Genomic DNA, 72089 nt, shown 5'->3' with positions numbered 1-72089 from the left:
CGTTTTCCCCAGGTGGAGAGGGAGCGTTTGTCCCAGGAGTTTCTGGCCCTCAAGCAGGATACTGAGTCTGTTACGTAGATTACTAGGATGTTCCATGAGAGGGCGATGTTCGGCCCTGAGCACGTGTCCACGGAGCAGGCACGTATGAGCCGATATCGGAGTATCTTGAGCCGAGACATTCGGGAGATCGTGGCGAACTCCTCGTACCGTACATTTGCCGAGCCTCAGGCAAAAGCCCGAAAGAAGGAGATTGAGCTAGAGACTCAGGCCAGGGAGGAGGCGGAGTCTTAGGGGAGGGATCGGCGACCAGCGCAGTCTCAGCCGGCAGCCAAACGGGCCAAGCCCGCTGATCCCAAATCAGGGAGCCAGAAGGGCCGCACTTGTGGGAAGTGCGGCAAGGGTCATGAGGGAGTCTGTAAAGCGGGATCTTGCTACAAGTGTGGCAAGGAGGGGCATATGGCTAAGGACTGCCCCAAGGGGTTTGCAGTGTGTTTCCACTACAACCAGACCGGACACCGGAAGGCAGAGTGTCCGCAATTGCGAGGATCATCTCAGGGAGCACCTCAGGGATCTTCCCCTGCCGCCATCAGAGCTACCGAGAATCGGCCAGTGAAGGCCGAGGCGCCGAGGGCACGAGGGAGGGCCTTTCAGTTGACCGCGGAAGAGGTCCGCACTGCGCCCGATGTCGTGGTTGGTATGTATTCTTTCGTGTATTTATTTTGATGTTGAGATATTATTCTTATATTATGTTATGTGTAGGTACTTTCCTTGTGAATTTTGTACCTGCCTTAGTGTTATTTGACTCGGGTGCGAGTCGATCTTTTGTGTCTTTGGCCTTTAGTTAGCATATCAGTGTTAGTCGTGAGGCATTGAGTCGGCCTCTGAGAGTTTCCATAGCTGACGAGAGGGTGATATATGCCACGGAGGTTCTCCGGGGATGCATGTTAGAGATTTTCGGTGTTGAGTTCCCGATTGATTTGATTCCTATATCGATGGGTGATGTCTGTGTCATTGTGGGCATGGACTTGTTGAGCCGATTCGGTGCGGTTATAGACTGCGAGCGACAGCTGGTGACCATACGAGACCCTAGTGGGGGAGTTATTACGGTGTACGGTGAGGGTACACGTTCTGGATCAGCGTTTTGTTCGGCCGCTAGGGTGAGGCAGTGTCTACAGCAGGGCTGTAAGGGTTTTGTGGCGTATGTGATGGATACACGGGTGGATCCTGAGAGGCCGAGGTCAGTTGAGGAGGTTCCGATAGTGCGTGAGTTCCCGGATGTATTTCCAGAGGAGTTGTCGGGTATGCCTCCTGTGAGGCAAGTGGAGTTCAGTATCGATTTGGTTCCGGGGGCCGCACCTATCGCTAAGGTGCCTTATCGCCTTGCACCTCCAGAGATGCAAGAGTTATCCTCGCAGCTTCAGGAGCTGCTGGGAAAGGGGTTTATTCGGCCGAGCAGCTCGCCGTGGGGAGCGCTTATTCTGTTTGTCAAGAAGAAGGATGGTTCACACCGGATGTGCATTGATTATCGGGAGTTGAACAAGCTGACAGTCAAGAACCGTTACCCGTTGCCAAGGATCGACGATTTGTTCGATCAGTTACTGGGAGCGTCTTGGTTCTCCAAGATCGATTTGAGGTCTGGATATCATCAGGTTAGGGTGCAAAAGGAGAACGTCCAGAAGACAGCCTTCAGGACGCGTTATGGGCATTACGAGTTTGTGGTGATGCCTTTCGGGCTCACCAATGCCCCGGCAGTGTTCATGGATCTCATGAACCGAGTGTGTAGGCCGATGCTGGATCGGTCAGTGATTGTATTCATCGATGACATTTTCGTATATTCGAGATCTAAAGAGCAGCATGAGGAGCATTTGAGGGAGATCCTCGGAGTTCTGAGGTCGGAGAGGCTTTATGCCAAATTCTCCAAGTGTGATTTCTGGCTGCGAGAGGTCCAGTTCCTGGGTCATCTCATTAACCAGAAAGGGATATTGGTCGACCCGGCCAAAGTTGAGGCGGTGATGAGTTGGGAGGTGCCGAGGTCACCCTCCGAGATCAGGAGCTTCCTAGGGTTGGCAGGTTATTATCGGAGATTTATCAAGGACTTCTCCAAGATCGCGGTGCCGCTCACCAGGTTGACCCGAAAGGGTATCGCTTTTTCATGGGGCCCCGAGCAGCAGGCCTCCTTTGAGACGCTTCGCCAAAGGTTATGCGAAGCCCCGGTGTTAGCCCTCCCGGAAGGGATGGAGGACTTTGTGGTATACTGTGATGCATCAATCTTGGGGTTGGGAGCGGTGCTGATGCAGAGAGGGCATGTGATAGCATATGCATCGAGGCAGCTGAAGCCTCATGAGACGAGATATCCCACCGATGATCTAGAGTTGGGGGCAGTGGTGTTCGCCCTCAACATTTGGCGTCACTACCTGTATGGGGTTCGGTGTATGATATACACAGACCATAAGAGTTTGAAGTATTTGATGGATCAGCCCAACCTAAATATGCGTCAGAAAAGGTGGTTGGATGTGGTCAAGGATTATGATTGTGAGATCCTGTACCACCCAGGCAAGGCTAATGTGGTACCCGATGCACTGAGCCGCAGGGCGGAGAGCACCCCGCTGCGGGATGTATGTTTGAGATTGACCGTGATAGCTCCAGTATTGGACGTCATTCGTGGGGCACAGGCCGAGGCTGTGCAACCTGAAATGCAGAAGAAAGAGCGAGTTGTTGGATTGATTTCAGAGTTCGTTACCGATGGTCGGGGGCTTATGACATTCCAGGGGCGTATCTGGGTGCCGTTTGTGGGAGGAACGTGTACCATTTTGATGGAGGAGGCTCATCGGTCAAAATTTTCGACCCATCCAGGGGCCACTAAGATGTATTTGGACTTGAGGAAAGAGTATTGGTGGCCCTGTATGAAGAGGGATGTTGCGTGGTTTGTTGAGAGGTGCTTAACCTGCCGTAGGGTTAAGGCCGAACACCAGAGACCGCATGGTAAGTTGCAGCCGTTGGAGGTTCCCGAATGGAAGTGGGAACAAATCACCATGGATTTTATCACCAAATTGTCGAGGACTACTAGGGGAGTTGATGCAATTTGGGTGATTGTGGACAGGTTGACGAAGAGCGCTCACTTCCTTGCTATCAGCGAGAGCTCTTCCGCAGAGAAATTAACAGAGATGTACATGAGGGAAGTGGTATCTCGGCATGGGGTGCCGATCTCGATTGTCTCAGACCGGGATGTACGTTTCACTTCCAGATTCTGGAAGAAGTTTCATGAGGAGTTGGGTACTAGGCTGCATTTTAGTACCGCATATCACCCCCAGACGGACGGGCAGAGTGAGCGGACGATTCAGACACTCGAGGACATGCTACGGGCATGTGTGTTGGATTTCGGGGGAAGTTGGGATACATACTTGCCCTTGGCAGAGTTTTCCTACAACAACAGCCATCATTCGAGCATTGGTATGCCGCCCTTTGAGCTGTTGTATGGGAGGAGGTGCCGGACCCCCATTTATTGGGGAGAGGTTGGACAGCGCGTGATGGGCAGTACAGAGATCGTGCTTCAGACGACAGAGCAGATCCAGCAGGTCAGGCAGAGGTTGTTGACCGCTCAGAGTCGTCAGAAGAGTTATGCGGACAGACACCGGTCCGAGCTTGAGTTTCAGGTCGGCGACTTTGTGCTCCTGAAGGTCTCTCCTTTGAAAGGAGTGATTCGATTCAGGAAGAGGGGCAAGTTGGGTCCCCGATTTATTGGTCCATTCCGAGTGATCGCGAGGGTAGGCCGGGTAGCCTACTGTTTGGAATTGCCAGCAGAGTTAGGGCAGATTCACGACACTTTCCATGTGTCGCAGCTGCGGAAGTGTATAGCCGATGAGCCGGCAGTGGTTCCATTAGAGGATATTCAGGTGGATGCGAGCCTGAATTATGCTGAGAGACGAGTGGCAATTAGAGATCGGAAAATCAAGGTTCTGAGGAACAAGGAGGTACCCTTGGTTTTTGTTCAGTGGCAGCATCGAAAAGGGTCCGAGATGACCTGGGAGCCGGAGCGTGAGATGCATGAGCAGCATCGGAAGGAGGTACCCTTGTGTTGGTACTTTAGATCTGGACCCAAAGAGGTCCATAGACCCTTTTCCCTCAAGCTTTATGAGTGTTAATGGAGGCCATGAGCTTAGAATAGCATTCTAGAGACCACATCATCAAATAAGGCCTTTGGACCTTTGCATGAGCACCAAGATTGTAACTTTACGTGATGTATGTGCTTGGAAGGACTGGATCTATGGATTATTGGAACGGATCTGACCTCAGGAGTGAGTTTGAGTTCATGCATGGCATAGACTCGCTGAGTCCGAAGAACAGACTCGACGAGTAGCATGAAGATTGTCCATAACCACTCAGCGAGTGGTCTTGCCGAGTTAAGGGTTGACTCAGTGAGTCAGGGAGAGTCAGAGAAGGTTGACGGGTGGACTGAGTCAAGCTGGAACTCGTCGAGTTGTTCTTGAGACTCGGCGAGTTGAGTCGTGGTGGCCCCGCGATTCATGCCAGGTGGAACTCGTCGAGTCATGGAAGTACTCGACGTGTCAAGAGAGGATCCTAGGGAGTCAGTGAGCACATATAGACTCGCCGAGTCGCTCTAATGCACTCGCCGAGTCCGGTCAAAGTTGACCGTTGACCGTTGACCAGAGTTGACCAGTGTTGACTTGATAGGGGTAGTCAACCTTATTTGTGAAAGTGTTAATTAGAGATATATTGTGTTATAGGAGGATTATAGCTCGGGGGATCGAGCGCGAGTGATTTCTGGGATTTGCGAGTTAGCGAGATACACAAGGTGAGTCTTCTCACTATACTTTACCTTGAGTAGGTAACTAGAGTTATGTGACAGAGTATTTGTATGCTATGTATGATATGTGTTGTACTGCATTATTTCTATGTGATTTATGTTGTGCATGTTTATAGAGTTGGAACCGGAAGGTTCACAGAGTTAGAACTAGAGGGTTTGCAGAGTAGGGTCCACAGACCCACAGAGTTATGGCCTCGAGTGGCTAATATGTGTTATGTGTGGTATTTTGGGGAACTCACTAAGCTTTGTGCTTACAGTGTTGGTGTTATTTGTTTCAGGTACTAGTGATGACCGTGGGAAGGCGTCGGCTTGATCAGTACACACACACGGGATTTTTATGTTATCAGATCTTGGGAATTTTATATAGGATGGATTGAGTTTCAAACATTAATGTTTTTATGAATGTTAAATGATTTGTGTTTTTATAAATTTGAAAAATTGTTTTGAAATTTACAGTGTTACAAAAACCTTGAGGGACAAGGTAATGGAGCTAGTGAAGGTGTAGTGGATGCATCGCAAGGGGTCGGAGTGGACTTGGGAGCGCGAGGAGGAGATGAGGGAGCATTACCAAGGATTATTCGAGATAGCGGACTTCAAGGACAAAGTCTGATTCAAGTGGGGGATAATTGTAATGCCTAGTTTCTGGTATGAATTTATTTCCAATTATTTGCATTTTCTTGGAGGACTCGTTGAGTTGGAAGCCTCAACTCGGTGTGTCGAAGTTGTCTTGGCCGTGAAGTTTAATGAGTCAACTCGGCGAGTTGGTAGCTGGGAAGGAAACCCTTATTTTAGGGTGTTGCACCCTATTTAAACACCTTAAGTCCTAGGTGTTGGACTCATTCCCAGCCTCCATAGCCCTAACCCTAATCTCAAGACCCTAGAGCCTCTTTGAGTGTTGTGAGCTCATTATGGGTGTGTTTTGGTGTATTTGAAGCTCATTGAAGAAAGAGAAGCTTGATGTAAGGCGGTGGTTCAAGTAGGAGCTTTCAGATCTTGCTTCTCTGCTCCATTTACAGCATATTTCGGGTATAAAGTTCTAACCTTGCTTAATGATTGCTTAAATCTCTTCTTGGGTTAGTTTGTATGCTTTTAGCCATGTTGGGTGGATGATGGGGGTGTAGGACATCCCAAATGTTATCCTTTTAGATCTAATATGTTCATGAGATCTTTTGGCATAAAGGTGCCAACTTTATGGTCTTAAGGGCTTCATGCTTTCATTAAGTCCTTATTTTGGCCTCTTTTGATCATTTGAGCCTCTCCTAGTCATGCATGTGTGTAAAGTTAGAAACTTTACATAGTTATTCAGCTTTTAGGGCCAGATCTGCAGTTTGGGGCTATGCCTTTGGTGATTAAGTGCTTAATGATTAATCCCTCACCCTTTTAAGCTTAGGGTTTGGGTTTTGAACCCATTTTGGTGGTACTTAGGGGTAAAGTTGGAAACTTTACCCTTCTTGAGGCCATTTCAGTTATAGATCTGAGTTGTGAAGCTCTTAGTTTCGATAAGGTTGGCTTAATGAATTAAGAGGTTGGATTTATGGTGAAATCGACGAGTTTATGGATGAACTCGACAAGTTGGATCGGTTTCTTCCCGACTTTGCTAACTGGTGGAGAAACTCAACGAGTTGAAGGACAAATCGGTGAGTTGGGTCAACTCGGGCCGTTGACTTTAGTCTTTGACCAAGTTTGACCAATAAGGGGCTTTTGGGCATTTTGAGTGGTAATTAAGGAAGTCTTTTCTATTTAGGGGTTGAGTAGAGTCGATATTTGGACCCGGGATCTGTTTAACTATCATTTCGTATTCGAGGTGAGTTTTCCTCACCAGGTTTAGTGGGTCTAAGGCACCAAGGCCGACCCTTGTTGATTATGTCGATATACTCATTGTCTGTTTGATACTTGTATGTGCATGTATATGTATGCTCATTGGGCGGGGCCCGTATTGCGAGTGTGGGCGGGGCCCATATCTCCTTGGACAGGGCCCATATTGCGAGTGTGGGCGAGGCCCGTATCTCATTGGATGGGGCCCATTTTATGAGTGTGGGCGAGGCCCGTATCTCTTTGGGTGGGGCCCGTTATGTTATATGATAGTATGTGGTATCTTGGGGAAACGCACTAAGCTTTATGCTTACGGTTTTCAGTTTATGTCTCGGGTGCTTCTAGTTCCAAGGGGAAAAGCTCGGGCTAACCGCATCGCACACACCAAAGAGATTCCATGTTTTATATCTACTCTGATTTTGATAAATTTGATACATTTTTTTGATGAGATGTACGAATGATGTTTGAAAACACTACTTTTATCTATTATAAAACGAAATTTTTGGGACCATATTTTTGGATGTTTCATAGGGACAGGGTCACTGGTTGCATTCTTGCATCCCTTCTGGTTATGGCCATACTTAAAGCACTTACCACACCTTACAGTTCTTGGGGTGTGTACCCTTCCATTATTTTCACTTACATGTCTCATTCTATTGACCCTTGGCCTACTAGGAATTCTCCTTGACACTGGTGGTAAGGGCTTTATGAATTCAGTTTGAGGACATCGATTTGAACCATTCAATGGACTAATGTTAGCAGAGTATCACTTAAGGAATTGTTCCATGGAAAACATGTCATCTGTTAGGTCCAGTATTGTGTTGCGTCTATTGGGCTCGTTAGCTAGTCCAAGTTTATCTCCGGTATGGGCCTGTCCATCCATGAGTTTTGTAGGGTTTAATATAAATAGATGCTTGAATGCATCCTAGAACGTAACGATAGTAACGATTAGAGAAGTATTATTTAGCATATTCATCATTCTTATTTTGTAACCCTAGAATCCTCTACAGCGGAAGTTCTTAGTCGAGCTCTGCTGAGGATTGAGTAATCTAATCATTCAACTCATTCAGATCCATACTTGTGTTTTATTTCACTATCTTTTATGTTTATTACATACCTGTTTCAAAGATCTAATCGATCAAAGAGTCTTTATAACTCAATAATTTGTATCAGAGCAGGAGGCTGTGTAATTCATACACATCTTTTCTGTGAAGGAGTTTACGATTAGGGTTATTCCGCATTAACTGATATTTATTGAGCCGTCATTCCATAATTGACATGACTCAGCATTTATTTGTTTTGCCCTAATATTACATATTACAAGTCTGATCTTTCAAACAGGTTAAACGATCAAGCATGGACGAGTCACAATCTAATCCTATCAACATCTCAAACAGCATTGGATCAACGACAAAGATTCTTATTCTTTACACCCAGGATTACGAAGTTTGGGCGCATCATTTTGAAGATTATGTCATCGGATCTGAAGATAATGGATATCTTATTTGGGAAGCAATCGTGTCTGGACCATTTGCTCACTCAGGAACATCTAAAATCATTAAAACTCAGAAAGAGTATAATGATCTGTTAAAGGATGTAAAGGACGTTGCTCAAGACGAAAAAAGAAAAGTTTCAGTGCAACATTAAAGCATTGAGACTGATCCGATTCGCTCTTCAATCTGATACATTTAGGTTGGTGAGTTCCTGCAGTACCGCTAAAGAAATCTGGGATAGGCTGCGAGAACTATATTCTACAGTTGAAGATTTGGAGCATTCTATTCAGACCCTACTTTTGTCTGAGTTTGGTGAATTTAAGCAGAATTCTGATGAAACTGTTACTCAGACGTTCGATCACTTCAATCATCTTCTTAGCAAGATGATCAAACATGATATAGAAAGGAAGTTGATTGAACAGAAGGTCACCTTTTTGAATGGCCTAAGATCTGAGTGGAGAGCTGTCGTGTCCACAGTCAAAGCTCATGAGCAGTTCAAGTCTTATTCGCTGGCAAAGCTGGTGGGAATTTTGAAATCCAAGAAAAGATTGTCATGCAAGAGAAGAATGTGGTCTCAAGTTTGGGGTCCTTGGCCCTCCTGTCTAAAAGCAAAAATGTGGTAGAAGATGAAGATCTCAATCTAGAAGACTATGATCTTACTTCTGAAGATTATGCAATGATGGTGTCTAATCCAAAGAGGTTCATCAAGAAAAGGTTCCCTACCAATAAGAACCGAAATTGGCAGGGAAGCTATAGTTCTGAAAAGGTTAGGGAGGAGCCGAAGACAGAGGAGCCGAAGAAAGAGGCGAAAGTTGATGGAGATTCTGGTGTGAACTGCTACTACTGTGGAGGAAAGAACCATTATGCCAAAGACTGTGTTCTGAAGAAAATGGCAGAGAAGGATGAGGAGAAAGATGAAGAGCCTGTGTTGATGAGAAAGCTGGAAGAGATCAAGAGAAAGAAAGTTGCTACTAACCCTTCTATGAATGCTTTAATTGTGCAGGTTCGGCAGTGGATGACGAGTTCGGTGGCGTGCAGGTCTGGTCAACCGACTCAGAGGATGATGAAGTCAGGAAGCCATCTCATGGAAAGGCATATGTTGCAAGAGGTGACGAAAGCAGTGGGAAGTGTTTGATGGTGACAGATGTATCTCACATGAGGGGATACAATACAGACGGTGAGAATGAGGACATCAAGGAGCGAGAGGACTTATGCTTCACAGCAAAACCTCTCAGTGTGCAGATCAATGAGCTTGATGAATTGATCAAGAAGGTACAATCCCTTTTTATTTCATTCAAAGTCCCACAAAAATCATATGAAAAAGAATTAAATAGCTTAAATTCAAGAATCTCAAATCTAGATAGTTGTTTAACTCAAACACGGGTCACCAATGCTAACCTAACTGACCAAATAAGCAGGGTGTCATCCAAGAGTGAAGAACGGAGGATGTGGATAGAGCTGAAGGAGTCGGAGCTGATTATATCTAAGGACGAAAACATTATTTACAAAGAGACAATTTAAAACTTTTAAAACAGAGAAATGTCTTTTGTTTGATTGCTAAACGTCTTTATTCTAACATCACTCAACTTCATCTGAATTGTGAAATAGGGCAGAAAATTCATCGTATGATTTTGCCCTTCCTTGAGTTTAAGGAGGATGAAATCGATGCTGAAGCATATAATTGCGAAAGTGTAGTTTCGTCTGATGATTTGAATCCGACTTATATGTATGGTCTGGACAAAATCGAATCTTTTATAAAGTCCAAGGACCATAAGGACATGCTGAAAAATCTTTTGGATGAAAACGATAAGCTAAAACTAAGGACCGAAACCATACAAAAATTTGACTCATTGAGTGCCAATTTAAGTTCAGAAAATAAAATTGATGTTGAAAACGCATCTAAACTTAATGAGGACGATGATATGAGTGAAATTTCCATAGAGGATGAAGTCGATTGTTCTGAGTTTGTCAAGAGCGAACCCGAAAACAAAAAAAAAATCTTATTTCTGCAAATTTTGTGGAGTTTGCTCGTTTGTCCCAAAATAAGTCCCCGATTCTAGAAGAAAAAGCTGTTGTGTACCAAATGGTGAGGACAACACCAAATCAGGTATATAAGGTCACAGGTGTAACCGAACATCAAACAGCCAAACTCACTGCTATAGTAAATGAAGATAACGCAGATGGCTGTGATGAGTTTTTCTGGTCTGCTCCTATAGATAATGCCGATGAAACTGTTGGTCTATCTGAACGGACGTCCTGGAAAACCAAACGCAGATATGTACCAGAGCCACTAAACAAGCCTGACAACTTCGATGTGCCAAGCACTAGTGGTACAAAAGAAGTTCTTGTAGAAGAAGTCACTTCCACAAGCGAAACATCATCTGTGAAAAGTGAATCGGCTGACAAAAAGCAGAAGCAGAAGGCTAACATCCACAAACAGCCAAAACAAGTGAAGGATCAAAAGCAGCAAAGGAATCTGAGATACAAAAAGAATCTCTCAGAGAGAAAGTAGTTTTGGCGATCTCAAAACGCCCATTTCTCTTATCATGACAGAAATTCAAAGTCAGGAAAAAGTGCTTTTAGGTCACAAGAGGACAACAACAACCGAAAGGACAGGTTCGGTTCAGAGAACAATAACAACCGAAAGGACAGGTTCGGTTCAGAGAACAACAACAACCGAAAGGACAGGTTCGGTTCAGAGAGCAACAGCAACCGAAAGCATAGGATCGGTTCCGCAAGCAAAAGCTACCAAAGTTCAAGGTTCGGTCCCACAAATGACCAAAAACAAAAGGGTCACTTAGAACCTCAAGTCAAGAAAACTTCTCAGTCCAAATTCTCTCGTTCTAATTCCTCTCAATCTCATTTTAAACCCAATTCTGTTCAAACTCAAAATCCAAAATCTTCAACAGATTTGAAAGGAAAATCGAAGGTTTCCTCAGTCAAGAATGATCAAAAGCAGTCCAAGGCCCAAACGCCAAAACCTGAATCCAAACCGACTGTAACAAATCCTAACAAAATTAAAGTATTCACTATTAAGAAGAAAGATGAAACAACTTTAATAAAAAGAACATATCTTATTGACATTTCTCTTACTATTCATGTTCCTGTGAAAAGGCTCACGTGGATCCAAGAAACTTTGGGTTCCTAAATCTGCTTGATTTTTGCAGGTTATCAGTGACAAGCAGTTCGACGAAGAATGGTATATTGACAGTGGTTGCTCACGTCACATGACAGGAAGGAAGGAAGAGCTGAGGGAATTTCGATCTCTTCCAAATGGTGGAAATGTCAAGTTTGGTAACAACTCTTATGGAACGATAAAGGGTTACGGGATGATAACAAATGGAGACTTCACAATAAGAAAGGTGGCATACGTTGAAGGGCTACAGCATAACCTCATCAGTGTATCTCAGCTGGTAGGAGGTACCGGTCTTAAGGTTTCATTTGACGATGAAGGTTCAGAAATCATCGAGAAGAAAACAAAAAGGGTAATTCTCAAGTCAGAACGCAAAGGCGAAATGTTTCCTCTCAATCTCAAACCAATCAAAGGAAATCCAGCTATTTGTCTGCTATCCAAAGCTCACTCTGACGAAAGCTGGTTGCGGCATCGAAGGCTCTCACATCTCAACTTCAAGGACATCAACAAGCTTGTTACAGGAGGTCATGTCAGGGGTCTCCCATTGCTCAAATTTGATCAAGAACATTTGTGTGCCGCATGTGAAATGGGGAAGCAGAGTCGTCAAAGTCACCCATCCATTATAAACACCAAAGTTGTTGAAACACTTGAGTTACTTCACATTGACTTGTGTGGTCCATCATCAATTGAAAGCATTGGCGGTAGCAAGTATATTCTTGCTATTGTTGATGACTTTTCACTCTTTACATGGGTGTTCTTTCTGAAGCACAAATCTGAGGCTACTCATAAGCTTAAGACGTTTATTAAGCAGGTTGAAGTGCAACTGAGAAAAGTCGTTCGCAACATCAGGAGCGACAATGGACTGGAGTTCAAAAACAAGGAATTTGAAGACTTTTTGGCAGAAAAAGGAACTAGTCATAACTTCTCAGCCCCCTACACCCCTCAACAGAACGGAATTGTCGAAAGACGAAACCGATCTTTGTGTGAGGTGGCCCGAACCATGCTAAGTTTCGCTTCTTTACCTTTATATTTCTGGGCTGATGCTATTTCTACAGCATGTTTCACGTAGAACAGGTCTTATCTCAACAAGCGTTTCTCTCTTACTCCTTATGAGATCATTAACAACAGGAAGCCGAACGTTAAATTCTTCCATGTATTCGGCTCACGATGCTTCATCTTCAACTCTAAAGAACATCGTAATAAATTCGACGTTAAAGCCGATGAAGGGATTTTTCTGGGATACTCTCTTACTTCAAAAGCATACCGGGTTTTAAATAAGCGTTCGAGGAAGATTGAAGAAACATATTATGTGACTTTCGATGATAGCTACGTCAAGAAGCTAAAGGCCACTGAAGAGACAGCTGGAGAGATTTTCTCTCAAACAGGTCAAGTCACGGCCTCAATAGCTAATTTGTTTGAGCAATTTGTGGAGTTATTCGATGAACCTGAGAAAGCTATTCTCTCGGAAGCCAAGGCAGCAGACAACAAAGTCGACCATCTGAAGCAAATCGTTGAAAATGCTGCCAATCGAATGGGTGAAGGAGAACAAGTTCCAAATGAACCGCCTCAGCAAGGCGCTTCAATTGAGGGGGAGAATCCATCTTCTTCAAAACAGTCGGGTTCACAAATTGATGGGGAGCACTCTATTCCAGTTCCACCCGAAAGCTCAAAAGCACCCGAAAGCTCAACACCACCCGAAAGCTCAAAAGCACCCGAAAGTCCTGTAGCACCAAAAAGTCCAGCTACACCTGAAAGCTCATCAGTTGAGGGGGAGAATGCTGATATGTTTTACGACGACGATAGCCAATCTGAATTAGAAGAAATGGTGAATGCTGAATTGGATCCATCTTATGATCCAAATTACCCTCCTCTTGTTAAATGGACCAAAGATCATCCTGTATCCCAAGTAGTGGGAGATGTCTCTGAAAAGGTCCTGACCCGATCTCAACTGAAGGCAAATCAAACATCTCTATTCTCAAAAGTAGAGTTCTGCATGTTCAGTTCTTTCGTCTCAAAAGTTGAACCGAAGACAGTAAATACTGCTCTTGATCACTCTGATTGGGTTCAAGCTATGCAAGATGAACTTAACGAGTTTGAAAGAAATAAGGTTTGGCGTCTCATTCCAACTCCTAAAGACGCCTCAGTTGTTGGTCTCAAATGGGTATTCAGAAACAAAATGGACAAGCAAGGGAATGTGATTCGAAACAAGGCTCGTCTCGTGGTGAAAGGATACTGCCATGAGGAAGGAATTGATTATGAGGAAACTTTTGCTCCTGTAGCTAGGCTGGAATCTGTTCGAATATTTCTTGCCTACACTGCACACAAGAACTTTGAGGTCTACCAAATGGACGTAAAATGCGCATTCCTGAATGGAGAACTTGAAGAAACAGTGTATGTGGAACAACCTCCAGGCTTCGTTAATGAAAAAGTACCCTAATCACTGCTGTATTCTGTACAAAGCGGTTTATGGTCTGAAACAAGCACCTAGGGCATGGTATGAAACGCTAACCAAGTTCTTAAAGATGTCAAAATTCAAACAAGGTTCGGTTGACCCAACCTTCTTTCGTAAGAAGGAAGGTAACCACCTTATGATTGTTCAAATCTATGTCGATGATATCATCTTTGGCTCAACGAATCCTAGCTTAACAGCTGAATTCAGAAAGCTGATGGAGACTAAATTTGAAATGAGCTCAATGGGTCCGATTAACTTTTTCCTTGGTTTAAATATTAGACAGGGACCCGAAGGCATCTTTATCAACCAGGAAGCCTACACCAAGACTCTCCTTGCTAAATTCGGCATGATGGGAGACTCAAAGGTTAAAGTTCCAATGGCGTTCGGCACCAAGCTCACTCCATCCTTGGATAAACCGGCAGTTGATCTTACGCTATATCGCCAGATGATTGGTTATTTAATGTACCTTACTGCTAGCAGGCCTGATATAATGTTTTCTGTCTGTTACTGTGCTAGATTTCAGGCGAATCCTCGTGAACCTCATATGCTTGCAGTGAAAAACATACTCTGGTATCTGAAACGAACTACCTCTCTTGGTTTATGGTATCCATCAAACTCAGCTTTCTTCGTTCAAGCCTACTCAGATGCAGACCTTGGAGGTTGTGGTTTAGACAGGAAAAGCACCACTGGAGGCTACCAATTCCTAGACGGGAAGCTGGTTAGCTGGCAATCAAAGAAACAGACTTGTGTATCTCTATCTACAGCTGAAGCAGAATACATAGCAGCTACCTCCTGTACATCTCATGTGATTTGGATCCAAAGCCAGCTCTGGGACTATGGACTCAATATGAAAAAGATCCCACTATATTGCGACTCAGAAAGTGCAATTAGGATCTGTCATAACCCAGTGCAACACTCCAAGACTAAGCACATAGCACTAAGGTATCACTTCATTAAGGATCATGTGGAAGATGGGAACGTCGAAATTCACTTTGTTCGAACCACTGATCAACTGGCTGACATCTTCACCAAAGCTCTTCCTGAAGCATCTTTCAACAAAATTCTACAAGGACTAGGAATGATGGAATCGGAGTCAGTACCAAAGATTACTACTTAAGATCAAAAGTTGGAAGCGAAATTGTCCGAACGTTCGGGTTTGGGTCTTGTTCTGGTGTACCGAAATGAACCGAACGCTCGGGTTCGGTCGTATCATCTGCTCTTCACTTATCCCTCAAAGGTAGTTTCTTTGGTTGTAAACCTTTTGTATTATTTTCTCAAATTCATTTATCTTATTATCAAAGTTCTTTTCCTTTTCCAAAAAAAAATTTGGTACCCGAAATAGACCGAACGTTCGGGTTCGGTTCCAAAATTTTTTCTTTCAACCGAAATAAACCGAACGCTCGGGTTCGGTTCCAAATTTTTTTTTTGTATCCAATTTTTTTTTGTGTGTCTCATTTTTTATTTTTTTTTATTTTTTTTCTTTTTAAAATCAAAAACTCCAAAAAAAATTATTATTATTTTTTTATTTTATTTTGTTTTTGGCTCTTATCTTTTTGTATGTCTATTTGTGGGGAAATCATTTCACTAGTTAAGTGTCCCTAGAAGCATGCTGCTGTATGTGTCCAAAGCCTCACCTGATTCTGAATAATAGCCTTACTGACTTGGTACATACAAACCTTGTCTTCCCAATTAGGCTCTCATATTTATTCTAATCATGAGCTACCTAACTCTCTTCTCACATGAGATAAGAGTTTTCTTCTTGGTCCCTATCTTCACAGCAGAGGTACTTTGGTTTCTTTACACCATCTATATTACTTTTCTCCATCTTATTCGCTTCACAAACGTAACCCTTGAGACTCTCAGAATTTACCACTAAGGTTTATGGTTACATAATTTCTGTGTTTATGATCTTAGCTTCGTGTCACTACGTGCTAAGTGAAACCCACAATTCAATACCTACTATGCATTGACAGTGAACAATAAATTTGCTCTAGCTTTCACTAATGAATTGACGAACTTATCCATGGGGATACAATGTAAAATCTCTATTTTTCTTTTGAGTGATTCCTATGAACTTGTTCAATCCAATAACATTTCTTCCCTTGAGATCCAGTTTTATTTTTATTTTTTTTGAGATTTTACATACATTATTTTACCTTGCCACTTAAAATATCTCCAACCTACTTGTTCAACAGACTACACTGGTCTCACAAGTACTTCGTTCGATTTCTGTCTTATATCAAGATTAGGAATTCTGAATTGAAGCGCAAGCCACCCAAATAAGCCTAATTAAAAGAAGCCTTTCAACACTTATTAATAAGTGTCTAATCATTATTCAACGGGAAACCACACAAACACTTTAAGGTCTCTCTTGACTTTGAAGGAAGAGATTCGTGCTCGGGATCCATTGTTTCGTGTCATTATTGACATCACATAATCCCTCAAATGTGTTGCTTTATTTCTTTTTCTTTTACACACTAAGCACGAAAATCTTTTTGATTTTTCAAAATTCTGGTTTCATTGGTTACAAGGCATTTTAATGGGATTGGCAGTTATAAACGGGTTGTGGTTAATGTTAATCCACGTGGGTTATTTTGCTTTAAAGATGTCGTTAACTCTAAAAGGATAAGATGATAAAATGCTGACTCAGGCGGGAGTCAAATCGATTTGATTTCAAACGGCGCAAGAAGGCCAGGCGTGCGAATTGGAACCGTTTCATCTAAAAATGGCGCCTGATGGGAAGGCATGTAAATCGGTACTGACACTCTCTCTCATGCGCAATCATCGGCAATACCAACTGCCACACGTCAATCGCCTCCGAAAAACTCTTCGTATTACACTCAAAGATTTGGGAAAGATTCTTCTCTCTCCTCTACCCACAGTATAAAAGGTAACGTAAACCATTGTTTACCTCTTTACCGCACCCAAATTTTCAGAGAGCAAGAAAACCTTCAAACCCTCTACTGTTCATCATCTCTCCCATCTTCATCACAACAATGGCGGATTCTTCATCAGTTCACGCTACTTCACACATCTTGCCGATTCATCCCCAGCAGAGTTTGATCATTAATCTTACTCCTCATTCATACGACGCTTTCATGTTCCCAATAATCGAATGCCTGAAGTACTCGCCGATTGCTCCTGCTCTCACCAAAGTTGAAGCAGTTCCCATGGAGTTCTTGTCCCAGATATTTGCCACTGCTCACTACGACAAGGTTGTCGATCGGATTTTCTTCGACGTGTTCAATCACAAGGCATCAATTTCCAAGCAGAGATTCTGCTCATTGTTAGGGTTTGAACCTAATTCATCGAGGGTTAACCCTGAAACCATTCCAATGGGTCATCTTTTCAACATGTTCTACAACATGGGGTACACTAAGGTGCTCACAACGGTCACGAAATTCAAGAAATCGTGCCTGCCTCCTCAGTGGAATGGGTTATTTATGGTACTGTTCAAGGGGCTGTCTGAACGCAGTGCTGGATCGGACGGGGCAAGTCGTCTTTTTATCTCGATTCTGTACGGAGTTTACAACGGAATCAATATGGACTACGGGTCGGTCCTTTGGCAACAGGTCATTCAGAGTCTATCTTCAACCTCTCGGCATTCTGAGATTTCATACGCCCGTTTCTGGACTCTTGTTACTAAATTGGTGATGGACAAGTACCACATCCCCATTGTTGTTGGTTCTCCAATGTCTTCGATTGGTACTTTCCATACCACGAAGATCATTGTCTCCGACGCCTCCAAATTTCCATTCAACGGTTCAATCCCTGAAACGATGTATGGTGACGTTCCAGCCGACAGCCGGATTATTAAAACGTACAAGGAGTTTCGACGTTCTGGTCCAAGAGAGCTTACTCCTGAGATGCTCAAGTCCATCCATGAGGCTGACAAGCCTGCCCCAAGAGGAAAGAAGTCTGACAAGGGCAAGGACAAACAGGTTGCAAAGGGAGCCAAAGGCCCATCTCCCAAGAAACGAAAAACCACCAAGGCTGTCCAATCTCCACCGCTGAAGAGGAGAAAAACCCAACCGAGGTGAAAGCTGATCATCGCTTCCTCATCAAGCGAATTTGAGGATGAGAGTTCTGCTTCTGAAGGCTCTCCTCGTGGTAACACTCCACCACGATCCCCTACCCCTGAAGATCACTTCTCTACTTCTCCTATCTCCTCTCCACCAGTTACTATTCCTATTTCGATTTCCCCCATAACTTCCACCACTGAAATACCATCCACCTCCATCCCAGTACCACCTCCCATCTTTACCGAAGCAACCACCACCACTACAGAAGTAAGAACCAACGTATCTGATAGGAGGGTTCATACTGATGCACCCAAATCCACCTCAGCACCCGAACCCACACCAACAACCGAACATACCACCCAACCCGAACCTACTACAACTACCGAGCCTCCAGCCTCACCACCTCCCTCCTCTCCTGTTCATCCAGCAGAGATTGAAGAACAATTCCTTGGCGGGGAGGACATGACCTTCGATTCGGTCTATTACAGTCCGTTTCAAGTTCAGAGTGACGATGATGACGATGCTCCTGTCACAAAGAGGCATCTCAAGGAGCTACACGATAAAATCGATTCGCTTATCGCCTCATCTTCCACATCTCAGTCTTCCATCTCTGAAGCTGCCATTCAGAAAATTGTTGATGCTTTTTCCAAAGCTCATCAATTCTCTCTGGACTCCGCCACTGCAGCCATTGATGCCTCAACCAAAGCCTGTGAGGCAGCGACCGAAAAAGTCGATAAACTATTTACTGATGCTTCTTCCCTGTTACAATCTTTACAGGACACTGTTGCAACCACCAAAACAATGTTGGAACCAATTGTTAACCAGCTGGCTGCATCAGTTGCATCAGAGCTGAAGTCGTTCGCTTCTCTTCGTCAAACTCTCTCTGACGACAACTCAGCTTTCAAAACGACCATTGAGGAGCGTATCGCCAAGCTTCAAGAAGACTTAGCTGCTGAGAACTCCCTCATGGATGCTCTTGCGAGGAAGACTACCACTCTGAAGGTCAAGAGTATTCAACTCTCCAACTCTCAACAGGAGATTGAGTCTCTTCGATCTGAAAGAGAGGTGATTAAGTCGTGTGTTTCGGATGTCCACTCAGCTATATCAAACATCCTGGAAGCACATGACCCGATACTCAATTATTCTATGAGGCGTGACCTTGCAGAGAAGCTTGCTCCCGCCCTCTCTCTCTTGAGCAAAATTGAAGGGCTCCTTGATTTCGTGTCCATTCCGAAACAATGGGGAGAAAAAGAGAATGTGTCTCAACCGCCTCCTACTTCAACAGCAACACACACAACCGAACCTCCTCCAGTAGGCCAAGCCTCAGGTTCCAGTGTAAAAGACAAGGGCAAGAAAATTACTGAGGAGAGCGATGAAGATGATAAGGAGACAATTGCCGACCTTCTGAAGAAGCAAGGTCGAGATAAAGAGGTTGACATCAGCGCTCATGTGGCTAGAGAGGCTGAAGAAGCCGAAAGGAGACAGAAAGAAGCCCACGACCTTCTCGAGAGCAGGAAAACTCTTTTTCCTCCTTGGACTCTTGAGAAGCTGATTAAAGAAGCCATCGAAACACCCAGTATCTTGTGGCTAGAACCGGTGATCTCTTTAGATCATTCTAACACTGTCGATTCTCAGTTTGACATGCCACTAACCCGAAAGGCGTTTGTATTCCATGCCTTTGACAACACCGCTGAGTTCCCTCATCCTCATCCAAAGGTTGATCGGGACTTGGTTGATTTCTATCTGAGGGCCGCTCAACCACAGTACCAAACATGGAGCGCTTAGAAGATTATCAATGTTCGGGTTCTAAAGCCGTACAGGGAAGGAAACTTCACCAATGTTCGGTTTAAGGTGCTGAGAGGATCTGCTAAGACCGAACATGCACTCTCGCTTGCTGATCTTCCCAACTTGAATCCACACGACTGGATCATCTTACACAACATCCTTCTTACAAACGAAGCTGAATATGGTCCGATTATTGACCACTTCAAAAGGATGCTTGTCTGCTATATCATGGAAGTAGCAAAGATGGATCAGGAGGTAGCGAGCGTATTCAAGAAAAAGCCTACCATATCTCATGTTGGCTCTACCAGTGATCTTAACATGATGCAGATGGGGAAGATTGACCCAAAGAGAAACTCCGTCATGTTTACCAGAAACGAAGGCCAGAAATGTCTTTTCGCTTTGGCAGACAAACATCTCTATACCACTGCATGTCTGGAGCATGTTTTAGGGATTATCCATCGGTGCAAGCAGAACACAGTGGATGATAAAAAGTACTTTGGCGATATGATTCAATGGTACATTCGCTTCAGACAGACTATCCTTGCGCTTATCTCACGTCTGTTTGATACAACGAAGAAGGTTCTCGCTGCTGGCCCAAGCATGAAGAAATAATAGTCTCGCTCCAAATTGACGCAAAGGGGGAGATAATTGTTAGGTCCAGTATTGTGTTGCGTCTATTGGGCTCGTTAGCTAGTCCAAGTTTATCTCCGGTATGGGCCTGTCCATCCGTGAGTTTTGTAGGGTTTAATATAAATAGATGCTTGCATGCATCCTAGAACGTAACGATAGTAACGATTAGAGAAGTATTATTCAGCATATTCATCGTTCTTATTTTGTACCCCTAGAATCCTCTACAGCGGAAGTTCTTAGTCGAGCTGTGCTGAGGATTGAGTAATCTAATCATTCAACTCATTCAGATCCATACTTGTGTTTTATTTCACTGTCTTTTACGTTTATTACATACCTGTTTCGAAGATCTAATCGATTAAAGAGTCTTTATAACTCAACATCATCAATATACTCATCAAGTGTTTGATGGATATAGTTGATGGTTGCAATGACATGAACACATGGGATCCCAGCCAGATCCCATAACTTGCAGGTACAATGCCTTTCATCCAAATCCACCATGTAGCTATCACATCCTCTCCTTGCTTCAAACACATGTTGTTGACTATGAATTATTAACCAAAACCTACATCCGCAAGTTTAGTGGTAGTATGTTAAAGTGTTACCTAATGAAATTAAAACAAAAGTTACATGTTAGAGTGTTACCTCAAGTTCTTCCCAAAAAGCTTCATCTTCTTTAACATTGTTGGACAGATACGGGTATTCCATCTAGTGTTTTCCTCAATCTTGTGAGCAAACCTATCCATGATGTATATACTTATTTCTTCAAGCATGTGATCAATGGTTTTTTCCTATCATCCACAATGATGGAGTTGAAGCACTCTAATATACCATTCTCCACTGCCTCACATGCATACCCTCTACTCATGTAAGCTCTACACCATGTTTAGGGTTCTTTGGACATCAGATGCTCATATGCAACATGATTGAGCTTTTTAATTATGCCCACGTGTCTCTTGAAATCACCTTCCACACAACTCATAGCTGCAACCCAAAATAGCTTCTTGAACTCCAACCCAGTGTAAGCTTTTCTAAAATTTGCATATATTTGTTGGGCATATTGCCTGTGCTCCACATGTGGTAATATATATTTAAAGGATTGCAAAAAACCCTATACAAAAACCACCATACATTTCATTATTTATAAGTAATTTGAAAATGATTAATATGTTATAAACAAACTTACTTTATGTTGATTTGATATAACTACCAAGACCCTGCCATCAATAAGGTCTAGATCACCACTATGTAGCTCTTGAAATCACCTTCCACACAACTCATAGCTGCAACCCAAAATAGCTTCTTGAACTCCAACCCAGTGTAAGCTTTTCTAAAATTTGCATATATGTGTTGGGCATATTGCCTGTGCTCCACATGTGGTAATATATATTTAAAAGATTGCAAAAAACCCTATACAAAAACCACCATACATTTCATTATTTATAAGTAATTTGAAAATGATTAATATGTTATAAACAAACTTACTTTATGTTGATTTGATATAACTACCAAGACCCTGCCATCAATAAGGTCTAGATCACCACTATGTAGCTCAAGGAACCCAGTCCATTTGGACTTATTTTCCACATCAACAACAACCTAAGCAATTGGATAAACCTGGTTGTTGGCATCTTTATCAATGGTTGTTACCAGTTCACCCTTTACCTGCCCCTTTAGAAAGCACCCATCAAGCCCAATTACTCTCCTACACCATATTTTCCAGCTAACACTTAATGCTTTGAAACAAATGTAAAACCTCTTAAAATAATTATTTCCATCTGGATTGGTTGTTACACCAACTTGACATGTGGACCCTAGGTTTGACCTTAACAATTCATGGGCATAATCCCATATCCTTGCATAATGCTCAGTGAGTTTACCTTCTATTAAAATTTTGGCCCATTTCCTTGCCCTTCTAACTTTTCCTATAGATACTACACACCTATACCTTTGTCTGACGTCATCAATAATTTCCTAAAGTTTTATCTTTGGGTTATTTGAAATTTCAGTTACATAATGTCTTCCAATTCGTTCAGGGGAAACAATGGATCCAAACTTAAACTGCCTAGAACATTTATGGTCACCATTCATAGCTTTGATCTGAAAAGATCTTTCCTTGTATATCCATGCAACATAATTCTAAAAGTGCATTTACTCTCCTCCTTCCTCTTGCCACATCTAGCTACAATTCTTTTACTATCACATTTTTCAAATTATATTCTATAACCATGTGACACTGCATAATTGGTGACACAAAACTTCAGTTGGGCAGGGGATTCAAAGATGTCACCAAGCTTTGGTTCCATCTTGTTCCACTTGATGGTTGGGTCATGAATTATATAGTTGTTTTTCAATACCTCATGTTCTTCTTCTTCTTCACTCTGTCAATTAGTAGCATGGTACACTTGTGCTCTGGTTTCATCTGCCATACTATAATTTCGTAGGTTTTCATCACTTAATAGTACATTTAGGAAGATATCCTTACATTTATCAAGTGAGGACACAAATTTTTCATCTGGTTCGTGGTCCATGTAAATGTCGTAGAGTTCAAAATCCATTTCACTCAAGCCATAAAATGGCTTATGTATGCCAACAAAGGGGTCAACATACCCTTCGTCTAATGAAGCTATTACACCGTCCTGCATAAACACACTAAGTTTAGGAACCCATTTTAATAAATTTTGAATGTAAACATAACAAGATCATGACCAATAAAAACCTTACCTTTCGAAGAACACTTTTACCCTAATCGTCTCCAAGAAAACCCTCTTTTTTCTCTGTATGTATAGAATTTCAGTCGACGAAATGGGAAAAGGTGAAAGTGATCGGGATATGGAGGGAGGATGAAGATGCAACAGTTTAACGTCCGTAACGGACTTGGAGTTTTCTCCCAAACGACGTTAATGAGCCTTCCAGCTAGGCAAGTGGTAACCGGTTGATTAAAGGGAAATCGGTTAATAGGCAAAAACGACCCATTAAATGCAAGTTTAAGGCAAAAACGGACATAAATTTGAACTTTAGGCAAATCCGTCAATTTTGTGCAAATTTGAGGGTTTTTATGCCATTATCCCTTTCAAAAACATAATTAGTACGTCTCGTTTTCTAAGCAGTTTTATGTTTTGTGGCTAGTATAAAACATTTTTTTTTTTGTGTTATTTGATTTATTTTGTACCTTATACACAGATTAAATATGGTAGTCGTATTTACTTTAATCATGAATTTTGTGTCTAAGTGTACGGGAGCACTAATGGTGTCTCACAGTTATATTGGAGATCGTACGAAGTTAAGGAAATTCACCGGGTTAGTTGCAATTGTAAGTTCTAATCGTATAGCAATTGAATTTCATCCGTTTCAAACTCTTAGGTTGCATTTAGTTTTCATTTTTCATTTTCAGTTTTCATTGAAATATTTAGAAAACGTGTTTAGTTAAAACTTATTCATTTTTCATTTTCGGTTTCAGAAAATTAGTAAACGTGTTTAGATGTGTATTTTTCCGTCGGTTTTTATTTTTAGAAAATGATAGTAGTGGTGGGGTGGGGTATTCGTGGTGTGGATGATGACGATGGTGGCGGTGACGGGGTAGTGGTGGATGTGATGGTAGGTCATAATTTAATGTAGTGGTGATGGTGATGTGTGTAGGGGTAGGGTGGGGTGTACGTGTGGTTTGTAGGGGTGGGAGAGAGAGAGAGAGAGAGAGAGAGAGAGAGAGTATGTGTGTGTGTGTTTTGTGCCGCGGGGGGGGGGGGGGGGGGGGGGGGGTATGTTTGTGGGGGTAGTGGTGGTGGTGACGGTGGTATGTGTGTATTTGTAGGGGTGGGGATGGGGCGGGCTTAGGAATGGGTGGGTTGGGGATGTAGAGGTTGGTGGCGTTGGGGCAAGTGTATGTTTATATTATTAAATTTCTTGGAATTAGAAAAATATGGAAAATAATTATTATCGGTTTTCCAAAATTTTCTAAGTTCTTTGCAATTTTGAAAAACGGAAAATTTTCATTTTCTATGAAAAAGTTAGAAAAATTACCGTATTTTCAAAATTTTCATTTTTCTTAAAAAAATTTCTAGAAAACTGTACGTTTTTCCGTAACTAAACGCACCCTTGATTTTTTAAATACAAATATCATTTTTTTTTCTCTTTTGTGATAAGCTAACACAGTTTCAAAGTGTTATTTTACGTAATATCACTACCAAATAAATAAGATTAAAAGTGTTTGAAAACGGAAACAAAACAGTGAATTCAAACAAGGAAATTCTTCTACATGAATAATTTGCATGCCTGTATGAACAACACAAATGCATATATTGTAAGGGTTAATGCCATCAAATGACTTTCCATAACTATCAAGCGTTAAGACATTAGCTCTTTTAATTCTATTCAATAGAGGCTTAGAGCAACTAGCTATTACTGGTGGTTCTATTGAGCTATTGGAGTGGACTTCAACATGGATTTTTGCATATTTTTGGTATTTCTATTAAGCCTTCAGATTTTAAAAATATCCACATGGACACAATATGTGCAGAATTTGTCATATTAGATACCAAATGAGATTAGATACCAGTTTACCTAGTTTAAATCCAGTTAATCCACTATTCCATTATTGAATACAAGTAAAATATTAGTAACTTAAAATCCAACTAACTAAATGGCTTCTAGCCCACCGGCCCTCCCTCCTTGAGGTCGAAGGTTATAGACATAGGTGAAATTAAGAAATAGTTTAAGAGTAAATTAGATTTGCCGTTTAAAAAAAAAAAAAAAAAGATTCAACTAACGGTTAGGGTAAAATTTATGATATTAACCCTATATTATAATGATATTACATGAGAAAACTCTAAAATTAACGTAGATACACTAGTTACATCAAAGTACAAAGCACAATAAAATATGCATCATGAGGTAAATAATGATTTTCCAATATAGAATTCCTCAAAAAAACTTTGAACAACAACAAATTACCTGTTGTCTTTCTTAAGGTAAAAATTGTAGCATTTAAGAGAGTAGTTAATTGTTTTAAAAAATAAATAAATAAGAGTATTCACTTGATATTTGTCACAAACCGGGTTGGGCTTAGACCAGTTTAGGGTCGGGTAACCCGCGATTCCGATTCCCACCAAATTGGTTAAGCAATTGCATATGCAAGTGTTTGGAGGTGTTTTGGACGCCACGCTGTCTTTTTCATACACAACAATCCTTGTGCATCCTTAGAATATGTTAACCGGACTTCCCAATGCATAGACCTGAAAGCTTTCTCCACTTCCAATTCATTCATGATCTCAATGTTGTCACGGATTATAATTATACCTTCCGGTCTCAATAACCTATCTATCTCCGCAAATAAAGCCGTCATGTTACACCTATAACACCAAATATAAAGTATCTGATGAGTACGTACCTTAACTTTTCTCAGATCAATGTTCATATCCATAACACCATGATATGGGTTTTATATATATATGACGCCTAAAACCAATTCGTTTTGAAAAACTGACGGTTTGCGTTTTTGTTTTTAAAAAGTGGTCCTGTTATTATGTTTTAAAATCCAAAATGAAAACAGTATATATCTTAATACAATCTTGTTTTTTTTCATATATAAGTTCCTTGATTAACTATTTAAGACATTTTTTGAATAAAATTTTATTTTTTGATATTCTATATTATAAAATTCGAAAAATATAGGGTTTTGGCTTCAACAAGTTTTTTGATATTATATATTATAAAATTCAACGGGTGTGGATAGAGTGATTTTAGATGACATTCATGTCTTTTGCATAGAGGACATATCAAGAAGAAACAAAAAATGTTCCACCTGCCCTGCTGCTGCAGACGAACAAACGGGAATTAAGATGTAGATGCTCACTTTGTTTTTATCATGGAAAAAAGATGGTCTGCATGTAGAAGATCATATGTACGTGGGTAGCTGCTAAATGACTCGCACCAATCATGATACATTCCAAATAAACCACGCTCGTATATTATTGGGAGTGTATCAGGAGAATCAACCAGTACCACATTCATCACCCATACACTACCTATATCCTGCAAAGCAGCTGCAAATCTGCAATTTAAAAAAATAAAAAAAATTTAAAAAACCTGACTAAAGATTTTAAATAGAAAAAAAAAAACATAATGTAGGTTTTGCTTACCCTCCATAAACAGCTCGCATGTCCATGACATTCCTGACACTTGACCAGTTTATTCCTAAGCCGGTGATGTATGACTTGGTAACCACACGTTTCCAGTGTTGATAGTCCACAGTGAAGTCCTGGGGTGCTGGTTTCCCGTAAACACCAACCTCTGAACTCAACAACCAGAAAGGTGGTTTTTCCATTCTTGATGGCCATTCTTCAGGCCACTCAGACCCACGCACTGATGCCGTCGTTGGTATCTTGTGCATGCATGCTTGCAGATCTACTTTCCTGAAAATTAACAACAATTCAATTTCATTTCAACAAAAAAAAAACATGCTATATTAGTTTAATCAAACTACGTTGCTATTTCTTGCATGTAACACTACAAAGAAGATAGCATCTTATCATACTCTTGTAACCCATAGTTATTTACTTGTGCTGAAAAGACCCACAAACACCATGTGATAGATCTTGCAACATACTTTCCTTCATTTGTTTTTTTATTTCTTTACTTTCACTTCTTTAATTTCTTACTAAGACATTGTAGTTTCAGAAATCTACTCGGTTACAGCATCGTACTTTTAAATTTTTCTTTTGGTTATGACGACAATCATTGGGAAAACCTAACTAACTAATTACCCGGTTATAACAGAGAAAAATGTTTTGTAGTTAGATGACATTGCTATAATGGGTCATCAAAGTATAAAGTTTTAATAGGAAGAAATGGAAGTAGGATGCCATAATAAATAAATACATGAGAGTATGTTGGTTGATGTAACCCTAAAAAGATAGTATTATAATACTCTTGCAAATGGCATTTGAAAGTAACCACAATATTCATATCATCATAACCTTTGCTTGGAAAGAAATTTTATTAGGACATTATAATTATACCAAATTGTTGTGGCATTGGGTGGTTTTTCAAGTGTAATATTGAAACAGGAAGAAACTGATAATAAACATATGAGTATTTCTTGAAAGTAAAGTGAAGATAAGGGATTAAAGACAAGTACCAAGCAGCATTTGGATCATCAGATTCTTTGCAGAATGGAGGATGATTTTGTAATCTTGTGTCATAGCATTCATTAGAAATAGGCTTCTGATACACAGCAACACCAATCCTATTTACCTTATCCTTACTTATTGACTTCACTTCCCAACACATTGCCCGAGTCAAGTTGTTCATTGCTGCCAGTTAACAATATCAGCATTCAGCAAGCAGACTTCCTTTAGGCCCCATCCGCATTGGACTAGGTCTGATGTCAAAAGGACAAAAATTATTTACGTGAATGCCCTTTGTAGGCTATTTCCGATGAGGAGGGTATTCAAGTATATATTTCACAAATGAAAAATCCAGAGTGCGTCTCTGTCCCACCATTTTTGGTTGGATAAAAGATTGAAAACACATGAGTCCCAGTCTCTTATTAGCCCAATGCATGCCAACACTTAACAGATATTTACATACCTTCCCAAATCTGAGAGTCTTCAGGCTTTTTCTTGTAGATAGGAGTAGCTGACCATATAAAGAAGCCACCAGGTCGTAATAGACGATTCACCTCCAACAGTAGTTTACCATCTAAACGTGATACATAGAGATATAAAAAAATGATACGCTAATTTAATAAGGAAATATATATATATATATATTAATAAAAATAAAAATAAAGACAAAGAACCTTCAATGTGCCATGGCACTCTGCAGCGTGCACAATGGACGACATCAAAGACTCTTGCAGGAAAAGGAAGTCTCTGAGTGCCCATGACAGCTGAAAGAGCAGGTATTCCTCTCTCAAGTGCAAACTGAACTTGAGCTTCATGTTCATCTTTTGGAGCTAAAGACATTGTCAACACATCTTTGTCAAACAGAAATCCTCCAAAACTAGCAACCCCACATCCAACATCTAATACTACACGTGAGTGATTTCCCCAACCAATATCTCCCACAATCTGCACCATTATTTGATAATGGAATTTGTTAAAGGAATTGAAATACTTGGTTGGAAGATTTTTATAGTAAATTGAATCATTACCTCTTGTATAAAATCAATGTAATGGAGGGCACCATGCTTAAATTGTGTTCCACCACCAGGGAAAGTAAGATACTCCCCACTAACTTTCACCCAGTTTTGGCGTCCCTTAAATTCTGCTAGCTTAGTGTGAGGGACGTTATGGTACCATATCTGCCAAAAAAAAATTATCTGATTTGCTTACATAAAAGATTAGAATTCTCATCAATCCTATCCAAAACAGTGTTTATGATGTTTCAAATGAAACATAGGTGTTTCAAAATTTGACTTGGAAGCTTCTTATTTTGTATACATGTATACAAACATGATAGATTATAGATACACAAGAAACTTAAATACCCAAATCTTTAAAACAAACAGCATCAGTGAGCATAGCATACTTTGAAGAAACAAAACAAGTAAGTATACCTTTTCCCTGCTTTCAGGCCAGTGTATTGGGTGTTGGTATCCTTGAGGCAAAGGAACAAGGCAAGTTGGAGGGTCCTGAGGACAATGCCTTTCCCTATGTTCATAATGCTTAGTGGTTGGAAGACCCTTAATAGCTTCCAAGTTATCAAGACATGGAATGAAATCAGACCCAGCACTCACATTGCACACTTTCCAATCAAACTTATCTTCTTCTGTTCCCTGTGTTCAAAATCATCCATTCCAAATCTCATATTAAAATTAACAAAAATGGAAAGAATCACATTCTTTCAAGAACGGTCCATTCCATTCCATTGGTCCAAACAAACAGGTTGTTTACATTCCTACGGAATGGAATGAACCATTCCATTCATTTCTTGATTCCATCATACCAAACATTACCTTAGCTCCGGAAGGTAGTATCTCGTTTGAAGAAGAACCAGTCTTTTCCTCCTTATTATCGTTCTCCTCAAATTTCTTTTTTACATCTGAGTTATCTCCATTTGTAGTTCCCTTACCCTCTTGATAATTTATTTCTTCTTCTCCAGGCTTCCTGCCTTCACTATCACTTCGCGTCTCCCCACCTTCCAAATCTATATCATCAGCCTTAGATTCTTCATCTTCTTTCTTTTTTGTGGCTTCATCCTGAAGATCAGCAGGATTATCTTCAAACTGTTTAGCATCGCTGTTTTTGGTAGTTGTGGTGTCCTCACTTGTTGCACTGTTTTCATTACTTTTATCATTGATCACCTTGCTTTCATCATCTATTATTGAGATATGATTCTTGTTTCCATGACTAGTATCTACATTTTGAAAAGGAACAATGAATGAAGAAGCCATCATCCATACCCCTACTGAGCACAGGGCCACAAATGCCACCAATGTCACTGTAGAACAGTAATTGCTTGATGATTTTCTGCCATCAACTTTAGAGTATTTTCCTAATGCCATTCTTGTTCATGTAAATTCTCTTACAATTTCATAATCTGCATATAAATATATGATGAATGCTATTACATGTCTTGTAACAAAACTCAAAAGATACTTGCCATTTAATATAGCTCCTCTTCAGATAAGCTTTTTTCTAAAACTTACCATATCCAACTTATGTATAAACCAATGAATTGCAGCAAAGCAATAGACGATTTTGGCAATAATGGAGATACTGTCATAATCAATCACATTTGTTTATCAATTACACCCAACTTTTTTTCAATAATAGATGCATATAAATAGATTAGGTTAAGTGTAGTTTGGTCACTAAAAAGAAGTATAAAACCCTTATTTTGCTCATTTTCATGTACCCATCCAGTTTCCCTTTTTCTTCTCTCAGAAGTCAAAGAAACTCGACAACAATTATCCTTTTGATTTCTCTCTGTTTCTCCAAAACACTTAGCACCATTGAGTTATAGCATAGTGACATGTTTTAGGGCAATACTTTATCAACTTTTAAGCTGAAGCAAAATACTAACTCATCTACTTATGAATGGAGGGGGTAATACCGTAATATGACAACATTCATTTGATAGAAACTCTGGATTCTCTCAGTTCCATTAAAAGGAACAGCGCTTTGACCATAGATGTAAAACAGGTTAATCTTCTTGCTTCAAACTAGATATGGAACAAAATTAACAATATTCAAACTACATAGAAATTCTAACAGGTAGTATAAATAACAAACAGAATGAAATTCAAGCAAATGTTGAGAAAATCAGATACGCGAGATTTCATAGCTGAAAACTATGGGAATAGACAAACCTTGAATCCAATAGCCATTCTGGCATACAGATCTGACGGATCTTGAACGAGCAGGCGTGGATACGAGGTCATTGCCAAATGCCAATGTCAGCACGTAGGAGATGATATTGATACCAGGACCAGCTTACGCACAATGAAAACGGGCAGTGAGATTTTATTTGTGCACGCATACACCATTCACCAAGTGACACATGTAGCAAGATACATTAATACCCATATTCTATATTGTATGATGTATCCGTGGAACTATTGACCCCTTTGTCGGTTTCACGATAAAAAAAAATACTACTATAAATAGAGTAAATTACAGCAATGGTCCTTGTGGTTTTTTCAAATTTGTAACTTTAGTCTAAGCGTTTAAGACGTTGACAGGGATAATCCATTTTGTCCGGAGAAATTAAAGCAATGGTCCGTACATGATAGCGTTCGAATCAGATGTTAAGGTTGCGTTTAGTTATAGAAAAACAATTTTCATTTTCCGTTTTTTGTTTTCCCTTTTCAATTTTCGCTTTCCGTTTTCATTTTTCATTGAAAAATTTAGAAAACGCGTTTAGTTAAACTTATTCATTTTTCATTTTCAGTTTTAGAAAATTAGAAAACGTGTTTAGATGTGTATTTTTCTATCGGTTTTCATTTTTAGAAAACGGTAACGGTGGTAGGGTGTAGGTGGGGACGATGACGGTAGCGCGTCGGCGAAGGTGGTGGTGACGACAGGCGATGGTGGTGGCGGCGGAAATTGTGTCAGTGGTGGTGATGGCGGCGGTGGTGGTGCTAGTGACGGGTTGGTGGTGGTGGTGATGGTAATGGTAGGTCGGTGATTGTGGTGGTGGTGTTGGGTGGGTGGGGGTGCGAGTGTTTGTTTGTGTGTGTTTGTGGGGGTAGGTGTGGGTTTGTGTGTGTGTGGGTGTGTGTGTCTGTGAGGGTGGGGGTGGGGGTAGGTGTGGGTTTGTGTATGTGTGGGTGTGTGTGTGTCTGTAAGGGTGGGGGTAGGTGTGGATTTGTGTATGTGTGGGTGTGTGTGTGTGTCTGTAAGGGTGGGGTAGGTGTGGGTTTGTGTGTGTGTGGATGTGTGTTTGTGGGGGTGTGGGTGGGTATGTGTGTGAGTGTGTTTGTGTGTGTGGGGGTGCATTGGTGGGTATGTATGTGTGTGTGTGTTTGTGGGTGGGTGTGTGTATGGGTGGGTGGGTATGTATGTGTGTGTGTGTTTGTGGGTGGGTATGTATGTGTGTGTGTTTGTAAGTGGGTATGTATGTGTGTGTGTGTTTGTGGGTTGGTGTGTGTGTGTGTATGTGCTGGTGGGTGTGTGTGGGGGTGGGTATGTATGTGTGTGGGGGTGGGGGGTGTTAAGGTGGGGGTAGGTAGAAGTGGATGGGGTGGGAGTGGGTGTGTGTTTATATTTTAGAAAAAAATTGGAATTAGAAAAATATGGAAAACAATGATTATCAGTTTTCCAAAAATTTCCAACCTCTTTGTAATTTTAGAAAACGGAAAATTTTCATTTTCCGTGAAAAAATTAGAAAAATAGACGAAATAAACGCGTTTTCAAAATTCTCATTTTTCTTGGAAAATTTTTCCGAAAAATGGCTCATTTTTCCACAACTAAACGCACCCTAAGTTTTTTGTTTAATTTTATAAATTACATGGTCTAAAAATAAAACTACAATCATGATAAAATGATAAACTCTAAGCCAAATATCCCTCATCGTTCACTCTTCGGTCCTTACACCTTGTAATTTTCATTTTCTACCTCTAGTACCATATTTGTCTACACCACCATCTACCTCTTCTCAGTAGCTCCAACATATTCTCCCTTTTATCCACATACATCATTATTGTATCCCCTAGCTCTCACCCCAATATGAACCCCTACCGCCATTCCACCTACACCCTTCTTCCCAGCCCTTTCTCATCTGATAGCTTTAACCACCACCATCACCCAAAGAAACTAAAGCTCCGATTCACAAATAATAACTTGTTTAATCTCTAAAACCCCAAAACTTATTAGGGCTCAAAGTTACTCAAAAATATGCAAATAGACAAATGTATTGATTTTTAATTCATTTTGATTTGGTTTATAAAACCCATCAATTGGATTTGTGGTTCACTGATCTCTCATTCGTTTTCAATAATAGTTTCTATATTTTTTTCTTTCGAATTAGTTTTTGATCATCTGTAACTAAATGATGAATGGGTACTTAGATTTTCTTTTTGACTAAAGAGTCAAAATCGATTATAATGTTCTGTATCAATTAGGTTCACATGAAATGGGGAAAATAGCACAAACAAATGATAATTTTTCAGGATGCTTGAAGGTACATTTCCGATATGTAGAAAGACTAAATGAAAATGCGTTGAAAAGGAGTATGGATTTTAATGTGGTATAGAATTTATGTAATAATGAAGTAATCAACAAACTCAAATTAATTTGGTTGTGAAGAGGAAGGCTAAAGCAAGAAGTAAATAAAATTTGGCTTAGCAGGCATGTTTGCATTTCGTTGGTATCCTGTATAATTTTGAGTACATGTAGATTTACTATATATGGTATGTGATCTGCAATTATAAATGGCTCCAAATCCTTGTTGGAGGATAGATGGACGAAGGGAGTGGACACATTGATGACTATAGGGTAGGGAGGTTGGAAGGATGTGGTAAGACTTACTATATATTAAAAATAACAAACATAAATGACAAAAAATATAAAATAGTAAAAGGATATAAATAAGGGTAATATTGTCATTTTACATGTGTTTATTGGTGAATTTCTATTTGGTGTTAGACAAAAGGACGGACAATGTATTATTTTTTGAAATCATAGTGTAACACCTACTTTTCATTGCAAGTAGTATCACGAAGGTTGTAACTTATGTATAGGTGTGAACTGTAACACTCGGTTCCCGGTACGTATTTAAATTTAATTAATTGTATGTTTTTACACTGGGACTCGGCGAGTTGGAGGCCCAACTCATCGAGTAGACTAGACTCTTGGACGCGGGTTTTAAGTAACCTACTCGACGAGTCGGAGAGCCCGACTCGATGAGTAGGACTGTCTGGATGAAACCCTAATATTTAGGGTTTACACCCTATTTGTTTCCTTATCTTGTCCCAACCCAGCCTCCATCGCCCCTCCTAGTCCAGAGAAGCCCTAACTCAAAACCCTAATCAATTATTGAGTGTTCTTGAGCTTTTTGGTGCCTTTTGTGTGTACTTGAAGTTAGAGAAGAAGAAGGAAGCTTGAGAGATCAAGAGGAAGCAAGAAGATCCAGAGGTTTTGGCACATTTCCAACTCATTTGAGGTATAAAGTTGAACCCTTGACCATCTATCTTTTAGATCTCTAGTTAGGGTTCATTTCTACCTTTTCTAAGCTTTAGAAGTGTTGGTATGTACTTGACCCGACCCGACATGGTTCATTTGGGTTGCATGGCATCATGCATTTGGATAAACTAAAATACGAGAAATAACACTTGTGGTTTATTAATATATTATAAGTTCTAATATATTAATAGTATTATTTAATTAGTATTGATCAAGAATTAATTTGTAATTAATTAAGTGATCAAAAGAAGACTAAATAAATATATGGGTTGATTATGTAAATCATCCATAACTTGTATAGTGGGCTAGATGCTCTATGGATTATCAAGTTGGGCTAAGGTCCATAGGATGCTCCATGGGAGTTACAAACCCATGGGTCATGGAAATGAAAAGCCATGTTACATTAGGGTTTACATGGTGTAACCCTAATTGTAACACACTATATAAAGGATATGAAGCTCACCAAAATCGGCACTAGAAGCAAGATAGAGAGGGCAAGCCGATTTTGCAAGTGTTCTACATTCTCTCAAAGTTTATTTCAAGATCATTTGGTGTTGTGTGAAACATTTGAGGCATTACACTTGGGGTGCAAGGCTCTCAAGGTTTTCAAGGAATCAAATCAACTACAAGGTATGTAATTCTAGCCATCTTTTATGTTAAAAGTTCCCCATGTATGCTAGATAGGTTTATGAACCTTGGAAATCATATTTTGCATGTATTTTAGACAAACATAGATCCAAGGTTTTTTTCTAGGGTTGCATGTACACTTAGGGGTGTTAGAATGCTCATAACCCATCAGTGGGTAGTGGTTCGTGCATGTTGTACGGATGAAACGTGTTGTACGGTGGTGCTCCTGGGCTGCTGTAGGATGTGTGATAACCTGGATGAGGGTCATAGAACACTTGTTGCTGGAAGGGAAGTTGAAGCGGATGGCTGGAGGATATGGGTTGGTTTTGGGTTTGAAAATTGTTCGTAGTAGTTTGTTGGAAGTGGGCGTTTGTGGTGGCCACGAGGGCGCCTGTCATACACGACGAAGGGAAGAAAACGGGTGGTGGCTTGCCATGACTTGAGCCAACGGTGGCAGGGAGAGTGTTGGTTGCATGCCTATTAGTGCTTGGAGTAACGCCTGAGCACCGATGACTTGACTTGATGGCGGCATCATCTAACGGAATGGCGGTTGTCCCTGCACCATCGGGCTAAAAAATGGTGGCGTTTGGGATATTGCAGGTTGTGCCGATGTTAGTTGGCTTAATAACTGTATTTGGACGCTGTGTCTGGTGATATCGTCGTCTGGATTGTCGCCTGTTTCTGAGGCAGTGTTGATGTTGTGGTGTAAACGTTGGCCCCCGATGACACAAGAGACGGCTAAGATGGGTGTGTCATTGAGGCGGTTGTTTGTAGAAATTGTTCTTCGGGATTTGGCTGTTGTCGTCCACCTGGTGGTTCAACTGTTACTGCTGAACCACCATCGTTCTGGGCTTCTCCGCTCGCCGTTGTGGGTGGCGGTGTTTCATTCAATGTCGTCATTGATCGGATTGGACTAGCTGGTGTCCTGTCGGTGTCGTCGGACGCCATTTTTGTCATTGGATTGTGTGCTTTTACTTTCGTTCTTTGTCACACAAACGGATGGCGCCAAATGATGCGACCTTGCCTTGGTTCTTACTTGATTCTGGTAACAGCTCTTGGGTTGCTCCTGCAAGATCATAGAGAAAGAAGGTCGTCAGCCGTTTCCCGGGAGGAGGCTCCCGGAAAGACGCTCTGACGGCCAAGTTAATAGAGTTGAGTGAGTGTATTTGGGTGTTTCTTAGGGAAGACGACTTACCTTCCAGTGTCGTGAGCGTTCCCCTTTTATACTCAGCGATCATGCTCGTCCGTACGAGACAGGATCGCCTGTGCCGACAGGATCCAGGGCGCTGATTGGAGGGTTGTGCTCCTCTATCTATCATAGCGTTGCCATTGGTCATGCCGGTAATGCTCTGCTCCCTTGCTTTGTCGTGATCGTATCATTTGTCTTGCAGCTGAAGGTGCCCTTGGCGGGCGCGTGCCCTTCCGCTAGTGCACCCTGCCCTTAGGGGCACTGGCGGAAGCTGAGCCCGCTTGGTCTGGTTTGCTGGGCGCGCCAGCCTTCTGAGCTGGGCGCAGCCCTTCTGTGCTGGCTAGGGCACGTTATCAGGGACATACAACAACTCCTTCTGATTCAGATGTTGATTTTTGTGGATTTTGATTATTCAACTAATGAGATTACTATTTCATTTGAAGATCTTATGCCACTACCAGCTGCTTCTTTCTTGTTTGATGACGAAAGTGAGGACGATGTTGATCCTAATACTCTAATGACTCATGGGAGTATCGCATTTTAAATAAGAAGTTGAACTATTTGCTTAGGCATATCAATACCTTATCAACCACAAATTTTGAGAATGCTGTGTCTTCTCTTAAAGCAGTCATGGAGACATTGACTTCGGAGAATGCAAGAACCTTTGCAGCTCAAAAAGAATCAATTGAGGCAACTAATACCAATATTGATTCAGTCATTATTGTTGTGAAAGATCTTTCTGAGAAAGTTAACACTGTTTTGAAAGATTTTCAAGAAAAATCAGACACCAAGTTTAGTGTTGAATTATTAAGATATTGCAATACAAACTTATAATTCATTTATATCCTTTTAATATATGTATTTTGGTTATTTTTGTTATATTGTTATGTTTTTGTATGGAAGGGTATGTTGTGTATATTGTGTAGGAATATTGGATTGAAGTTGTGATATGGTTAAGATGTAAAACACGCGGGTTATATCCGATCCTTATCTTAGATCAGTGACCCGGTTGACTAGTCATGGGTATATATTTGTTTTATTTGTGAGAAATGAAGAATGTGTAACATTTACAACATACAAATCAGTTTTATTCTTTCATCTTCTTCGTCTCTTTTCTCTCTAGGGTTTTGTTCTTAGAGTTTATCATTTCTTCCTAATCTTGTGTAATTGAGTGTAGATTAGGTGAGAGTCTTGTAGTGAGGTTCTTTGTAGAGAGAATAGTGAATTTTGTAGTGAGGTTTTATACGTAAGTTTTGATGAAAACCTTCTGGTTCTTAATAAAAAGAACTGATGATGTTGTGATTTTGTGTGTTTTGATTTTTTTTGATGGTATCATAGCCAAGTTGCGACTGTTTTTTGTTCTGGTTTTAACTAGATTCGATTAGGGTTTAGTTTAAGTTAGGGTTTCAGGTCTTGTGTCTGGATCTGGTCCGGATTTTCTTTTTTCTTCTTCTGCTCCTGGGGTCTTGTGATCTGTTATCAGATCTAGAGCTTTTACGATCGGTTGAGGTCATGAGGTGATCATCAATCTGGTTGTTCTCTTGTCACGTCTTAAGAGTAAACGTTCATGATGGTAGTAAATGTTTAGGGTTAATACTAACGGTCAACACTATCTCGACGGTCAACATTAAGATCGTGCAAACAAGGTTCTAAAATTAGATTGGTTCTGGCATTTGAATGCCTGACTTGGTTTTCAGCGGTGAATCTGAGATTGAGATTCATCGGAACTACATTGCTGCTTGCTGAGCACATTACTGAGGATCTTTGTAAGTTTCGCACGCTCTTATATTTTCTTGATTCTTGGTTCTTGTTCTTATTTGTATGATCTCTTGATTGGTTATTTGGTTTTATAATGATGAATGATACACCACCTGAATCATCTACAAAAATAGATGCTATAAATTTTGATGATCCTCTTTATCTGCATCCTTCTGATCATTCTATAACAACTATTATAAGCTTCAAACTACTTGGTACTGAAATTTTTCGTGTTTGGAAAAGTTCAATGACTAGGGCTCTTAAAGCCAGAAATAAACAAGGTTTTATTGAAGGAACTGAGTTAAAAGATAAAACAGATACTGTTAAATCTCTTTAGTGGGACAGGGTTAATGATATAGTATGTGTAACATCCCGGAATATCAAGAGTAAAGTTGAAGGGCTAAAAGAGTAAATTGGGAAGGGGAACTCGGCGAGTCCATGGGTGGACTCGTCGAGTAGGGTCGCGACTTTGGTCGCGTGTTAAGTGGCCGACTCGGCGAGTTAGCGAATGGACTCGGCGAGTAGGCGCTGAGTGGAGAAAACCCTAAATCCGGAGGATGAGCCCTATATAAAGAACATTATACCCTCTCCCCAGCCTCTTTACCCCCTGTAGAAGTCCAGAAAGCCCTGAGGCGCGATTTTGAGGGATTAGAGTGCATTTGGAGCTTGGAGAAGTGATTGTTGAAGAAATCTTAAAGGAAAAGAGTCTTGGGTCAAAGGGCTTTGCAAGGATTCGGATTAACCTTCTCTTGGGGCTTCCTTTTGAGGTATTATTTCATTGTTTGAGCTGCTATTATCTAGATTCATCATTTTTGGAGGTGTTAGAGATCATATCCTCTGGTGTATTGGAGTTTAGAGGTTAGATCTGAGGTTGCTACCTCAGATCTGGAATGGAGAAGGGTTAGAATGCATAAAAGTCCTTGTTTTTGAGTGATTGATGGAGCTATCTTGTCCCAAACCCAAACCCTATAGTGAAAATGCCTAGATCTCCTTGGATTCACGTAAAGTTTGCCACTTTATGTGATGGATGGCCTTAGGAAGGGTAGATCTATGGTTTGGATCATCTGCATGGCTTGGAAAGCCTCGGTATGGATTCAGACCCGGTGGTACTCGGCGAGTCACATGGGTGGACTCGGCGAGTTGCTTGAAGATAAGCTGGAACTCGGCGAGTTGGAAGAACAACTCGGCGAGTAGGATGAAGATGGCCTGGAACTCGGCGAGTTGTAAGAACAACTCGGCGAGTAGGTTGAAGATAGCCTTAGACTCGGCGAGTCTTGTCGAAGAGTCCCAATCTTTTCTGGTTGAGCCGTGAATCGGCGAGTCAAGGGGTGACTCGGTGAGTTGTGTGCAAATGGACTCAGAGTTGTTGAACTCGGCGAGTTGGTTCGCGGATTGAAGGAAATGCTAAGCATGGGGACTCGACGAGTCATCGGGTTGACTCGGCGAGTAGAGTCAGTCAAGGGTTGACTTTGACTTTGACCAAGGGTTGACCAGTTGTCTTCCAGGGGTATTTTGGTAATTATTGAGTTTAGTGCTTTGGTGTTGTTCAGTGGAGGAGTTCGTGTCGGAGTTTGGAGCAGCGGGATCTTATCTTTTCAGCCGGCAGTTTCGAGGTGAGTTATCCTCACTATATCAACAGGGTCTAAGGCACCAAGGCCGACCCTTTATCGGATTGAGATCCGGGTATTTGTTGTTATGATATTGCTTTGATATGTTGCATCCTGGTAGCTAGGATGGTATATGTTAGAGACTTGGTTGAGGTCGGTATCCTGAGATGTAGGGTGATGCTATGCTAGTGACCGGTTAGGTCGGTATCCTGGTTAGGATGATTATATGTTATGTGATCTGTTTGACCGATTTGTTGACTGTAAATTGTTATATGAGTGTATGTTTATGTGCACATGGTTAGTTGGACTGGAGTTGGGTTGAGGCGGGTCCTGCTTTGTGCTGTAGGCCAAGATACCCAGGGCGGACCGGTTGTCCCGAAGGCCCAGCGAGCGGTCCGGATAGGCTGTAGGCCCCAAGAGGGCGGACCAGACGTGCCGAGGCTCGGAGAGTGGACTAGGCCGACTGAAGGCCCGGTGCGGGCGGACCAATCACACTGCAGACTCGATGTATATGGCTAGACTCGGAGGGTGGACCAGGTGGACTGTTGGCTGGTGCGGCGGACCAGTCACACAGTAGACCCGAAGTGCATGGCTGTTCTGTGATCGGATATGATATGGCATGTTATGCGTGTATGGTATATGTGGTTGGTATTTTGGGGATATCTCACTAAGCTTTCGGGCTTACAGTTGTGGTTTTATGTTTTTCAGGTTCTTCAGGAGACCGTGGCAAGGCAAAGGCGTGATCGTACCGCTCCTCATGTTTATGTCGTGATGAGATTTTGGGAATACTTTAATTTAACTGTATCGAAAACCTTTTTGTAATAATTTAATGAAATCGGGGTGTTTTTGAAAAGTTTAAATTGGTTGGAATTTTTCGGTCGTTACAGTATGTTCATGGATTCTTAACTCTCTTTCTGAATCCATTTATATTGGACATGCCTGTTCTGAATTTGCTTTGGATGTTTGGAATGAACTTTGTGAAACCTATTATAAGGCTGATGGTCAGTTGTTTTTAATGTTCACCAACAAATTAATAGTCTCACACAAGGTAGTTTGTCAGTATCTGATTATTTTAATAATTTGGGTGGTCTATGGGAAGAATTTGATGGCTTAACAAAGTGTCCTGATTGCACTTGTGAAGCAGCTACTCATACTAAAAACCATTCTAAACTTATGAAACTTATGCAGTTTCTTAGTGGTCTTGATGACTCATATAACCAGGTTAAAAGTCATATTCTAATAATGGAACCATTGTCTGATGTATAGAAATGTTTTTGTTTCTTAGTGGTCTTGATGACTCATATAACCAGGTTAAAAGTCATATTCTAATAAACTTCTATTATTTCCAGAGAAGAGTCTAATCAGAAGCATAGAAATGTTTCTGTTTTGTCTAATAAAAATCAACATTCTTCTGCTTTTGCTGGTAAATTTTCTGATAATAAAAAATTTAAAGGAAGGAATCAGAATTTAATCTGTAAGAATTGTGGGATTAAAGGACATACTATTGAAAAATGTTACAAGCTTATTGGGTATCCTAAGGATTTTAAACCCAAATCAGAGTTTAATAAATCATCTACTGTATCTACTATGTCTCCTCATATTAGTGATAATGCTAATGTTTCTGCTGTTTCTTCTGATAAGTCTGATCATCATTTTCTAACAAATGATCAATATACAAAGTTAATGTCTCTTCTTCGTGAGAAAGAATTATCTGAAGGTGGTACCTGTTAATGCTAATATGGCAGGTATGTCTTGTAATAACATTTTCTTTAATAAAGAGAAGTGGATTATTGATTCAGGAGCTAGTCAACATATGACTGCTTCTGAATCACATCTTTCTGATTTGGTTGATGTTTCCAAACTTAATCTAAGAGTTGATCATCCTAATGGTTCAACTGCTAAAATAGATAAGATTGGAAATATTAATCTTTCTGATTCTATTGGTTTATCTGATGTTTTTGTTATTCCGGAATTTCGTGTTAGTCTTTTGTCTGTTCATAAGATTTGTAAAGAAAATAAGTGCAAAGTCATTTTTGATGAAAATAATTATTTTATTCAGGATTCCCTGTCAATGGAGACTGTGAAGATTGGTAAAGAATTTGGAGGTCTTTATTATTTGGAAAATCAATTGTTAGGTAGGTCTAACTCAGTGTTTAATAATCATAAATGTTTTGTTTCAAAATTGACCTGGCATAATAGAATGGGACATCCAGCTGATAAAGCACTTAATTGTTTAAAACCTTTTTTGAATTTTGAAAATGATCTAGTTATGCCATGTGATGTTTGTCATAAGGCTAAACAAACTAGGGAGCCTTTTCCTTTGAGTGAACACAAGTCATTTAGTCTTGGGGAACTTGTTCATTTAGATGTTTGGGGTCCCTACAGAGTTACATCTCTTGGTGGTTTTAGATTTTTTCTTACTATTGTAGGTGATTATACTAGAGCAACATGGGTTTATTTGATGAAGTCTAAAGATGAAGTGTTTAGTTGTTTTCATGAATTTGTTATGTTATTAGAAAATTAGTTTAATGTCAATCTAAAGATTATTAGATCAGATAATGGAATAGAATTTGTTAATATAAAAATGACAAGTTTTCTTGAAACTAAAGGAGTTATACATCAGACATCTTGTGTTCACACTCCACAACAAAATGGAGTGGTAGAACGAAAACATGGACATTTATTGAATGTTGCTAGGTCTTTGTTGTTTCAAGCTGGTTTGCCTAAAAAGTTCTGGGGAGATTCTATTTTGACTGCAGTTTTTTTTTTTGATAAATAGAACACCATCCTCTGTTTTAAATGGTAAAACACCTTTTGAATTGGTTTATAATCGTGTTCCAACATATGATAATATTCGTGTTTTTGGATGCTTAGCTTTTGCTACAAAGTTAAACAATACTGATAAATTTTCTGAACGATCTGAGAAGTGTGTTCTTATTGGATATTCTAGTGTTAAAAAAGGTTACAAGTTATTTAGTCTTGACAATGGTTATTGTTTCTTTTCAAGGGATGTGAAATTTTATGAATCTGTGTTTCCCTTTAAGTTGGCTTCTAAATCTAATGAATTTTCTGAGTCTCTTGAGTCAACCTTTTCACATGCTAAGGATTCTTGGGATCCATTTTCCTATGATGAACTTTTGGTCTCTGAAAATATTAATGATAATCAAAATAGTAGAGAGTCTGGGTGTAATAATCAGGATGGTGACTCAGTTGTAAATCAACCATCTGGTGCAACTAATTTTGGTATTGATGGTAGTTCTCCTTTAGATGCAACAATATCTAATCAGGAAGGTACACATGGTAGTGATACTTCTGTTTCGCAACCTGAGGTTGTTGCATTAGACTCCACTAATAGTTCTGAGGAAAGTCTTAGTCATTATGATTCTCAACAACTTGGTGTTAGAAAATCTAATCGTGAGTCTAAATTTCCTCAAAAGTTTAATGATTTTGTTATAGAAGGAAAATATAAATATGGAATTGAAAGGTCTGTTAATTATTCTTTTCTTAGTCTTAACAATAAATGTTTTGTAACAAATTTAAATAAATCGGTTGAACCACAAACTTATTATCAAGCATCTATGGATCCTAATTGGGTAAATGCTATGAATGAAGAAATTGAAGCTTTATATAGAAATAATACTTGGAAGATTTGTGATTTACCTCCTGACAGGAAACCCATTGGTTGTAAATGGGTGTATAAAATAAAGTATAAATCTAATGGTGAAATAGAAAGATTTAAGGCAAGGCTTGTAGCTAAGGGATATAACCAGAGAGAATGTATAGATTTTGATGAAACTTTTTCACCTGTTGCAAAAATGGTTTCTATCAAATTGATTATTTCACTTGCAGTTAATTTTAATTGGAATTTGTTTCAATTGGATATTAATAATGCTTTTCTTTATGGTGAGTTGGATGAAGTTGTTTATATGACTTTACCACTTGGATATAATGATAAAAATAATAATAAAGTTTGTAAGCTATTGAAATCTTTATATGGGCTGAAGCAGGCTCCTAGGAAATGGAATGAAAAATTGTGTGGTTTTTTACTTGATTTTGGATTTATTCAAAGTGTGAACGATTTTTCACTGTTTGTTAAGAGTTCTAGTGGTAATATTGTTATATTACTTGTATATGTTGATGACATAATTTTGAGTGGGAATTGTGATGATGAAATTAACAAAGTTAAAGATTTTTTGAAATCAAAATTTTTAATCAAAGATTTAGGAAAATTAAAGTTTTTTTGGGTATTGAAGTTATAGATATAAATGAGGGTGTTTGTTTGTGTTAGAGGAAATATTGTATGGAACTGTTACATGAATTTGGAATGTTAGGTTGTAAACCAGTTAAGACTCCTCTTGACTGTAATGTGGTAATTAGGAAAGAAAGTATTGATGTTAATGATTCACTTATTCATAATGTTGTTCTTTATCAAAAATTAGTTGGAAAATTCATTTATTTAACCATTACTCGACCAGATATTTCATATGTTGTTCAAGTATTTAGTCAATTTATGCATTCTCCAAGAAAATCTCATTTTAAAATTGCTGTTAGATTACTTAGATATTTGAAGTTAAATCTTGGAAGGGGTTTTCTATTACAAAAGGTAATCTGTTTTTAAAAAGCTTTGTTGATGCTGATTGGGCTAAGTGTTTGATGTCTAGAAGATCAGTAACCGGATATGTTATTTTTCTTGGTAATACTATTGTGTCCTGGAAAAGTAAGAAACAGGATACAGTTTCTCGATCCTCTACAGAGTCAGAATACAGGGCACTTGGTGTTATTTCCTGTTAAATAATGTGGATCTTAAAAGTTTTGTTTGATGTTGGTTTGAAAGATTTAACACCTGTGTCTATTTTCTGTGATAATGAGTCAACTATAAAACCGGTTCATAATCTGGTATTTCATGAGAAAACGAAACATTTTGATGTTGATACTCATTTTATAAGAGATAGAGTTTCGAAAGGGATTGTTGAAGTTCATAAAGTAAGTTCAGAGTTGAATCTAGCAGACATTTTTACTAAACCTTTGGGAGTTGGACAACATGAACGGAATTGCAAAGGTTTAGGTCTTGTTGATCCTTTTCAGGGTAAGTGTTGATTGAGTTGAATTATAAGTTTGAGGAAAGGTGTTGAATTATTAAGATATTGCAATACAAACTTATAATTCATTTATATCCTTTTATGTATCCTTTTAATATTTGTATTTTGGTTATTTTTGTTATATTGTTATGTTTTTGTATGGAAGGATATGTTGTGTATATTGTGCAGGAATATTTGATTGAAGTTGTGATATGGTTAAGATGTAAAACACGTGGGTTATATCCGATCCTTATCTTAGATCGGTGACCTGGTTGACTAGTCATGGGTATATATTTGTTTTATTTGTGAGAAATGAAGAATGTGTAACATTTACAACATAGAAATCAGTTTTATTCTTTCATCTTCTTCGTCTCTTTTCTCTCTAGGGTTTTGTTCTTAGAGTTTATCATTTCTTCCTAATCTTGTGTAATTGAGTGTAGATTAGGTAAGAGTCTTGTAGTGAGGTTCTTTGTAGAGAGAAGAGTGAATTTTGTAGTGAGGTTTTATATGTAAGTTTTGATGAAAACCTTCTGGTTCTTAATAAAAAGAACTGATGATGTTGTGATTTTGTGTGTTTTGATTTTTTTTGATTTAGTGATGTGGTGAATGAAATCAAGGAGTTTCGTGAATTTCTTAATGTTGAAAAGGAATCTCTTCCAGCACTTCACTTTGGGATTCAGAAAGACAACGATGATCATCATACTTTTGTTTCAAATTCGATTATCTTGTTTTAAATGAATTTGGAAGGTGAAAACAAGCTTATAGATAAAAGCAAAAATTTTGAGATTAATTAGAGTTTGGTGAAGATTATAGAAGAAAAGGATGGTCGGTATGTTGATTATATTTCGCAGCTCTTGGATGCAAAACTTAATCCTATTCTTCCCAAGGTTAATCGGCTTATGGGTGTGAAATTCAATCCCATTCTTACCAAGCTCGGCCAGCTCTCTAATGTTACGAGTAACGGTGCTACTTCATAACAAGGGGGAGAAGGAATTAAAAATGCGAATACTGGAGAAGGAACTGAGCCTGTCAACACTGAAATTCCAACTCAGAATGTCAACATTAAAAATCCCCATCAGACTAGAAATATAGAGAAATCTGATGCTCCAAAGATTGTTCTTGAAAAGCGAACAATGGAAAGATAAATGAAGTATTTCAGAGAAAAAGCGAGTATGTGACAGAAGGTTAATGTAGCTTCTAGTTCAGGAAAAGGAAAAGTAAATGTGATTTTGGAAGAAGATGATAATCATGTTCTCACACAGGAAGAAAGAAAAGATTAAATTGCGAGAGACAACGAGCTTGATAAGTTAGAAGCTCTCAAGGAAACTCTTGATCAACAAGATGCTGAAAAGCAATCTGATGTAGAGATTGAAGCATCAGAAAGAGCTTTATTTCTTGGATGGACTGTTGAGCGCATGGAGAAAGAAGTTATTAAGAAAGTGAACCTTTTTGGTTGGAACCAATCACTTCCTTCTCGGTAAAGAATAATCCTGATTGTCAATTGGATTTCCCAATGACTACAAAAGCCTTTTGTGTTTTAGAGCTTAGATAAAGTCGTAGATTTTCCTTTAGGAAACGCAACAGTGAATAAAACATTATTCAATTTTATGCCAAGCGGTAAAGAACACAGTTTGAGATTTGGAGCCTAAAAAGAATTTCAGGTCTAAAAGTTGGAAAACCTTTTTAAGCAAAAGGTTTTGTGAACATCACTTTTAAAGGGTGTAGAGGCGTGAATCGTGAGGTTTTTATTTTTACTCTAGTTGATCTTCCGATGGTGAATCCATATGATTGGATAGTACTTCTCAATATTGTTGCTAGAGATCCTGTGAAGCATGAGCATATCTTTCAAATTTTGTGAAGAGTGATAAGAGGCTACACTCAGGAAATTTTAAAGATGGATATAGAGATCTCAAAGGTGTTGAAACCAATTTTGAAACCATTCCTACCACCTGAAGGACTGGGAAGTCTTAAGGTTGGATTTATTCAGAAAGAGTCATGGGGAGTGTTTTACAAAACATCAGATAATGGGGTGATGTGAAACTGCATGATGTTTTTACAAGACAAATACTTGTATCCAACATCTCTCACCAATGTTTTGTCACAAACTGAAGTTTGCAAGTTAAATGATTCAAGTGATGTGAAATGTGTTTCGGATATGATAAGATGGTTGGTGATGGTTTATACGGTTTTACTGAAGACGATTCCCATGGTGTTTGATGAGAAGAAACGAAGGCAACATTCGCAACATGACACAAAGGGGGAGATTGTTAGATTTTGGATTTTATGTTGTGTCAAGTTTTATATGCGATTGTGTCCGCACTTTACTTTGTATTGTCAGTCTTCACTTTTGTATGTGAGATGAGATGTTTTGTATTTCACATATTTGTTTATGTTTAGGTTCGCAGCTTAGCTGTTGACTTAACGTATTGCAATCTGACTCTCCCCTCAGGCCTATATATACGAAAGTTAGTTAGTAGAAAGAGTATCTTTTGCGTGAATAGTTCCCTACTCGTACCAAAGTGTTCTTTTACTCTGTAATAAAATCGTGATCTTATTTACATCTTTGTGTTCTTAATCTTTTTTATGATCATGACGTTCTCAAATTAGAATGTATCCGTTCCAATTATTCTAACAATATAATTCCAATTATTCTAATAATATAATTGGCTAAATTGGTCAAAAACAATAAAATTAAGTTTATATATGTGGGGAGCATTGGACTTCAATTTGCAAATACGTGTATCCTCTTTAAAGACATTGGTCATTTTCATATATTTTCTGCAATGATAGTTATTTTGTGATATATATATATATATATATATATATATATATATATATATATATATATATATATAGTTCACTTTTGTACTTTAGCCATTTCTTTAATCATTTTTCATTGCCAACAGACATCTTTAACATAAAATTGGATAATCTTCCAGCATCCACCTTACCAGCTCACCCCAAAGAACATCCAAGGGGCAATATGGTTAATGGTTTGATCCTATGACTTTTGGATCGGCTTCAGAACTTTTTTTACACACTTGTAAAACATCGTAGTAGATGGTTGGCATAAAAATGAATGCCACAAGAAGCTCAACCACATTGGATCCTGAGATTCAAACCCTTGGCAGTTCCTACAATTTTTGGGAGAAGGATCACGCCATCACGGACATACACATAGTTAACACTGAGACTCTCGTGACAGTTAACCAGAATCTTGGTAGACTAAACATGACGTTCTCAAATTGCATCAACCATCCATATAAAAAAAATATAATACAAGCAAGCAAGCGATGATGCCTTTTTTCTTAGACCAAGCTATCTATTATACTACATACAAAGAAAACAGCACAGCAGAGCCCTATATGAAGAATCCTTGCTAACAATAAAACATTACTCTTTTCACATTGTCCTTGAGGGCAGGCAAGGGTCTGACACCAGTTCCCTTTGTCCCATTTTCCTGCATTTCTGGTTCAACATAGAACCTTGCCCGAAAGGCAGCTAAATGTGCATAGTATGCTGGCGGAACTGCATCACCAATGACCAAACCAAACACACTTTACTCTTTTTGCCAATCTAGCCAAATATGTTGCCTTTGTGATCATTTACCTCCCAAATGTTGGCCATATACTTTTTTTTTTTTTACCCATAATAGCAATGTACTTGTATCTCTTTGTCCATATTAGTAACTTTGTTTTTTTTCCCAACAATAGAAACCTATTAGCATTTTGTTACAGCGACATACTTACATTTTATATCTAGGTACATTGCTATTATGGTCCACTACTGATAATATATTGGTAGTGACTAGTGACCAGTGACAAGTGAGAGTAAAGTATATTGCTATTAGCCCTCTCAATCTTAAAGGCCATGTCTCTGTTTCTAACACAGGGCTTTATTATACTGATAGTGATTGGATTGGAACGGAAACAAGGGTAATTAATGTGAATGGGATGAAATTTGCAAACCATTACTCTAAAACGTACCTATAGATACAGAGCGTGTGCATCTTGCATATGTATAACAAAGATTGTTTGTCAACGACTGAATCCCGTCTGCAGTGAAATTGTTCTCATCCCACAGAACATGGTAATGAGCAGGTCGACTTGTCCCCTGACACATTATTGAAGAAAAAAAAACACAGTTATCGACTTGAATTGTCGCTTGGCATTTATCAAGAAAAAACTGCTACTTTCAGCATTTTATAAAGACTATTTTTCCCGATTACCAGTTTTCAGAAAGGGAATGAGACAGCTAGCCAAGGTTATTGTTTTTGTATGAATGCTATAATAATAATAGTTCCGTGGCTAAACTGATAAAATGATGAGCATACATAATTTTTTTTTCTGTATTTTACCCAGATAACAAAATCAGATGACCGGGAGAAATACTTTGTTTCATGGTTAAAATAAGTATAGTGTTTTAATCACCAGAGAAAAAAAAATTTGAGGATAAGTTGGTGAAATTACATATATTTCGCCCTTTTCATAACGAGCAAAAAGTAGAGGAATGTATCCAAATGTTAATTACTCGAAACAGAAGAAAGTAGTTGACCTGAATACCGGCATGGCTGCAGAGATAAAAATCAAACTCTGTTGGATGACAAATTTTGGTATCAACAACAGTACCTGAAGAATAAGTAGAATGAAAAGGAGTAAATAATAAAGATTATTCAAATATTCTAAAAAAAAAATTTACTTAAACAGGCAATTTACCGGGTAAAATATTTCCACTCTTGTCTGTGGTGCTACGGTCCCTATGATTGTTTGCAAATAATCGTGTATGGTGACGTTTTTGCACAACAATAAAAGTCACTGGTGGTTGGTAATTTGGTTCTAAAGATGCACAAGCCTGTAGTCATAAATTAACCCTAAGTTAGTTACAATATTGATATTATGTTTGCAGTAAAGTACATTGCTATTATTGGTTTAAAGAGAAAATATGTATACACCGACCTTACGAATAGCATCCAATTCATACAGTAACACTTGATAAAATTGCCCTTCGCTCACTCCGTCCCTGTTCAAATTTCAAAACATCACAAAGAATGTGATTGCTGTTTCATTTTTTTCATAAACAATGTATGAAAAATACTTGACAAAATGACCTATATTCTATGACTTGATAAAAAAATGACTCAATGGAAAAAAGAGGCTTTACCCATTATATCATACAAAATTTTCCCTCATTTATTGTTTTTTTCTCAAGTATCAATGATTTATCCAAACAGCATTGCAAAGAAATTTTTTTGTGATGGAAGAAAAGTTTTGGTTACCTGTAAAATAAGATCCGTAGCGGTTTCTGTCCTGTTGCCTTGCGGAAAGAAACTAGAAGATCCCTGCATGAACAATCAACATATAAACATAACATATATATATATATATATATATATATATATATATATATATATATATATATATATATACTAGCCGTTTACCCGCGCAAAGCGGCGGACGACAAATAGTTTGTTTCGACAATTAATTTCTTTTCAATGGAGAATGATTATTTTCAATTCAATCATTAGTTTGTTTTAGGAAACATGTCATATTAAAAATAAAGAAAATTCATGAAATGACCAAATTATAGGGTGTTGAGTATTTATTTGGATGAAAAAAGATCTGGTCAAAACCTTGGAAGAGAAGATTTATAGGGGTTTGTTTAAATTTTAATATTATTTTATTAGTGATTAGTTGTACAATTAGCTTAATGATTTGGACGTCTTAAAAAAATATTATTATTTTATTCAATCTATTTTTAGAAATAATGGGATTTGTTTTATAAGATAGTAAAGATATATTAATTTAGGTTAGTGAATAGTGAATAGTGACATTTACCTGATCATGCCACCACTGACAGTTCCACGAACAGGATCTTGCCATGTTTTGTACAAATCTTGAATAAGTTCCTGTCTATGAGCTTGAGCACAAACCAATCCCGCATATTTTGTCACTTCAGGCCAATCCTGGGAAGCTACTACCTACAGTTTACACTCTTTTTCTATTCAGCATCACTTCTAGACACAGGGGTAATATATATATATATATATATATATATATATATATATGTGTGTGTGTGTGTGTGTGTGTGTGTGTGTGGTGGTCAAGACTCACAGCAGCTATTGAGGGGCTAGAGTCTTCTCCATTTTCTGGGTGAGTGACATCTGCTCCAAATATAATTGTCGGTATGTCACTCACTAATGGTATTCTGCAACTAATAGCATCCAAAAGAACTGTGTTTCTACCACCCATCTGCATCACAATTTACTACTAGTTAGATATGTCTGCAATAATGCTTACTGAATACACATTAAGGTGATCTTTCTTATGTACTACTTAATGGTGACATATAACCTAATCGGGTAAGCAATATATATCTATATATAATATGAGTGTTTCTTTTGACTTAATGCCCATCATTTATTTATTTATTTTCATTTCGTTTCATTATTTTGGTGTACTGTCATATTCTTTGAAATATTTTTCGATCATCAAACAAAAGACTTATCCAATGATTGAGTAACTGGATCTTTGAACCATCATACTTGGTTTTCCAATGTAAACTAATCCCATGAGAAAACGCGATAGATAGATTGAAAGATGAGTTGTTTTAACTTTTATACCGCGGGGTATATTGCATGACATAGCAACGTAGTTTAGTCTTGCTATCAATATCAATATAGGGAATGTAATTTATTTTTTTACCCATAATAACATTGTACTTACATTTTCTTGTTAGGGTTTCGAACCACAAACACAAAACTTAAGATGTGAAGAAGAATTGAAGTTACAAGATTAGGGTAATTGTGCTATGTCCCATTGCTTACATAATAGAAAAAGTAGTTATGTAACTTGAAACTGTTAATTAATCATGTTGAAAGTACGTTGCTATTATGGGTAAAGATATATAAGTACATTGCTGTATATGAGTGTTTTCTTAACTAATAATAGCAATATGCAATTTGAAAGTTGTAAATTGCTCACGGGTCTCGGGTTATGTTGCTATTATGTTATGGGTAAAAAAATAGCTATTTTGAGTAAAATATAAAGTACTTTTACAAGTTTCAAGTTACATATTGCTAAAGATATGCAAATATGTTGTTAGTACAGGTAAATATTAGGGGTAAAAACTTAAAGAACACTGATCTTCAAAGATAAGAAACAGGGCTATAGGATCATATGATTTGTACCTTAACATTGATCTTCAAAGATACATTCGCCAAGTATTGCTTGCTAATCTTGAACACGTATTTCGTAAGACAACATTGAGATATCAAACCGAGATCCGTTTCACATATCCGCTTTATATCACCTTAAATACAAAAAAATAAATTATAGTATTGGTTCACCAATAAGTAGAATGAATAAATGCATACCATATAAGGATCCATTATTATCAGGTAAGATGACTAATAGAAGCTCCAATTCATTTCCTTTTAGCCTGTTCATTGAGACATGATAGACATGCCTTAGTGCTTTCTCAACATGCTCAGGTTTGGCTGTATAAATTGGTATCACCGGGTCTGGATTGAATTCCTGTAGAACAATTAGGGTAAAATAATCATCTACTTATTTATGAGTGTAAGTGAAGAGAGGTTAATAATACAAGTTTGACCACATAAAATATAAAAGGAAAAAATACAGAAAAGTACCCTCACCATTTTATCGATTTAGCTACTTAGTGATTAAACCATTATACTTTTTAGACAAACTAAAAAAAAACAAGTTTTCTTGATTACCAGGTTTTGAAAAAAAAAATCATCTCAATCTCTCAACACACATCGCCTACTTTCACCGTTATATCTATCTCGTCACAGAACTATTATTTTAATGATTATTGTGATAATAGTTGAGCGTTCAATGGCTAAAATTGTCAAAAATACGTGGTGGGTCTTTGTATTTTGAGTAAAAAATGAATTTTATAAATTGTCAAAAAGGTAGAATGGTTTATAATCAAGTATAGGAAAAGTTATGTGGGTAAATTGATAAAATGTGTACTTTTCCTTCCCCGGAATAAGCTACAATCCATAGATGTTTAGTTTATTTTGATATTTAATAATTTAAAATGTAAAGAGACTGAAATATACCATGCCAGATTCTTGACACATTTGAGCCAATTCATTACAGAATCCACGAGCAACACTTTCTTTGACACTTGGAGAGAAGTTTATGCATGCCCACCGGCTAACAGTCATCCCGTTAATCACTTTCTGCAAAAGTTGTGGATATGAGAAAATGATGGAGGACATATATATATATATATATATATATATATATATATATATATATATATATATATATATATATATATAAACAGGCCCAACTGATAGAATGTATTTACAAAAACGAATTTAATACATACCTTGTTCATCATATTCCACTGACCAACTTGAGGCAAGCAATCCTTTTCTTTCCCAGCATCATGATATTTTAGCTGCATATAAGCATTTGTTGGGACAAAAGCTGGAAGAATAAGAAACAATTTATCCAAATAAAAAACATGAATTAATTAAACAAATAAAAATCAAAATTCATACCCAAGGTGCAGGTAGCACTCTTGCCTCTACACATGCTAACTTTTCGCTGATTCGGATACCAAATTCCTTAGCATAAGGATCTTGGTTGTATGAATTTTGGTGAACTGTCTGAATTCAATAAGAAAGAATATTATCACATTTTCTAAATCTTGTTTACAATCGTTTACCATATAATGCATGAAGGATAATATCAAAAGGTTCATACTTTTGAACGCAAAGGACGGATAACAAAATATAATAATGCATATACAGAAAACGCTACCAAAGAATAGAAAAATGCTAAGAATAAAATTAGGTATTCTAGAATAATTTATTCCAACAACGTTGTTTGCTTCATTTGATGACAAGGAATGAATTGAAAAACTGTACGGAATTATTAATGACACACATCTTTTTCTTGAAGGAATGGTTGATTCCTCTCATTTCATTAATTTCCATTCCTTACACAAGGTTGTTTTTTTTTTCATTCAATCATAGAAAGTAATGACAATTTGTAATATAACCATTTTTTATTTATGTAATTATTAATGACAATTCATAAATTAAAAAAAATAAATTACAATTTTATTTTTTTTAAATAACCATAAAGTCCATTTTTTTATTACAATCTTATATCATTTTAATGAAGTTACAATATGTTTAGATTTTAAATTTTATAAATAAGCAATTGGCTAATCATAACTAAATATTTTATAGAGTAGTAGACTGTAGATTTAAGACTATACACTTTATTTACATATACTATAAAACATTCTTACATGCCAACCAAATATGATCATGAAATATAATGACTCATTTCTCATCCCCCAAACTTAAAAGAAAAAAAAAAAAAGCAATGTTCTTGTAAAAGTTCAAAAAGTAAACCACTATAGCGACTTCGGATAGATCATAGACATGTAAACTTAAAAAATATTCAAACTTGGCCCTTATTTTGCAAGATGAAGTTTTTTCTTCCTTTTGCATAGACAGTTTTCTTGAAACCAAAAGCCAAAAATAATAGTTGGAAAAGTTAACGAATAAAAAATAAAAAATAAATAAATAAACCTGCAATATATCATTTTCACGATCCTTGGGTCTCTGGCAGGTAACTTTCAATAAAGCTGTAATTTGTTTCTCATTTAACCTTTTTGTATATCGTTGCCCTTCAACAATTTTGCATGCCTAACCAATAAAGAATTCAAAGGTAAATTTATACTGTAGTCAAGTCAAGTAAAGTATACCAACAGAAATAGTCAAAACTTGCATGCATGAACTAATCAGATCTTGACCTCCATTGGTAAATAGTTGGCCTTCTTTTGGTTTCCTACTTGAAGGCAAGGGAGATGAGTTAGCCGAATAGTGAATCCATATATTTCTTGAAAGTATTCAACAACAGACTTCATGTTTGCATTGTCATCAATTGGGAATCTGTTTAAAAAAAAAAATAAAAAAAGTTTAGTAAATTTCTTCATCCAGCATCAATTCTAGACAAAAAGGTAAAACGGTCATTTACCCTCAGTCATTTTATATTTAGTATCACTTCTTGACCCATCTAGTCTCGTTCAGACAGTTCATTCAGTCCAAAAAAAGAAAGTATTTGTCGATACAACACGTGCTCCATTCACACATCATTTATCGATTTCAACACTTTATCCGTACGGAACATAACGAGAAAAAAAAAATTCTTACACTAATTCTCTTGTGGGTTGCGACGTTAATCCAAAAACTCGATATTTTCTTCGTACACTCCCTCTGTGAGTCACTTCAACTTTCACTCCTCTAAGAGCCTTTTTAATCTACAACACGTTTGTTTTTTTATATATAGTATATTAAATGCAAGAAAAGTGAGTCATAATTTGTTTACTACAATCAAGATTAAAGAGAAAAGGAATACCTTGACATGGTGAGAATCAGAGAGCGGTCTCGATAGCACATCTTTGCCAAGAAGCTGGGCTACGAAATCTATTACCGGGAGAGCCTCAATAAAAGCCGCTGAAGCCATATCTATACAATCAAAAAATTACAACTAACTTTCCATTTTCCAATTATAATTACGGACAAGAAATTGATCCCACCCTTTTTGGGGACATTAATTTAAGTCATAGTCCAACACTTTTTTTTTGTCATACCAATATTTAGTGACAATCCCATTTGAGTAGGTCGAATACTTTGGTAGAATCCACACCATGACTCCAGGCCTTCTCCCAGCTGCTGCGCTTTCCGAATATTAGGAGAAAAAAAGGACCTTCCCACTGGACAATACCTATTCAGTAGTCATTGTAAACGTAACTTATTTTCATTTCCTTCAATTACACTTTTTGTCGGATTAATTTAAGGCATTGTACTTTAAAAATTGCTCCGGATTACATTGCAACAATTGGGTAGATTTTTCAAAGTATAATTAATCTTATAAAAAAAATGATACTCCATATATATATAAATTGCTATTCCTGGCATTTACCCCAAAAATAGATCACCTTCAAAAGCAAAAGTCAAAACAAACCTGTTCTTACCTTTTCGTGGAAAGCTCTCTCAACACTATGTCTAGAATTTGGAGGGCTTCTTGTGAACCATCTGCTCGTTTACCAGCTAGAAATTCGCCTAAATGGTGCAAATTTACATGTGCCACGAATCTAATCACCACTTTGTACTCCCTCTCTCTTCTGAAAAAATAAATTAAAGAAAAACACCGAAATGATTAACAGCATAAAAAACTTCATGCCTCAGGAAGTTTGTTTTGCCATTTATTTGCGCACAACAATGGGAATGTTGACCACCTCAACTTCCTTCTATATTATGTTGACTTTTCTTTACATACTTAATTTAAAAATAAAAAAAAATAAAAAAAAAAAAAGTTATTCTGACTGAGTGGGCCCACACGGCCCTGCCCCAGAGCATTATGTGATCTAAATCAATATAAAGCGGGCCACACTGCCCTATACCAAACGCATCATGTGACCCACACACACTACTGCTGCTGCTGCTGAGATTAAGATGTGTTTTTGTAAACCCAAAAGCAGCATTGATGTTGATTTTCCATTAAAGTAAGAAATTGATATAAAAAGTAGAAATGTGTGATTCTTACTTGGGACTATTGATCCCATCCTCTTGGTCCACCAGTTTGATCCTAAATTCCTTCCAGACAAATGGCAGCTCACCAGCAGTAAATAAACACTTGCGCCCGTCATAAGCAGGCAACCTCGTCCCCAAATCAGATTCTTTATATCGTTTCACCAACTCTCCCATAATAGCTCTGTTCAAAGCTCGTGATGTTACTTCAGGAAGTATGCTAACCTGTGGGTGTGTGGGTGTAAATAATACTATTATATAATCCACTTTCACAAAATACTAAGAATCTATAAGCAAAGGTTGGTCTTCGTCAGGTGGGGACGCACATGGGTGGCATTTTTTTTTCTTTAATAAGATCAGTGGTTAAAGTACAATTGTTTGAATTGAATTGATGATTTTAAGACTCTATTATTATTTATTAGTGGGCTCTACTTAAAACAAAGGAAAGGAAAGACTGAAATAATGCCACAAAGACCGTTTGTGTCAGCAAAGGGCCCCAAATCATATCATGATGAAGAAGAAATAGATAAAAAGCAGATGAATTATAGTCATACAGAAAGGAATCAAAGGAAACTAGCTTACATCATACTGGTTCAAGTCCTTATCTGGTAACTGTGCCATAAAATGGTTAGCCTTGACCATACAAACTGTCCCTGTTTGACCATAGCCTGGCCTAGGAGCAAAACTTAAAGACTTGCTTGAACAAGGAAAACTACTCATTTCTGATGATTCATTCAAATTCGAAGTTTTGTTACAATCAAACTCTGGTAGATCTGCCGCCTTCTGGGTACATGGCCTTGAATTTGGACGCATAAAGATGCCGCTTTCTTGATCAGATGATTTCCTGCCACCTCTTCCCCTTCTTCTTCCTTTGTTCCTGTGTGGCTGATGATGCTGGTTTTCATGAGCTGCACAAGGTGGGGATCTCCCATTTTCGCTCGGAAATGTTTTCAGGTTTTTTTCAGCTTCTGGGTGCATCTGATTTTGTAAATTCGATTTGGGTTTCACCACAAGGTGTTGCTCCACTCCTTCTTTGATTTGCCTTGTGGGCATTCTTGCTTCTTTTTTGACTCTGAATCTTTTTTCTTTTTAACCTCTTATATTTCTGTTAATCATCCCCTGCTGAAAACCAAGAGGAAGTGTTACAAAATCTCTTTAGGAACAACAAAATTCCAAAAATGAAAATAAAATAATGGGAATCAGAAAGTGAAACCAAGAAAAAAGATCCTCTTAGATGCTTCGTATCGAGTAATAGCAACACTAACACCCACAAACTAGGAACTTAAGGGAAAAAATCCAAGCGGAAACAGTTAAGAAAATATAATAACAACACACAGAAGAAAACAAAAACGTTTTAAAGTGATCTGGAACTTACCTAATCAAACAAATGGGTATCAGTCATCATGGACGAGGAGGATGGAGTAAAGAGCTTGAATCTTGAGACCAAGTGATGATGAAGAAGATGAATCTTATAAACACGCATGCAATTGCTTTTTGTGCTTTCTTTATCGACTGTAAAAGGCGTTCTTGAAGAGAGCCTGGTTCCCCCACCTTTAATAGCTTTATTTTATACACTTTGAGACTCGCTTTTTCTCTCTCCTCCTAAAACCCACAAACTCTCTTTCTTCTGTTTGATTTGTGTCTGCGGTTTCTAGGAATGGTGGCACTAACCTCGGGGGATGTAGCAATGGTGGAGGTGATGGGCGTGGGACTGGGAGGAATGTATTGTTAATGCAAACCCATCATTAGAATTTAAAGCAATCATGCACCAAATAAGAATAATTCGAAGTTGCAGGCACTTGTGCAGATTTCTCGACGCATGCTTTGATTACCCCATCTCTTCCAATGTTTTCCCTCTCCACTTTCCATGTCGTATTCATTATCGTTTCACAAATGTTGACATAATATATTTTAAGTTTTAACAAATAATTTACAGTTGCTTTGGATGTTATAATTGTTACAATAACAAGTTAAAATATTCTATGAAACTACTATTTTATCTCATTTAGTTTTTTTTAGGGCCATTGAAGTTTTTATTTTGTTTTGGTTCGGCAACCAGTTATATTCTATGAAACTACGCAAATGGTGCATGTGGTTTTTCTATAAAACTAACAACTTGTGTGATGTCGCATTGTGGTGGCATCAAAGCGTTTTGTAAGTTTATTGGGTCAAAAATATGGTTTATATTTGTTTTGTAAGTTTGTTGGGTCAAAAATATAGTTTATATTTTGTTTTTCTAAGCATTTATTATTTTAATTATTTTGACCAAAAATAATATAGGATTAATTGTATCTTGGACCGAAAAACTCATGTGTTTTGATCTAGTATTGGATTATTTGTATTTTGGGTTTGGCCTTATATATATATATATATATATATATATATATATATATATATATATATATATATATATATATATGTTGAGGAGTTCATGTGAGGGACATAGCCAAGGAGCTTAAGTGTGTGTATTCTAAGTGTGAGATAAACAAGAAAGAAGAGTGTGCGTGAACTATGTGTATAGAGCATTAATCATTTCATTAATACATTATAGATTCATCTTCTTCTTCTTCTCCTTCTCTTCTATTTTGATCTGACATCATCCAATTAATTGAGATTCCGCACCATCAATTGGATCGGATTGATACATGAGCATATTTGGGGACTTACAAGTGGAATCAGAGTTTGGATTGTATTAATCAATTTTTTCAGATCTGGAGCTTATTTGATCTTATTTTGAAGAGATTTTTGCGTTTTTGGATAGATCTTGGCAAAATAAGAGGGGCTTGTTCTTCGTATTTTTGATAAAAACGAGTTTTTGATCGAGTTTTGAAGCAAAAATGGTGAAAAACGTCGTTTTTTTCGCGATCTAAAGCAGTGTTTTCAATCAGGCGGGTTTTCTGTCCGAGTTTTCGGCCGACGGCTCGGTGGTTTACGGCTCACTGGGGGGTGCTGGGGATCAAACCCGGGTGCTGTGAGTCAACAATCACCAGCCTTAACCAGTTGAGCTATAAGGCAACTTGTTAATTAGCTTGCTTGTTGTAACGACCCAAATTTCACGTCCAAAAATTTCGTTTTAAAAACATTACTTTAGAAAATATTAATAGTTAAAAACATTGTTTGATCAAACCATATCAAAACGTAAACCATGTCTAAAAGTCAAATCATACAACCATCAAAATATCAGAGTATAAATCCCAGAGAATCTCGTAAGTGCGGAAACAGTGTGTGTGCATGATGTGCCGCTACCGCGCCGGCTCTTTCCCCTTCGACGAAGAGGTACCTGAAACCAAAACTGCAAACTGTAAGCACAAAGCTTAGTGAGTTCCCCCACTGTACCACATACCATATAATCACATAACATACACATATTGTCAGGCATATATGGGTGCCCGACCTACCCCTTCGGCCCTCTCGACCGGACATTGCCTAGCATATCTGGGTGCTGGCCTCCCCTTCGGTCCTCTCGACCGGATTCTGCCTAGCATATCTGGGTGCTGGCCTCCCCTTCGGTCCTCTCGACCGGATACTGGAGAACTACTTCTCCCCTCTACTACTACCACATAACATGTATCGCAATATCAGTATCTATCTAACATGGCTGGGTATGACTACCCCTTCGGCTCTACCGACCGGATATCTCGGGGACTATCTCCCCCTACTGTCACTAGCACATAGCATCATATCATACTAGCACATAAACGCAACACAGGTAGTAGTAATCCCTAGATGAATATCACAGAGACAATCATCTACATACAACTCCTATTGGTGGGCCGGCATTGTGGCCGTAGACCCACCGCTACTGGAAGGTAACTCACCTCGAAGTAGCTGCTGATCTGAGCGGGAACTGACTGTCTACTGCTGCTGCTGCTCCGGAAATCCTCCGGCTGCAATTCCCACAACATACTTAATCAAACACTACTAACTGTCCTTTGGGTAAAATGACCATTTTACCCCTGATCATGACCTAAGTCAAAATCAGAGTCAACTTCCAGTTGACCCGACTCGCCGAGTTGGCTTTCCAACTCGCCGAGTCCTTACCCAAACGTTTGCCCTGAATCCCGTTCCTACTCATCGAGTTAGGCGACGACTCGACGAGTTCTCCTTCTTAATAGATACTCAAGTCCTTCATCCTACTCGCCGAGTTGTATGAACAACTCGTCGAGTTCATCTTCATCCGATGAACACTTATGCTAAGACTCGCCGAGTTGTATGAACAACTCACCGAGTCTGTTCTTGATCTAAGGAGATTGCCTTGAACTCGCCGAGTCAGGGCATTGACTCGCCGAGTACCTCCATAGATGAGTTCAGCTTCCGACTCACTGAGTCACACCCCGTGACTCACTGCTCACTCGACACTACGAAAAGGGGACAAACTCGGAGACTCGCGAACAGACTCGCCGAGTCACATGAACGACTCGCTGAGTCGTTGCCATGCACCCACTAAATACACAGATCTGCTCGATTCCAGTCCATGCCATTCATAGATCTGGGCTTCTTTGACACGAATCACACGTAAAGTTTCCAACTTTACGTGTAGATATTCACCAATATGGATTTTAGGGTTCAAAATGCCTCAAAAGGGTAGATCTAGGGTGAACAAGCAACATGGGTCCATAAAGCTAACAGATCTGAGCTCCTGGAGCTCAATCTTGCCTAGATCTAGAGGCCAATCAACGTATTACGAAATATTATGCACATACAAGCTTGGGGGATGGCTCAAGAATGTCTTAAATAAAGCCTTAAGCATAGAAACAGGGGAAAATGGGATATACCTCAATGGAACTGCTGAAATAACACAATGAAGCTTGGATGGCTTCCCTTCTTCTGGATCTACTTCCCTTCTTCTTCAAAACCTTCAAGAGCACACAACAAATGCTTCAACTCTTCAAAGAACAAGCTTAAACGAGGGTTGGGAGCTCTGGGGGGTGGATGGGGGCTGGCCTGGGGTGGATGTGTTGCTTAAATAGGGTGCAAACCCCCGAAACTTAGGGTTTCATCCAACAGCTGTGACTCGCCGAGTCCAAGATATGGACTCGCCGAGTCCAAGATATGGACTCGCCGAGTCGACAACTTAAACGTGTCCCGGGTCCCGCATCTACTCGGCGAGTCGGACCTGTGACTCGCCGAGTCCAAGGCTAAAAGAAGAGAAATACTCAAATAAGATTTACGTACCAGGAACCAGGTGCTACAAATCTCCCCCACTTATTTTAGACTTCGTCCTCGAAGTCTGTTGCTCGATCCTGAAACAGCTTGGGATAATGCTCCATCATCTCGTCCACCGGCTCCCAAGTCCATTCCGAACCCTTGCGGTGCTGCCATTGCACCTTCACTAGCTCCACCCTCTTGTTCCTCAAATCCTTCGACTTCCTGTCGAGGATTGCGACTGGGCGCTCAATGTAATTCAGGCTGTCATCAACCTGAATGTCCTCTAACGGCACAACTGCTGAATCGTCCACTAGGCACTTTCGCAGCTGGGAAACATGGAAAGTGTTGTGGATCTGGCTGAGCTCGGCTGGCAGATCCAACCTGTACGCCACCTTGCCCACCCGGGCTACACCCCTGAACGGTCCAATGAATCTCGGGCCCAACTTGCCCTGCTTCCTGAATCGAATGACGCCTTTCCAAGGCGACACCTTCAGGAGAACCATATCCCCGACCTGAAACTACAAGTCGGATCGACGCTTGTCGGCGTAACTTTTCTGCCGACTCTGAGCAGTCTGAAGCCTGCTCCGGACCTGTTGAATCCTCTCGGTCGTCTTGAGCACCACTTCGGTGCTCCCCATGACTCTCTGGCCAACTTCACCCCAACATATCGGGGTCCTGCACCTCCGTCCGTACAACATCTCGAAGGGAGGGCGGTCGATACTCGCGTGATAGCTGTTGTTGTATGAGAACTCGGCCAGGGGAAGATAGGTATCCCAGCTACCACCGAAGTCTAGCACGCACGCCCGCAGCATATCCTCCAGAGTCTAGATGGTCCGCTCGCTCTGACCATCCGTCTGTGGGTGAAAGGCGGTGCTAAAATGCAGACGAGTGCCCAACTCGTCATGGAATCTCTTCCACAATCTGGAAGTAAAACGCACATCCCTGTCCGAGATCACCGATACCGGCACCCCGTGCCACGCCACGATCTCCCTGATATAGATGTCAGCCAATTTCTCGGCCGATATGCTCTCCTGAATCGGAATAAAATGAGCACTCTTGGTCAATCTATCCACGATGACCCAAATCGAATCCACTCCACGCGCGGTCCTGGGAAGCTTTGTGATAAAATCCATCGTGATATCTTCCCATTTCCACAGTGGAACATCCAACGGCTGCATCTTGCCATGCGGCCTCTGATGTTCGGCCTTGACCTTCCTGCAGGTCAAGCACCGCTCAACGTACCATGCCACATCCTACTTCATGCAGGGCCACCAATAATCTAGACGAAGATCCCTATACATCTTCATCGCCCCGGGATGAATAAAGAATCGGGACTTGTGCGCCTCCTCCATCAAGATCTGGCGCACGCCTCCGTGATACGGCACCCACACCCTACGGTGTAATGTCAAAAGTCCTCGGCTATCATAATCGAAGGAGGAAACCTGACCCACTACACGCTCGCTCTTCCGATGTTCCTCCTTGATAGCCTCCTGCTGAGCCTCCCGGATTTGCTCCAACAGGGGAGTCACCACGGTCATCCTCAAGAAAACGTCCCTGATCGGCGCCACCTTGCGGCTAAGCGCATCGGCCACCACGTTGGCCTTCTCCGGGTGGTAAAGGATCTCGCAATCATAATCCTTCACCACATCCAACCACCGACGCTGCCTCATGTTCAGATTCGGCTGATCCATGAGGTACCTCAAACTCTTGTGGTCCATGTAGATGGTACATCGAACCCCATAGAGGTAATGTCGCCAAATCGTGAGGGCAAAAACCACCGCCCCCAACTCCAAATCATGCGTCGGGTAGTTCGCCTCGTGAGGCTTGAGCTGCCTCGAAGCGTAGGCAATGACATGTCCCCTCTGCATCAGTACCGCGCCCAACCCAGAAATGGACGCATCACAATAAACCACAAAAATCCTCTACGCCCTCTGGCAGGGCTAAGATTGGCGCCTCGCACAATCTCTGTCTCAGCGTCTCAAATGTAGCCTGCTGCTCGGGTCCCCACCGAAAGACCACGGCTTTCTTCGTCAGCCGCGTCAGGGGCACGACTATCTTGGAGAAATCCTGAATAAATCTCCGATAGTAGCCTACCAATCCCAGGAAACTCTGAATCTCAGATGGAGACTTCGGAACCTCCCATCTCATCACGACCTCGACCTTGGCCGGATCGGCCAGAATCCCGTCCTGGTTGACGAGGTGTTCAAGAAATAGCACCTCGCGCAACCAGAACTCACACTTGGAGAACTTGGCATACAAGCTCTCCCTCCTCAGGGTCTCCAACACCTCCCTCAGGTGTTCCTCATGCTCCTCCTGATTCTTGGAATATACCAAGATGTCATCGATAACGACTATCACAGACCGATCCAACATCGGTCTGCACACGCGGTTCATGAGGTCCATGAACGCGGAAGGAGCATTGGTGAGCCCAAATGGCATCACCACAAACTCATAGTGGCCATAGCGCGTCTGTCACACCCCCGAACCAGGCGGCAGAAACGTTCGGGAGCTGTCATGACTCAATTGAATACCATAATATTGAATATATATGAAACGTAACAACATTCGTCACCATGCATTAATATAGTACAACCAATAAAGTTTACATGAAGTACATTGTTTAAACATTACATTCCCAAAAATAAATTGTTCGATTCGTTAATAAGTAAACTGCAAGCCATCACTGAGTACATTTTCCTTTGATTCACTAGTTCCCTGAGAATACAAGTATTTTGAAAAGCGTCAACATGCGAAATGTTGGTGAGTTCATAAGCGGTATTTGAAAAACAATGTTTTGTATCATTTTGAAAACCACCAGAAAATCCGATATTTTCTGAAAAAAAAGCTTTTGAAAACGTTTGTGAAGATCCATAGTTATGCTTGTTTGTTTCTATACTTGTAAAAAATTGTTCATTAAACTTGTATACATTTCGAATCCGTATGTATTGAAAAACCCTAGGAAAACCCGATGTTTTCCTAATTCTTTGAATTCCATGAAGTTAAAATGAAACCATTGCAACGCGTGAAGTTATCAATTCCAGGCGACGTCGGATTATTTTTGAGCATGATTAATTGCTATAAACACGCGTTACACAAACGACCAGTTTATAACTATACTAACGATCCCGTAGGCGTCGTCCGTAATAATCACGTTATCCAACCGCCCTGTCTTCCCCACATCCGAAGAGAAAGAGGACACGAAGACCACGATGACTCCATTAACCGGTTGGGGATAAAAAAAAGGTACGAGGGGTCCCTGACCCGCCTCGCATGAAATACCGACTTTACTAGCAATACCAAAGGACCCTTGGGGACCGATAGTATACAAGCCATTGAAAGTCCTTTTACGCTGTGTTAGATCGTGTAAGACCCAACACCTCGTAAGATAGAAGTCTGCGGGCCTTAAGATAAGGTCATTGGGCTAGCTAGGCCCAACAAACAAGATTTTACACTTTTGGGGCCCAAAGATAGTGCGTAGACGTCTGTGCACTCTCACGTGTATATTGAATTCCCAAATGTTACTTGTATGAATCGAGATATCGTCGCGTTAGTAGTTTCGGGTTTTTATTGGTTCGAGACCGAACCAATTCGTTTAACAACGATTTTTGGTATTGTTGTGTATTGTATTTCGTTGATAGTCGCGGTGCCATTATTTGATCAAATTGCGTGTATTGAATTAGCCTTGAAAGTTTTCTGTTTTCAGCCCCTCATTGTTTGTAAAATTTACTTTTTCAACCCTTTAATTAAATAACTTTCCAGTTTGGTCCTTAAATCATTTTTCTTGACATTTTAACACCAAAAATTATTGAATTTAATATTTTTCAGCATATTTTTCATTGAAAACAGTTTAAGTTCCTGAAAATGCAGTTTTCTCGGTTATAACCCCTCTTTTTCGCAGTTTTGACAATTTTGGCCCAAATTGTAAAATTTTTGCAACTTTGGTCCTTTTTAAATTTAAAAAGCATTTTAAACCTTTGAAAAGTACTTGGAACACTAGTAGTCCACTGTTTTACAGAAAAATATAGTTTTGGCCCTCCAAATCAGAAAATTTCGCATAATGGGCCTTATTGGGCCGAAAATGTCATTTTTAGCCCATTAAGCTTGAAATTTGTGTTTTTAGTCCTCCAACAAGTATATTTTCAGAAAATACATTATGGAAACTGCTTTGACTCATCTCCCCCATCAGATTTCGAAATATTTCAATTTGGGCCCCTTTAACTTTATATTTTTAGCATTTTATGTCCAAAAATTGAGTTTTTAGCCCAAAGAAAATGTTACTAAGCCATTTAGCTATTTTCTTGGAACACTTTGTATGTAGAAATATACTTGATGCTAGTATCATTTAACATGGAGTATATCTCGGTTTTTAGGGGTTTTATGGCTAGATCCAACATTATAACACACAAAAACACACATATAAGCATAGAAATCATACAAGGCATACAAAACACATATAGATCTACACTTTCACTTGTATTCCCCCCCCCCCCCACAAAACTCATAAAAACAGAAAATAGGGGGTATGAAGCTCACCTTTGGATGTTGATTCGGTTTTTGAAGAAAGGATGGAAGAAAGTTTGGTGATTTTTGGCCCTAGCACCCCTTGATAAAGATCTCGGCCTTGAGGTGTTTCTAAGACACAAGTTCATGATTTCTCATGAGTTAAGAAGAGGATTTTGAATACAAGAAGAAGTCTAAAGTATGGATCCAAGCATTAACTTACCTAGCTAATGATTTTAGTGAAGGATTCTCCTTGGGAAGCTCTTGAATCTTCGAAATTTAGTGAAGAGAGTGGAGGGGTTTTTGGAGAGTGTTGCTAGATGAAAGTGATGAAAATGTGTATGTGTGTGTTGCTCACGGCCGAAACAAGGAGAGAGAGAAAGATATAGACATGAAATGATACATGCATGGAAATACGGGACATGTTGCATGGAGAACCCAAAGATAAAAATGAGGTGGCATGGTAATAGTCAACTTCTCCTCTTGGGCTTGTCTTGGGCCGAAATTTTGGGAAGAAAAGAAAAATTTTGGCCTTTTTCCCTTAAGCCCAAAATTAGAGTTAGTTAGGGTGTTCCTTGGCCTTATAAAACAAAATAGTGATTTTTATGCTTTATTAAACTAGATTAGGTTAAATCATGGATCAAAGCTTGTAATTTATTTCATTCTAGGCCCAATATGGCCCAAAATGTTGAAATAAATTAATGTGGGTCCAATTAGAGCCCATTTAAGGGTTCTAAGCCCATGATAGTCAAATTGGAAGCTTATTGTCCATTTGGGTCCATTAAGGAAGTCCTAGTCCAAAATGGACCTAAACAAGAACTTCTAGGGTTTCCAATTGTTTGATGACTATTTGTAGTGCTTGTATGATGCATTGGATTTAAGTTTTTGATGTCATAATAGTAGGTATCACACATGCTCTTAAGTTTTTGATTCACATTAACTTGAGTGTATAGATTACATGACACAAAATTTCCAGTTGTGACATCATCCCCCCGTTAGAGGGAATTTCGTCCCGAAATTCTTTTTGAAAGCTAGATTTGAGAATGCTAGAATAGGTGAGGGTACTTTTGCTTCATTTGATCTTCGCGTTCCCACGTGAATTCTGGCCCACGCTTTGCGTTCCACCGTACCTTCACGATCGGGATGCGACTTTGCTTAGTACGCTTCACCTCCCTGTCCATGATTTCGATTGGTTCTTCGACGAACAGGAGATTCTCATTGATTTTGATTTCGTCAAGAGGAATGACAAGGGTTTCATCTGATAAGCACTTCTTCAGGTTAGAGACATGAAACACGGGGTGTACACCGTTTAGTTCTGCGGGTAGTTGCAGTCTGTAGGCTACCGGACCTATTCGGGCGACGATTTCGAAAGGTCCAATGTATCGTGGGTTCAGCTTTCCCCGTTTTCCGAAACGTATAACCCCTTTCCAGGGTGAGACTTTCAACAGTACTCGATCACCGACCTGGAATTCTAAGGGCTTTCGTCGTTTGTCGGCATAGCTCTTTTGTCGGTCACGCGATGCTTGTAATCGAGCTCTGATCTGGACGATCTTTTCTGTGGTTTCGCGAATGATCTCCGGTCCCGTTAGTGCCCTGTCCGACGTATGTGTTCTTGCTAGCTGGGTGTCACCTACTTCAGCCCAACATAACAGTGATCTACATTTACGCCCGTACAGTGCTTCGAAAGGAGCCACCTTGATGCTCGAATGGTAACTATTGCTATATGAGAACTCGATCAACGGTAGGTGGGTATCCCAAGACTTCCCAAAGTCTATCACACATGCACGAAGCATGTCTTCAAGCGTTTGAATGGTTCGTTCACTTTGACCGTCCGTTTGTGGGTGATACGCGGTGCTCATGTCGAGATGAGTACCCATTGCCTTGTGGAGTGATTGCCAAAAGCGCGATGTGAACCTACTGTCCTTATCCGAGATAATAGATTTTGGCACTCCATGGAGTCTCACGATTTCTCGTAGGTACAAACGCGTCAATCTCTCCATCTTGTAGGATTCTTTGATTGGCAGGAAATGGGCAGATTTCGTCAGTCGGTCGATTATTACCCATATGGTGTCCAGTCCGTCCGACGTCTTGGGTAGCTTGGTCACGAAATCCATAGAAATCCCCTCCCATTTCCACTCAGGGATTGCCGGTTGCTGTAACAACCCTGAAGGTTTCTGGTATTCCACCTTTACTTTGGCGCACGTAAGGCACTTACTAACATAGGTCGCGATTTCCGCCTTCATGTTAGGCCACAAATAGTGTTGTTTAATGTCCAAATACATCTTGTCCGAACCGGGATGAATGGAGTATCGTGTCTTGTGGGCTTCCTTCATAACGGCCTCCCTAAATCCTCCGATTTTTGGGACCCAAATACGGTTCATGAAGTAGTATACCCCATTCTCCCTTGCTTCTAGGTTCTTCTCCATCCCGCGCAATGTCTCGCTAGCTCTATTTTCTGTTTTCATAGCCTCCGACTGGACTGATGCAATTTGAGTGGCCAGATGAGATTGAATGGTTATCGAGAGAGTTTTCGTACGGCGATTAGAGTACTCCTTCCGACTTAATGCATCAGCTACCACGTTGGCCTTGCCTGGGTGGTACTTGATCTCACATTCGTAGTCGTTTAGTAATTCCACCCATCTTCGTTGTCTCATGTTCAGCTCCTTCTGATTCAAGATGTCCTGGAGGCTCTTGTGGTCCGTGAAGATGGTGCACTTTGTACCGTACAGGTAGTGCCTCCAAATTTTCAGAGCGAAGACCACGGCTCCCAGTTCTAGGTCATGGGTTGTGTAATTTACTTCGTGCGTCTTTAGTTGGCGGGACGCATATGCTATCACTCTTCCACGTTGCATGAGAACGCAACCTAAGCCTTGATTCGACGCGTCACAGTAGACCACAAAATCTTCCGTTCCTTCAGGTAGAGATAGTACAGGAGCGCTACAAAGAGCTTGCTTCAAGGTTCGAAACACAATCTCTTGTCGGTCTGTCCATTTGAATGGTACACCCTTTTTCGTAAGCGAGGTAAGCGGCTGGGTGATCTTAGAGAAGTTTTGAATGAATCTCCTATAGTAGCCTGCTAGGCCTAAAAATTGACGAATTTCTGTGGGCGTGGTCGGAGTTGCCCATCCTTCCACAGCTTTGACCTTAGAGGGATCCACATGAATTCCGTCTTGGCTAACTACGTGGCCTAGGAAATTCACACTCCGGAGCCAGAACTCACACTTGGAGAGTTTGGCGTAAAGGTTTTCCGATCGCAGTGTGTCTAGGACTTGTCGGAGATGTTGGCCATGCTCCTCTTTGCTTCGAGAATAGACGAGGATGTCATCGATAAACACAATGACGAAGTTGTCAAGGAACGGTCGACAGATTCGATTCATTAGGTCCATAAATGCGGCAGGTGCATTTGTTAGACCGAAGGGCATTACGACGAATTCATAATGTCCGTAGCGGGTTCGGAAAGCGGTCTTAGGAATATCCTCTTCCCGGACTTTGAGTTGGTGGTATCCGGACCGTAGATCTATTTTAGAAAAATAACTAGCTCCTTGGAGCTGGTCGAATAGATCATCGATCCGTGGGAGTGGGTAGCGGTTTTTAACAGTGAGTTTATTTAACTCTCTGTAATCGATGCACATTCTGAAAGATCCGTCCTTCTTTTTGACAAAGAGCACCGGAGCTCCCCATGGCGAGTAGCTAGGTTGGATAAATCCCTTGTCCAGAAACTCACTGAGTTGGCTGGACAATTCCTGCATTTCAGCAGGAGCCAACCGATATGGTGATTTAGCGAGAGGAGTTGCTCCTGGAACGAGGTCGATTCGGAACTCAACCTGTCTCTCTGGGGGTACTCCTGGAAGATCTTCAGGAAACACGTCTGGAAATTCACATGCTACCGGAATATCTTGGATGTTAGTTTCTTCTTTGGTCTTGTCCACTATGTGAGCCAAGAACGCCAAGATGTTCTTTTGCAGATGTTTTTGTGCCTTGATGCACGAGATAAGACGAAGATTCGTGCTAGGTTTGTCCCCGTAAATTACTAGGGTTTCATGATTTGGGAGACGAAGGCGAACGGCCTTCTCGTGGCACATAATCTCAGCATGGTGGGGGCTTAACCAATCCATGCCGATAATCACATCGAAACTCCTAATTGATACTAGCATTAGGTCTATTCGAAAGACGTGTTGGTTAAGGGTTAGGGTACATCCGATGTAGATCTCCCCAGTGGATTCGGTTTTCCCATTGGCCATTTCCACCGTATAGGTTTCATTTAGCTTCTGGGGTTGTTGTTTTAATATATGTCTAAACTTCTCGCTTACGAAACTTCGCTCCGCTCCGGTGTCAAATAAGATGCATGCATAAGTGTGGTTTAGGAGAAACGTACCGGTCACAACTGCGGGGTCCTGAACTGTCTCACCCTGACCCATAGTCAGCATCCTTCCTGCTCCTCTGTTTCCTGAATTGTTGTTGTTAGGGCAATCTCGGCGGAAATGCCCCATCCTTCCACACCCGAAGCAGGTGTGGCTAGGCCATGCATTGTTGCCGCCGGCATTGGTGTTATTGTTATTGCGGTGGTTGTTGTTGTTGTGGTTGTTTCCCTGATTTTGATTATGGGGAGGATAAGTCCTGCAGAACCTTGCAGTGTGTCCCCTTCGGTTGCAACTGGTGCAATGGAGTTCCCTGCATTCGCCGTGATGATGGAGACCGCACTTATTGCATTTGGGAAGATTACCGGAATAGGGTCTTGAAGCATTTGAAGCAGCTGAGGCTAGAGCATGTGGTGTGGCTGGAACCGGTACGGTGACAACGTTAACTGCCACTGTCTGCTGCTTTTTAGAGGTCTCGGAGCCCTGACGCCCCTTTCTCTTGTTGTTCCTCCCTTTCTTGCCATCACCCTCCTTTTTCTTCTCAGCCTCCACTGGCTTCTCGCCCTTCTTGTTGTTATGATCATACAACCTCTTCGCCAATCTCTTCGTACTATCAAACGTTTCAGGGTTCGCAGCTATCACATTCCCTTGAATGGGGGATGTCAGTGCCCAGATGAATCGCTCAATCTTCTTTCCTTCTGATGTGATCATACTCGGGCACAGCAGAGATAGTTCGCTAAATCTCGATATGTAGGCATCGATATTCGCATTCTGCATAGTGAGGTTCCATAGCTCTTGCTCCATCTTCTGTATTTCGCCTCGTGGGCAGTACTCAGCCATCAACATTTCTTTCATTTCTGTCCATGGCATAGAGTTGGCTACAGGGAGCGTCATGGCTTCCACGTGTCCGTTCCACCAAGTGAGTGCTTGGTCCACAAAAGTGCAGGCCGCGAACTTCACCTTCATCTGCTCAGGGCAATCGCATATCTCGAATACCGACTCCACCTTCTCGATCCATCGCTTCAGAGTGATCACCCCTCCAGTGCCGTTGAAAGTTCGTGGTTTAGCGTTTGTGAAGTCCTTGTAGGTGCACGTTTTAGTGGGTCCTTGATTCGTCCCGTTGTTCGAACTTCCGGACCCTTGCCCGTTGCCTCCTTCGTTGTTCCCTCGGTGAAGTTGTGCCATAGCTGCTGTGACCGCAGCAGACACGGCTGCCTGGAAAGCAGTGGAGTCAACTTCGGGCGGGGTTGGTTCGGGATTTCCGCGAGTAGCTCGGCGAGGCATCTTTCTGTCATGAAACGGAAAGATGTTGAGTGTATGTGGTTTCTGTGAGGTTGCGACCCTACTAACTAGGTGCATGGTACGCACTTAGACATTACTACCATCGGACATACAATCATAACATCTCAACGCATAAAAATTTGTAATATCATGGCAAAGCACACAAAAGTTCATTAATATTATCCACATTTAATACAAGAAAATTTTGCTCGTAAGAGCATACATAAGTGACACTAATTCGACAGCATAACGACTCTATGAGTAGTGTAGTCACTTAAACATAGAGCCGGAGTACATAGCATAGTTCCTAATGACCTACTATGATAAGTCGATCCCTAACCGTGATGAGCTGCGTCTGGAGGTGGTGCCGAGGTCATATGCCGAAATGTTGCGCCAGTAACTGCGCCATCTCTGCCATGTCTCCAATAACCTCATCCCTCTCATGCTCTGCTCGCACTGCCCGAGCTTCCATAGCATACAACTGTTGTCGTAATGCGGCGATCTCAGCTTTGAGGGAACGGTTCTCCCTTGGGGGGTTCACTAGTGGAGCGGGGTGGTCTGGTTGTGCCTCGTCCTCGCATGGCGGGACGGGGTCCTGGTCCCCGACCTGCCCTTCCTCGTCGTCGTCGTCGATCTCTCCAAATTCGTAGTCAATGTCTACGTATTCGTCGGGTCCGACGTCGTGTGCTTCCCCTGGATTCTCTCCCGGTTCATCCTCAAGCATCCCGTGAGCTACTAGGACCTGATGGAACTGGATACCCTGTTGCTCTTCCTCCATGACGACTGAGGGAAAATATAAACTATCGTCACTCTCTTGACTATGACTTATGCTAACTAGACGCTCTCTTTTTGGTGACAAAGGGTATAGTTTTAGATTCCTTAGCAATCCCGATCTCATCAAGATGTGTGTTAGTTTTACTTTGGAGAGAATGTAGTTGATCAGGCTACATTCACTCCTTGGTATCACTAAGAACAGTCCCGAATTAACCGAGATACCAGCATTATTGTGTTTGATTCGACGTTATGTTCTTATTCCTAATGCAAGCAAGCGTGTTTTATTTATTTGTTTTGTTCAGAGTTATGTTAGTCCCTCTTTTTGGTTTATAGTTGCATATCAATGTGTGGCTCGACATGATAGTTCACTATAAACAAAGCTCTGATACCAACCTGTCACACCCCCGAACC

General features: G+C 39.9%; 2 protein-coding genes across 9 annotated transcripts; both read right to left on the bottom strand.

Moving 5' to 3' along the window:
- Positions 1–25043: 25043 nt before the first annotated feature.
- LOC145073013 (putative methyltransferase PMT26) lies at positions 25044–30675 on the bottom strand. 5 transcript variants are annotated; one of them, XM_079019557.1, is made up of 12 exons: positions 30465–30674; positions 30209–30317; positions 29802–29871; positions 29109–29692; positions 28710–28928; positions 28305–28454; positions 27951–28221; positions 27740–27850; positions 27288–27462; positions 26290–26562; positions 26004–26201; positions 25044–25500 (listed from the first exon to the last, which is right to left on the bottom strand). In XM_079019557.1, the coding sequence occupies exons 4-12, from the start codon at positions 29655–29657 to the stop codon at positions 25266–25268; spliced, it is 2181 nt and encodes a 726-aa protein (XP_078875683.1). In that variant the 5' UTR covers positions 29658–29692; positions 29802–29871; positions 30209–30317; positions 30465–30674; the 3' UTR covers positions 25044–25265. The 5 variants fall into 5 exon arrangements, with proteins under 5 accessions (XP_078875683.1, XP_078875682.1, XP_078875681.1 ...); XM_079019556.1 differs by lacking the exon at positions 29802–29871; XM_079019555.1 differs by lacking the exons at positions 29802–29871; positions 30209–30317 and having other exon boundaries at positions 30465–30673.
- A 16582-nt stretch (positions 30676–47257) lies between these two features.
- Positions 47258–57426, bottom strand: LOC145074817 (protein argonaute 10-like). 4 transcript variants are annotated; one of them, XM_079021142.1, is made up of 22 exons: positions 56993–57426; positions 56200–56739; positions 55634–55842; positions 55062–55211; positions 54678–54811; positions 54443–54552; positions 54238–54344; positions 53838–53976; positions 53614–53730; positions 52570–52677; positions 52395–52466; positions 52120–52242; positions 51409–51568; positions 51223–51344; positions 50147–50284; positions 49871–50013; positions 49312–49374; positions 48992–49055; positions 48752–48887; positions 48591–48664; positions 48023–48149; positions 47258–47564 (listed from the first exon to the last, which is right to left on the bottom strand). In XM_079021142.1, exons 2-22 carry the CDS (start codon positions 56668–56670, stop codon positions 47416–47418), a joined length of 2916 nt encoding a protein of 971 aa, XP_078877268.1. In that variant the 5' UTR covers positions 56671–56739; positions 56993–57426; the 3' UTR covers positions 47258–47415. The 4 variants fall into 4 exon arrangements, with proteins under 4 accessions (XP_078877268.1, XP_078877267.1, XP_078877270.1 ...); XM_079021141.1 differs by having other exon boundaries at positions 56200–56736; XM_079021144.1 differs by lacking the exon at positions 56993–57426 and adding an exon at positions 56831–56852 and having other exon boundaries at positions 56200–56736.
- Positions 57427–72089: the final 14663 nt, after the last annotated feature.

The sequence above is a fragment of the Lactuca serriola genome, chromosome 9 (assembly GCF_051521515.1).
Source record: "Lactuca serriola cultivar US96UC23 chromosome 9, Lser_US96UC23_V15, whole genome shotgun sequence".
Lineage (NCBI taxonomy): Eukaryota > Viridiplantae > Streptophyta > Magnoliopsida > Asterales > Asteraceae > Lactuca > Lactuca serriola.
The sequence above is the reverse complement of the archived record's forward strand: the minus strand, read 5'-3'. Positions and strand labels throughout refer to the sequence as shown.

Bases quoted from the DNA above. Each gene is read 5' to 3' on its own strand.
- LOC145073013 (XM_079019557.1), bottom strand. From the start codon at position 29,657: ATGGCATTAGGAAAATACTCTAAAGTTGATGGCAGAAAATCATCAAGC. The intron at 28,929-29,108 runs GTAATGTTTGGT...TTTTGAACACAG, and splicing joins TACTACCTTCCGGAGCTAAG to GGAACAGAAGAAGATAAGTT. The intron at 27,851-27,950 runs GTTCTTTGTCTT...TATCACGTTTAG, and splicing joins AGTGCCATGGCACATTGAAG to ATGGTAAACTACTGTTGGAG.
- LOC145074817 (XM_079021142.1), bottom strand. From the start codon at position 56,670: ATGCCCACAAGGCAAATCAAAGAAGGAGTGGAGCAACACCTTGTGGTG. The intron at 54,345-54,442 runs GTATTCCTTTTC...AACGTGTTGTAG, and splicing joins CTGATTCTCACCATGTCAAG to ATTAAAAAGGCTCTTAGAGG. The intron at 48,665-48,751 runs GTAAATTGCCTG...CTTATTCTTCAG, and splicing joins GAGTGGAAATATTTTACCCG to GTACTGTTGTTGATACCAAA.